Here is a 72,089-nt window from a genome sequence, read left to right on the forward strand (position 1 = left end):
GTTGTCTTGGGCTTAGTTGCCAGCTGGGGTTAAACCACAACAGTCCTTTTTGGCACCAAACATGGGGCTCGAAGGGTTCGAGATAATGACAGGCTCGGCTGGAACATGCTAGGTCAAATTCATAGCTGTTATTGCTCTTTAGCTACTAATCGTCAGGCTCCTGTGCTTGCCGTGGGGCTGTACATGGGAGTCTAGTGCTCGCTACAGGCTGCTTTTTGCTTTCGCTGCTTGCTGTACTGCTGCACTGCTGACCACCTTTCTGTGCCGTGCCTGGGAACATTTCGATAGCAGCCACGGCCACGCACCTGGGCTGGCGGGGCCCGGGCCTCGCTGCTGTTTCTGTGCTGCTGCACTGGGCAGGCTGGAACTGCAGTGCGAACCCCAGTCAAAGGGACAGGAGCAGGACACCCCGAAGCCGCTGCGGCCGTGGATAAGGCCATGCCACAGCAGGTACATCTCAAAGTGTCTGTGGCCGTGGTTACATCTGTGCCACAGCAGGTACGCCTCTGAAGGGACTGTGGAACAAGGGTAAGTCCATGCTGGAGAAGGTACACCTCGAAACATCTGTGGCTGTGGATAAGTCCGTGCTGCAGCTGCTACACCTTGAGGCATCTGTGGCTGCGCATGAGGTCATGCTGGAGCACCTCAGAGCCTGCGGCCATGGATAAGCCCGTGACAGAGCAGGTACGCCCCTGGAGGGACTGCAGCCACGGGCAAGGCCATGTTGGAGCAGATTCACTTCTGAAGGGACTGTGGCTGTGGGTAAGGCCCCGCTGGAGCAGGTCTATCTGTGAAGGCATTGTGGCCCTTGGAGAAGGCCACGCTAGAACAGGCGCACCTCAAAGCGACTGTGGCTGTGCGTAAGTCCATGCCGCAGCGGGTATGCCCCTGGGGATACTATGGCTCCTAGATAAGGCTCCACTTGGAGCAGGTACGACCCTAAGGGGCTGCAGTCTGTGGCTAAGTCCAAGCTGAAGCAGGGGGAAGGGGAGGAGTTCATTGCAATGTTAAACCCGATGGTCTGGTCCAAAGGCACGAGGGGTGGAGACTGTGATGGAAATACCTTTAAATTGTTGTAACCTGCGATTTGTGTTGCATGTTATCGGAATTACTATAGCAGGAAGCCAGGCTACGAGCAAGGGTAGGGGTTCACTACAATGTTAAACCTTATAAGCTGGCCCAAAGGGACCAGGGGTAGAGATTGCAATACTTCTACCTTTAAATTGTTTAACCCAGGATTTAACTGGCACGTTATAGGAATTACTAGAACACTGGGGGGGGGAGTGAGTGAGTGGCTGTGTGGGGCTTGGTTGCTGGCTAGGGTTAAAGCACGACAATGACAGTAACGTACAGTGCAGTAAGGGGCTTCCTTAGGAACTCCTGAGTAATCTCACTTCTGAATTCACATGTAAGGAAACAAAACCAGAACAGATGTACAGAAGGATTCCAACTATGATTAAAAGTCTAGAAAGCACCAACTGAAAAACAAACAGTTCAGCTTGTTCAGCCTTACAGAACAAAGGCTGAGAAGAAATCTACAATTTTGGTCTATGGATACTGCAGGGGGCAAAAGGGGAAAAAAAAAAACCCAAACAAACTAAACAACCAAAAAGGGAAAGATTTAACTTATCCTACAACTGCATATGAATCAGTGCATAAACGTTACTGTTAGTAATATACAGGTACATATCATCAGTATGTTAGCAAGGTATCTATTAGTACGGCAGCAGTTAAGGTAGAAATCAAAAGGCGTTAATTTTCAGAGCAAAGAGGTTTTCTTTTTTTAGACTCAAGTTTGCTTAGGAAAAAAGTAACATGTGCACCTGCTTTTATAGTGTGCCAAGCCAGGTAAATGGTTAGGTCCTTTGCCAGCTGTTTATATACCTAAAATATAAGCACCCGTGAACATTTAAAGACCGTAATCAGGTAAAGCTTAGAGATATGGCTCCAAACAAATGCATTTGTAAAAACAAGTTCTATAGCAATACAATAAAAGAATAATAAAATATGGCAACTCAGGTTTTTGGCAAACATTTTATAATTTTTATATAAAAATCTCAGTAAGAAACCAAGCAGAGTATCTGACGGAAACATCTGCCTTACAACAAGTTCAAAAAAACCTCACAAAAGAAAGAGAAAGTAAGAAAAAAAAAAAAGTAAAATTCCACCCCCCCAAATCCTCTTTAATTATAAACCAGAATATCAACAAAACACTTAGAATAATCTCAGATTATTTGGCAACTCATCACATCATAACAAGAGACACATTTGATCATAAGAAAAGTTTAACTTTATATACAACTTCACTTGAACATTTGCTCTTACCAGAGTTAATATACATTAAAAAAAGATTCTGGCAATAATACCAGGCTCTATTTTTAATACCTGTGTATAAAATGTAACATAAAACGCTGAAGCTCTATAATTAGGAGACGTAACATTTGATTTCAATGGGTCCCTCTTTGTTGAAAAAGACAAATACTGAAAGAACAGGCGTTTAGCTGCAAAATAAAACTGTTTCATTTCAGGGTAGTGTTGGCAGACTATGAATAAATCTAACCTAATACTATTTATTTCTTGAGGTTGGTAGTAAATTCACAAGTGAAAATATAATCTAGTAAGATTACATTTTACATTTTATACTTTGTCACAAATGGGAACAGAAAGGAGCCAAGTCCCTTTGACTATGCTAAACTACTTTAACGCATGCGAGAAAAATACTTTACCAACTGTCTTGCGCATATTTTAGAGAACTTCAGGTTTTAGACAGCCCTGGGGCAGCAGAGGGGAAGTTTCCTACTGACATCTGCATAGAATGTAAAATATATAATTAAAAAACCTAAGGTATATACTAAAGTTTACAGACCAATGCTTTCCATATAATAAATAAAATGTCCATCATTGATTAGATTCATACACAGAGTAAAATACAACCTATTTTTACAAGTTTATATACAAAGTGTATTAGTAGGCCCAGGGGTGCCTCATGGGTTGGAAGCATCTGCATTAGCGTGTCACATTGGGAAACCCCAACTTTCCAAGTCAGTGATAAAATATATAACTACTTTGTTTTTCATTCAAATACAAAGTAAACTTATTTTTCCTCTGAAAGAAATGTACATAATATTCTGTATAAACAATAGTTTATAAAGCTGTTTAAAATGTAACTTAAAAGTACTGCATTGATTAACTTAGAGCTCTGAAACAAGCACGTGCAAATCCCTTTGCTTTAAAAAAAAAAAATAGAAGCACAGATTTTTTTTTTTTTTTTTTTTTTTACTTTTGACTCTTCCCCGAACAGTACTAGCTGGTAAAGATTATCGTTTTGCTTTCTTTACTGGTGTCTCCTCTGTTTTCTGCTGGCCTTTCCTCCGTACCACTGTTGGGCTGTCTTCCCTTTTACGTTTGGCAGACTGCACCTTTAACCTGAAAAGCATTAATAATTATTTTAACAATGGTAGGACCTGTAAAACAAAAAGGGTGGTCAGGCACAATCCTATTTAGAGGATGGGACTTAATTGCCTATCTCGGGTGAATTACCAGGATATATTATTTAAAACCTTACTACTAAAACATTATATACCAGCACAGACCACAGTGAGACCTCGCACACTCCCATCACATCTTAGTGGAATACTGCATTCTAATTCCATATGTTGTAGCGTGCTCCAGATGTAGGATTTGGGGCTAGAGCTCTCCTCCTCCCTTCTCATTCTTCTGGAAAGACTTGTGGATTATAATAAAATATGATGAACTGCATTGTCTTGTACCCTGTCTCACAAAGATGGAAGAATAGCAACAGTGGCTTAAGTCTTGTATACACAAGAGGGAGAAAAGTGCAGTCATCACGTATGCTTATCTCTAAGCATCTATATGTAACCCACCACATTTTAGCTGCAACCAGTTGTAAGTGTGGCTTAAACTCTTGGCCATCCATAACCATGTGAAGTAATGAACATGAGGTGAACTGTGACAGACACTGCCACACTGCCACATTTCAGAGTGGACGACAAATAAACGTGTTTGGCATATAATCCATTTTACAGGTAAACTACACAATGAATAGCAACTGTGCATCACATTTATCACTCCCTTGGGATTTTACACTGTGATCTCAACTTCAAAAATTAAAGTGTACCAGGGAAGGAGGAAAAGGGAAATATTTTCAAAACTTGTTATAAAGACTCTCAGAGTTTCTCCTCTTTTATCAGCTGATCTTAGAAAGATATTTGAAGCATTAGAATCGTGTCATCATATGTTGCTTTAACCTGAACTACAGCTGCTCCTCCCCCTATTCAGGAAGGAATCACAGCTCAAATTAAAATACTGTATAACAGCGTTTTCAGATTCTCCCAAGAGTTTTCTTAGGACAGAAAGAAAAAAAATCTAGTCTTCAAATGTTAAAGAAAGTAGGAAAAAGAGAAAACGTAAACAGAAGAAAATCCTTTAAAAGCTTTTATATATCACAAGAGAACAGAACAGAGCAAAGCTAGGCTGCTGCTCAGGTTTTGAAGCAGTATATTATATATAAAGGAAAGGATCAACGTAGTGTCTTCCAAAACAAATAATAGAAGTGGATTCAACTTTAATACTTACTGTGTCAATGGCGGAGATTTATTAATTTTTGTATCACTTGGAGATCTTTTTTTTGCTGCTAGGTTCTGTCGTTTTCTAGGAGAAACTGAACTTGGACTGCTGCCTTTAGAAGTTGCACGTGTGGTTGGCTTGCTGGGCTGCTTTCTGTAATACAAAAGAATGATGAATGTATATATAACAAAATACTTTCACCAAGTCACTTTCTTCTTGCATTCCAAGTGCAAAAAATTAAGACTGCACAGTATTTGCAACAAGTCAGTCAAAGGTGCCAAGAGAAACAGAGAAAAAAAAAACCCCAACATTTGCATGCTTCAAGACACAAACTGCAATGTTGAGCTGTGTATTTTCATATCAAATACAGAATCAAAAGCCTAGTTTACTGATAATTTAGTATTTAACTAAATAAAAATCCTAGTTCCAAGTCTGCAATAATTCTGCTACATAAAACGTCCACATTTAAAAAAATAGCTTATAGTACCCACAGAAAAAACAAAAGCAGCAAAGGTGAACAGGCTGCAGAAGAAAAGAGAATTTGCTTATCCAGGGTAAAGAAAGAACTCATATTGGCTTCAGTATCCACCAGTTCAGAACCATGAGAAACTCGTTACTGGTGATCAACTTCAGAGTTTGGAAAACAGGTTACTTAAGTCAGAAAAAGTGATAATCCTGCAATGCTGAAGATGACAAAGCTGCCCCTTCCACAGAATTATTCCAAATGCTACTTATAAAAAGCAGACTGTTTGCAGCACCTTGAGATAGAGATGCTCTATTACAGTCAGAGCTAGAAAGATAGCATTGGAAATCTGACACACAAAACAATCTAATCTGTAAGTAAAAAAGTAGATGTTTCCGCAAGCAATCAGATCGAAAGCACTAATCTTATTACAATTTTAGAGTTAACAATTATGTGAGACTAAAGGAAGTCCATTTGCCTTTACCAAAACAAACCTGTTGTTTACTAAGTGATACTAGTAAACCTTCACAGGTTTTATTTAAATGAAGACTACATAAGTGCTTTCTGATTTGAGCTCTGAAATTATGAATTCAAGAGCATGCTGTGAACAGTGCTTCAAATAAGCCCCAAGGGCTAACATAAAATACAATATCCTTAGGAATGAAGTAAATCCGGTGAATTTACAGAAACCTCACCATGAACAGAAAAACTAATCCTGGACTCCGTTCTGTTCTGGAAAGCAGCAACGTGAATGAAAACTTCCCAAAGCTGATAACTGTCTTTGCTTCCACAATGAAGTTGAGAGGATGAGCTCTGCTATAATTCAGTTTGCATACAAAAAGGCAGACCTATGCTAAGGGAGATGAAGAATGGCTTCCTGAAAATAGAGCCCCTGCTTCCACAACTAGCTGACTGCTTTCTGAGCTTGCAGATCACCATACTAGAAATTAAATCCTCCAGTACTGCAGATTTATGTATTTAACTTGGACAATATTTGGAAAAAAGAAACAGACACGGATAATTATATCTGCACCTTGTTCCAACTCCAAATATCAAATGGTGAATTGCACAGTTAAGTCAGAGGTCCCTTTTTACCCATCAGAACTAAGTGCCCTTTGACTCAACTTCTGAGACATCATTAGGATGAAGACTGCCAACAGTATCAAGTCTTACCTTCTGACATATTCAAGAATGTCTTTTGAGACCCTAACAGTTTCCCCACCTCCCCTTTTGTCTCATCATCCCTAGAAGAGCAGTACTAGAATTAGAACCAAAATTATTCGGGGAGCTCTCATCAATTAAAAAAAAAATGCAAAAAATTAAAAGCACAGTTACCTTTGAGCCTCTAATCTTGTGGCTGATCTAGTTGTGGCCCCGGAATGTGCTTCATCGTCTTCCTCACAGTCTTCTTCCTCACCTTCCTCCTGCTCTTTTAGTTCATCTTCAGATGATGTTAATTTCCGACGTTTTCTTTCTGGCTCCAGTGTTTCTGTCCATGTAAAATTTTTACACATGTGCTATAATTTTCCAAAAGCCCTCCAAAAGGATACGGACACTTAGTTTAGAAAAGGTATTCTATTCACAGATCCCATTTTAAGTAAGTAATTTTCCATTTCCTTTATGCTTCAACATTTTAAATTCACACTTGTTTGACTTGATCTTGCTAACACATTCACCATAGTTTACTTACGCAGCTCATAGCCAGAATTCATAGAAAATTCATGAGGTTTTGTAGAAGCATCTGGGATGTAGCAATTTTGACATGGGATTACAGCAATTTACACATATTTACATAATATTTACACTAGCTGTAACTCAATGATTTTTTCCTCAAGAAAGGAAACTTGAATAAAGCTTATCTTGTTGCTATTAGTAAACAGAAAGGCTCACTAATATCTCCTTATTGTGTTAGGAGCAGTACAGTTTCATGTTTTTACCAGTTTCCTCTGACTGAACCAGAGAACGCCTGGGCTTTCTTCCCCTTTTACGCACAATCATGTCTGCTTTCTCAGCTTCATCTTCCTGAAAAAATAAAATGGAAGCAAGTAAGGCAAGAACAATTTAATTTAAATAGAAGACAGACATTTTGCATTACATACTGCTTATAAACTTACGAATGAAAATGGTTGCACTTACATTTGTTGTTTCGTTCTTATTAGATATGTCTGTACCTAAAAAGAAAGAACAAAACTTAATGCTGAAGTTCAACTCTTTCACCAATCAGTTTAAAAAGGAGTTCTTTCAAACTCCATCAACTTTTCATAAACATCACAGAAGCTCAGAAAACATCTGAAGTCTGATTTAGAATATGGTTTTGCTGTGTTTTGTTATATACAGAGACTGGACAATGATTTTTTTTTTTTTTTAAAGTAGAATCACAGAATCATAGAATTAAGGTTGGAAAAAACCTCTAGGATCATCAAGTCCAACCCTTAAGTAGTAAGCCTATATATGACTGACGTTATTTCTTGCTTTGTTGCATATGCTGCTTTGTTTTAATAGAAAAGCAAACATTTCTTGCCCCTTTCAACATTACAGAATCACAGAAAAATGTAGCTTTTCCAAGCTCTGGGGCCTCTGGAGATCATCTAGTCCAACCTCCTCTTCCAAGTATGGCTAAATTAATTGATCTGATCATACTGCTCAAGATCTTGTTCAATCCCAATTTTGAAAGTCTCCGAGAGCATGGTCCCTCCAGGCAATCTCTTCTAGTGCTTAACCATACCCGTGGTGAAGCACCAAGATAGCTGTAGCTCAAACACAATATTTTAAACCTAACACCTGGTGTGCAAACTACGTGACTTTCTCCACTGAAGTACTTCTTACATCCAATTCAGTACTTCTTACAGACTGGCCCATGCATGTTAAAATACATTTATAACCCTACAACTCATGTCTCAACCTGGCCTCTCTCCATGGTAGATGCTTACCACTTCTACCTTGACTAACTCTGAGATAAGGAAGAGATTATTTTACAAAGCATTGTCAAATGGAATTATCTGCAACACTGCAAGGATAAAAATCCTTAGCAATAGAAGGAGAGAAGCTGTCATGGCTTTAGCTGGGATAGAGTTAATTTTCTTGCTTTTGTTTTTCTGATTCTCTCCCCCACCCCACAGGGGTGGGGGGAGTAAGCGAGTGGCTGTGTGGTGTTTAGCTGCCAACTGGGGATGAACCAACAGAAGAAACCTAAACAAATGCAAGCTTTTATACGTTCTTCTCCTGACATAAAACTGCTGCCTGTTTTTGTTTTGTTTTCTGAAAGCTACACAAAAGACGACACACACTCTAAACCCATCACCAATTAGCCTGACAGAACAAACAGAAGAATGCCAATGCAACAGATCAAAAGTAGATCTCAAAGAGCAGAAACATATTCTAAAATTCACACACACAATGCAGTTCCTTTGTTAAGGTTACGGGAGAAAACTTTTACTCAAAAGTAAATGAAAAAGTGCAAGGATGTGTAACTATTCAATAAAGAGATGCAATACATTTTGCAAATGTACATACGCCAATCAGGGCTGTCCACTGTATTAAGTATTTTACACAAAGTAAGTCTAACGTATAACCAATATTTCCTAGTTCTGTTGTGTGCAAAAGAGATACATCAAAATTCTGGTACATTTTGGTAAATTTGTAGCAAAATGGTTTTTGATTGAAGAATACTCCATGTAAGTAGAAGACATGCCTTTCTTAACAGACACAACCCTCTCTTTAGTATGTGAAAATGTAGTACTTTTGCCTCAAGATAAGTACAAAAATAGTAAGCTATAGTATTTAAAAAAAATATCTTAGTAACTTCACAGCAGCAACCACTGATTAGTGCAAAGTAATTTTATTTTCAGGTTCAGTGTCAGTGTTACGGCAGGATGCTGCCTTTAGAAACCAGATGTCTCTGAACTGCATGAGTTGTACTGGCTGCAAATAAACTCTCTGCTTCCCACTCCATATGCGAGTCTGTCCCTATCACAAACCCTTGTGCAGAACACCCAGAAAACACCAGAACAAGTAAGCTGCACAGAGGGATTCCACCTTAATTTCTTTTCACTGCCAGGGGTTTTCAACCCCTTTTCTCACAAGAATGCTAACATATGATGAAAAGTTTAACAGGATATTTCATCCACTTCATACACTCTTAGTATTGCTTTGACATCAACAGCCTTTTACCTGGAAAACAAATGTTACTTAACACACTAAATTAAGCTTTAAGTACACAGTCAGGTGTCCATCCTTTTGAATAAAAAGCAAACCAGAATGCACTTTTACACTTTTCTCGCATTCTTGTCTGTTCTATTTGCAGTTGATAGAAACCAAGTACCACACAACCAGCAAACCCTCCAGAAACAGTTCTGAAGCATATGGATTAAAGCTGACATTTTAACAAATGCAGAGATAATAGGAAATAGTCCATATGTGCACTGCAGCCAGATTAATATCTCTGTAGAAACCTAAACTTCTGGAAACTCCAAAAGATTTTAAGACTTGTTCTCTCAGATTTGTTGCATGAATGTTTGTAATTGTTTACAAACCATTTTTTCACCTGCCTTTCCGGTTCGTCTGCTCCCTGAATGGATTTTAAAGTCTCTTTTATGAATGGCCATAATTAGAAACACACATTTGAACAATCAGTGGGGTTCCGACTCCACACACATGAAAAAATAACTACGCCATCTAAAATTCCAAGTTTGACCTCTTACAAATCACAGATGTTTGAATACAGGAGAGAAATAGAAAAGTATCTCACTTTAGTTTGTAGCACTCAAAGTACATTTCTGAGTAAAGTTAAGCGATCATCTTCTAAAGATCTTACAGCAGCTGTGAAAGGGAAAAGAAATATCCCCTCAAGCTACCACTAAGCTCTTTAGACACATATCCACAGAATCCAATTAACTGAACAAAATTTGAAATTTTAAAACAGTTAATGTAACAAGGTTGATTGATAGTTGCTCTATCAAAGAATATAAGCAGAAATGGAAAACAGTTCTAAGCGCCAGTTTGATGGGACACCTACCTGCCTCTAAAGCTCTGCCGTGTGCCTACCCACACAAACAAATTATTTGGTATACTCCGCAATGCATTATGCAGCACTTAATATCAACATGTTGAAAATTGCTGTCAGTCAGTATTATTTTTAGGAAGGACCCACATGATTTTCTTGAAAACCCTCTTCTATTTCTTCCTCCTTTTGTATTACTTGTTAAAGCAGATACCATTTGCCTACCTGCTTGAGGTGTTTTTCCTCCACTCGCAAAGATAGGAAACTGCAGCTGAAATTAAAAAAAGTGGAATTTAAAGAAAATCAGAAAAATCCAGGATTGTATTACATAAACACAGAAACTTGTTCCCATTCATAGTAGAATATCTCTAGAAATCATGAACATTCCAAGAGCATAGAGAAAGTTTGTACTGGGTTTCTTAGTAGTAGCATGCATTTTTTCCATTTATGATAAAAATTTGAAACGAGTCGTATCAGCCCATAAACAAAAATTATCGTAACAGTTTCAGTAACCTAAATGACACTGTAAAGTCATTGCAATAAAAGACAAAGTTAAAATCAGCTTCAGTCAAATACATTTCTGAAAACTTAATTATCAGCAATACAAAAAAAAGTTTAGTGCAGTCACTTTATGTAATCACACATACAGATTTGCAGAATTATAGATCACCAGAAATTTGTATTTACTCAGAATGCAGAAAGAGCTATGTATAATTACATCATCTCCTATGATGACTGTCCAAAAAAATCAGTTGCTTTCATCACTGAAGGACTTCACTAGGATGTGTACACTTCCTGTGAAGTAGCAACAGGTTCTCAAAGCAGCCACGGGGAACTGCCAGGCAAAGGTACTATCTCACCTTACAGAACCACTATCTCAGATGGAGGGCAGATATCCCTCCTCCTGGAGCCAGCCTGTAACGGACTGACACACCAATCAGTCATCACTAAGAGGCACAAGATCTTTTAAATAGTCGAACTAGAACAAGACAATTCTGCTCCAGTACTGAGGGTGCCAGGGTAAATAAAATAGGATTTTAAAGTGAGCTTTAATTCTTATATGGAAAAAAAAAGCAGAAACCAATCAAACAAAAAACCCCAACCCAACTAACCAACCTAAAAAACCACAACCCCAAAACCCCCATAAAAACCCAAACACCAAAACCCACACCAGTTCAAATTACATTTCATTAAATTAATCTTGGGGGGGTGGGGGTGGGGGGTGGGGAAAAAGTCTCTTAGGAAAGATTAGGAATTCTGAAACAGAACTCCACCAGACTGGTAGAAGGGACAGGACTCAAAGGGCTACCTGGAATGTTGTGGGGCCAGAACAAGCAGGAATGAGAACTCCTGCTATCTATAGCCTAGGTAAATTCCCAAGAATTCTGACACCCACACCAGCTGGCGCCTCACCAGGCACACAGGAAGAAAATATGAGTTTCAATACAATTTCTGTTTTTAAAATCACCTCTTTTCTGTGCAATAATGTTGATTCTGACATTCAGGAATTCCCAAGAGAGAAGCTTTCTACTTGAATAAATCCAACTAGTCTTACTCCACAAATACTCCTGATCCATTACTACCCTGTGCTGTAATTCAGCTGGATTGGGGAAACACTCCCAACAGAATACTTTCTTAGCAGCGACTGTACTGCATGGGGGTTAAGAAATTAAGATATTTATCAGCTTTAAAAGATGGAGGTATGTCTCATGAGCTCTTAAGTTACTAACCAGCATGCCTCTATCTTTTGGATGAACTGAACACATTATAATATAGATAATACAACTGCATTACACAATACTTTATTTTACAGATATTAAGAGTTACTATGAGCTATTATTATAACAGGTTCAGTAGAGAAAAAAAAAGTCAAGCGTTTGAAACAAAGCCAACTCTTATCTTCAGGTCAAAATTACTTTCAGCACAAATTAAAAGGCACGTGTGCACACAATCAGAATTCCACCCTGCATACAAGTATATTGCTAGCCAGTGTAACACTAAATTTATATTAAGTATGTTGTACTAAGTTTCATCCTGTTAGGTTATTTTCTGTGTTCCAACTCAATAGTATGTTTTGCTTACAAAGTTCAGTTATATTAGGAGATACTATTAATAGTTTTTGCTTGCTTAGACTGAACTCAATTACTGAGTTTTCCATAAGATGTTTCTGAAATACCGTTAACTGTTAAACAGATAAATGGCTCTTGAATTACTGTGTTTAAATGCACCCAAACAAAATAAAGGCACTTACATTCCCAGTGCTCATATCAGCTTTTGACTCCCCACCTGAGGGAAGAAATATGAATTCAGAACTTGAATATCACTATTTTCCTTGTTTTCCCACACAGGTATTATGAACTACTTACCACCAGGCTGTACAGCTTCAAGAGGGTATTTACGAGGCCTTCCCCTTTTCCGTTTCACTATCACAGGCTGATTTCCCTATTAATAGTAAAGGACCAAAGTATTTTAGTTACTGTAATTGACATTTAGTATTTGAGCAATAAAATACGAAGATTGCTGCTACTTCATAATGCGACAGTGGCAGATGTAGTGCTCGTCAGTTTAAAAACATACATGAGGCAGGTTCCATAGGAAGAGATGCTGCCCGTTAAAAAATCCATTGATATAGCTCAAAAGAAACAAGGCAACTCCCATTATACAAGATTCTCTGTGGCTGGCCTTGGGCACAAAGCGTACCTGAGAACACAGTGCCTTCTGGCCCTCCTCTTCAACAACTCTATCACAAATACTGCTGCCTTACCCTATATATCCCACCACATCTTTTCAGTCTTAAGAGAACTCCAAACTTCGTATCTTGTGAGCCCCTTCTCCAAGTGCCATATAGCACAGGCTACACCTTGTAACAGTTGAGCAAGTGCTATTAAGTAGCCAATACCCTAGTTAGCCCAATATACAGATTGGTGATGTTCTCTACTAAACTGGGCTTTTAGTAAAAAAGGCTCCTTACTCTGAAGTTTAAGCTTTGAAAGACAACTAAGTATTCATTAAGTAATGAATATGGTCAGATGTTCAGATCACAAAGACCTCCAATCTCAGATCACAAAATCCCCAATAATACACTTTCTCCTATCTACCAGGAAAGGTTAAGTGCCTCATTCAGTGTATCCTAAAGTCCAGCAATGTCTCTGCCCACAGTGGATCTTAGTGACTCAAGCCTTAGGTGAACAAAATTAAGTTCTTTATGTTTTCTTCCACTTCCAAATTAGAGGCAAAAAAGCAAATGACAAAACCCAATGTCTTTATGAGGAATGTGTCTATTTCTGGGGGCCAGCAACAATTTTAATCTCTATGGTTCAGACATTTGTTTACAACAGCCACTGTAGAATATTACAAGAATATGCCTAAGAGATAACATAATGAGTTTTAAAATTGTTGAATGATAATATTTTTGTAAAGCCAAGTCATATTTGCTAGTGACTAAACTGTCCACATCTCAATTACAAGGTATTCAGAAAATGAGTTCTATACAGTACAACTCTACAGAATTGCTTTCTATACAATTGTACGATTTGTAAGTACTATTAAATGTAGGAATGAAGTGACTTCTACTTCAATAATCAGCCATAACACCATAATATGTTATGGTCTGTCAGTTTATACTTTGTGACACAGAACTACATAAGTCTTTGGTACTTTATGGTACCAAACATAAATTTTCATAGCTATTTTAGTGTTGGTAAAGTCAAAGTTTTAATTGCTTTGTACTTTGTTGACAGTACTTATTTGCAGTGTGAACCTCCATTACCTCAGTTAGTTAACATGAATAAAGCCACTCACCTCTGGAGAATTTTCATTTGATTCTAGACCGTGCTTCTCCTTTTCAGACATTTCCTGTTCAATGGTAAATTCATCTTCACACATATAAACAAAAAAAAAAAAAAAAGAAGAGAGAAACTGTACACCTTTGTTTTAATAGACAAAGAAAGAGGTACCAGCCACAACCTCTGCACTAAATGCATTTTTTCATTCTGTAGCCCAAAATTCCCTAAAAACACTCATCAGAAATTAACACAATTTGCCTTGTAGCAACAATGTATTGGTCTGCCAGAATGCTTCCATAACACTAGATGAGTTAGACAGGTCTTCTAATTTAAGATAAAAACAAAAGCTCAAGAGTGTGTCTCACTGTAAAGTGGTAAGATAAATAAAAGCCACTACTCAATTTCCTCATTTTCTCCCACATTCCATGAAACAGGAAGCTGAGGATACAAGCTCATTGCAGAACAGTTTCAGACTTGTCAACATGCTCACTGTGGAGGCAAAACTAGTAATAGATAACATTAGGGAAGATACACTATTCACACAAAGACAGACTGAAGTTACATCAAAGCCACAGTGGACACACCATCTTTTATTATTTAGTTTAGTGCAATTAAGTCAATTACAACAGCACAACTTGCACACTATTTCCTGATTGGTTTCTCTACAGAAACAAACAGGACTAATTTTGATCGTGAATACGTGATGGGTTTTTTTCATGGAAGGAGACCTCTTACTTGTGGTCAGCTAGGAGAAGTTCTTCTTGCCACATACCCTGATTGTGCTATTTCCCTATCTACCTGTTTATTTGCAATTAGCTTTCCTACTGAAGGTACATACTGAAGCAAAGTGGATGGGTGATATCACAGCAGAAACACAAAATCTGCTCTCACTGTGAAAGGAACTAGGATTAATGCATTATTTGATAGCAGTAATAGAACAGACAGCAACTAGAGAATACATGCAAGTAATTGCTGGGATTGAGTTCCTACTTTCTCTCAGAATCATTCAAATGAAAAGACATTTGCATACAGTATGGGTTCAGAAAATTGCCCATGATGGGCAGTTTAATTACCTTTTTCTTCCATAGTACTTTTAGGAGGTGTACGCTTTACATCGATTTCTTTGGACTCTTCTGCTGTGTCACCTGAAATAACTTCCTGCATTATTTTGAAACAACAAAGAAAAGAGCATTTTACTACAAATTAAAAATCACTGTCAGTTTCTTACACTAAAACCCCAACCAAATCAAACACCCACATCCTAATACATGAGTAGTTATTTTATTCATCAAGATTTTGTAATGTCTCTTAAAAACTTTGATGCTGAGAAGCTTTGCCAAAATCAATGGGTGAGAGAGTCCCAAATATTCTGCACGTACTCCTAAGAGACATCTATTTTGTCCTGAATTCCTGTTCTGACTTAGAAGGGATCAGTGCAAACCCAGAACTTGAGTAAAGTCCGATACTGTCTTGCAGATCTCAGCAGTATGACCATGAAGATGCTGAACTGACTGGACAGCTGAGATCCAGCAATGCTCCATGTGATCCCAAGCTCCTAACCTAAGTATTGTGCAAACTGGTCCACCACACCACACAGGGCTTCAGGTGCTGTGCACATCGACACAGACCCCTGCCTTTCCTTTTTTTTTTTTTTCCTCCTTTTCTTTCCGTTTGAATTGTCTCCCCTTGAAAAGTGAGTATCTTTCTATAGTCGGTTATTTTGTATTCAAGACAATGCAAAAGTAGTTTACAGTTAATAATGGAAATACCCCCCAAAATAAACTGCTACAGAAATAAAAACTTAGGACTTCCATCTGATTTACATTACAACCGCAGAACATTAAAAAAACCCAAATGTTCTTGAAAATACCTTGATGTTATCAGGTTTTGTTCTGGAACACTGACTTTGTTCATCATCTTTTCTCACATCCTGAGCAATCAGCTGGTTGCCTGCCACAACAAACAACAGTTGAAGTGTTAAAAAACTTATGCGTTTGTCAGATTTTGATACCACTTTTCTATAAGCTCATCATTACTGTGATTCAGAAGATTCTGCAAAGCAGCATCTTATTCACAAAAACATGAACCGAAAGTTACACTATCTCCTCTTCAAAAAGGGAAGACAAAACAATTACAAAAAATAATTCCATGTTTCTTGTATGTTATGGGTGGGTTTTGGTTTGTTTGTTTGCTTTTAAAGATAAGGTCAGAATTGAAATTTGACAGTTACCACATCAAGAAATAAAACATCAACCTCACCCAGCGACAGAGAAAACAGCTCATGTTATGTGAGACACTAAAAGGAATATAGCATGTCTTCTAATTACTCACTTCAAATCAGAATTCTTAGATGCAGAATAAAAACTGTTATAAAAATGACATTACTAATTACCCTAATTTTAAAAAATTGTTCTGATACTGAAATGACAGAAGCAGTTGAGGGAAGAGCCTGCTATATTCCTTATAGTGTCTCACATAACATCAGCTGTTTTTGAAGACACAGTGACAAGACTGACTACTGTCTAACTTATTTCTAAGTTAATTTTATCTAACTTTAACTTAGAAATGTTTATGCCATTCAATGGACTGACTTCCTTCTCACTGTTTGCTTTTAGACAGAGAAAAGGTTACACTAAAACCCAGTTCTTTCCAATCTAACAGAAGGAAGCACCCAGCCTCATAAAGTCTACTGAAGGGATAGATTTTCCTCTGATGATCAGATTTCCTCAGCTTTAGATTCCTTCCCTGTGTTTTATGTAGGAAGAATAAAATTAGTAATTACTTTAAAGACTAAATAAAAAACTTTGTTCACTTATGATCAAAAAAGGTACTATAATACTCTTCCATGCAGATTATATTTGTTACCATATTTTTATCAAATACATTAAAAGTTGTTTTGGGAAGAACAATTTCTTTGGAGTTTAAAATTCCCCATACTCCAGTCTTTCCTCCAAAATACCATTTTATGGCCTAATCGCAGTTTGTTTTGCAGCAGAAAAGCTTTACACAAATATCATGCAGTTCTTACACTTGCATTTTGTATCACTTACATTTTTCTTTATCCATTGTTCCTGAAGATTTACACTGTATTCCCCTAGATCTATGTTCTTCAGTTTTCTGGGTATCCAAGTTTTCCACCTACACATAAAAAAAGAAAGGCAGGCAACTCCTTACCTTTTTTCCATAAGGTTTATAAACACAGAGAAAAGTTTTCCTACTTGCTACTTTCAAGTACAACATGCAGTAAAATGGAAAGTAGCAGTATTACAAAAGCAATTTATTCCTAGCACTGAAGTAATGTTACTATAGGAGAGCACCTCAAAAGAACTTCTGACTCATAGTGTTTCCAGAATTTCTAATTAATATTTTAAATGAAAAAGGTCTCAGTTTCAATTGAGCACCCTAGTATGTGCTTTATCATGGCAATTCACACAAAGTATTTTTGTATTTAGAAGGACACTCTCCTACATGCGGAAACAGAAGTACTATCTCGCTAGCACCAGAAATGAAGCCAACCAGCATTACAATATGGTAAAAAATAAATCTACTACCCAAGTTCAAGAAACCATAAACTCATTTTTTAGCTTGTCATCTGTGCTAAATGTCTTGTTTCTGCTCTGTAGGAAACACTTTACGTTTACAACTTTCCCAGGCATCCTTTTTATACTTATAAGCTCCAAGTTTTTGTGAAATCACAGTGGACTGCATCAAAATAACAGGTTTCTAGTCCTGATCAAAAGCCCCAAGAATAATCCATACTTTTGCCCTCTAGGCTCAAGGACGACAACCAAGCTTCTCTTTTCTGCCAGTTACCAACAGTCTTGAAATAGTAATAAACTTTAGAACAACAATACAGGAAAATTTATTTACTGGCAAATTTGAAAGAATAATTAGGCATCAATCTACACAACTGCAGTCTCAATACACATAGGCTCCTATACATATAAACATATACATAGGTTTATTTAATGTAAACAGAAGTAAATGCAAGTAAGAAAAAAAAAGGCAGCACAGACTTTCAGAGTAAATTTTAAAACAAAGAACTTACCTGAAAAGTTGCTCTTTCTAAAGCAATATTCCTCTGCAGCAGATCTATTAAAAAATAATTACAAAAATAATCAGAAAAGCTAAGCAAGAGTGAAGTATCATAGTATCCTCTACTTCACCTCTCTGAAAGGAGTCTGGAGTACCTGAAACTACATAAAACTTACTTTCAATGTTGGAAATAAGAGGCATCCAATCTTCTCTAACAATATTCAAACAAAAAATTAAAATAAAAGAATATGGATTTCTAAAGCACAGGATAACTGAGAATCATTTTACGGCTAAAATACAGGCAATCACGGCGCTGTCATCTTTGAAATATACAGTAACTTTGACATTTCAAATATAGTTCTAGCATTTAAATTAATCGGAATTTTACCCATCACAACTCTAGATATGGGATCATGGGACGAAGTAAAACATGATGAAAACTACACAGTAACATTATGCTTCCAGAGAACTAAAGTCTGCATACTTGTACTAGTGAGACCTGTAGCTGATACAGTGCACATAAGGAAGTTGTCCAATTGCTAAACTCTACTGTACTGAAAAAACAGAACCTTAGCCTTCCCTATCACAAAAGTGTGGAAAATAATTATGAATTACGGGAGCTGATGAGTGCTCTGCACTTTTGAAAAAAAATCCATAACTCTCAAAGCCATTTCATATAGATACATAGAGAGAATCATAAAGAACCTGCTCCACTGAGCGTTCTACTAAACCCTTAAAGTCTGATTCATAAACGCACTGAATTAATATTTTAATTAAAAAAAAGCTGCTAAAAATATTCCAAGCAGTCTTCCTTTCAGCTACAGTTAGAACATAAACCCATGACCCAATAAAACTACTCTGTTCTACATACAATTTTATGTAATTTGTAGCTCATTTATGAAACCTACGTTTTAGCAACAACTCTTCCACTGCTATACTATTTAGTTGTACAACATCTTTCAATTTTTAAAGCAGTGTCAAATGAAGAGCTAGATCCTACCCATTCGAACAGCAACGATTTGTTTACATTCCAAGGAATCTTGGACTATTGAACTACTGTGTCTGCTGTTCATACTCATGACAGAACACACATTTGTCTTTTAAACAACTTCCTTTTACGTATGTTGAGCTATATGTATATATGCATGTATATATAGAGAGAGATTATTGTGTGGTGGGGAAAAAAAAGAAAAAACCCTCTCTACCAAGAGGTACAAAGCATTATTCTTCAGTGCGTGCCATATCCAACATGATTTACACAACGAATGGATTTTTGTTAAACATTTTACATGGAACAAAATTATCACAGCTAGTTCAATCTCCACATTTTAAATTAAGTACTGTCTGTCTGGGTGTCTGAGTGATGCGAGGTGGCACAGTTTTTCAGGCACTTCAAAGAAACCTCACAGTACAGAAAAACTGGTTCAGATTTCAGATCTGCTGTCCTGAAGCCCACATTCTTCTAGTCCATTCTCAGGGTTTATATTTTCTTTCTTGCAAGCAGAGCATGTCTCTTACCACTTAGATGAACACACACTACTGTTAAACCAGGTATGTGAATTTGACCTACCCCAAGAATAAAAAGGAATCCAAGGTTTTATACCAATGCTTTTATCTCACCTTACTCCTATTTTTGTTTCCTGTTTGGTAAATGGTTATTTTGGGATGCATGTCTAAAAGTTTAGAAGTAAGCTTAGGAATCTGTCCTTTCACAGCATTTAGGCTTTCAGCTGCAACTTTCCATAAGAGGAAATACATCTTCAACCTCTTTGGACTCTATATGCAGCAGTATTGCTGGTACCTCATGGAACTCACTTTAGTTTTGCTTGTTACTCCATTAACTGAGGATTAACTCTCATCTGGTAGTGTTGTAAACATCTTTGTAATGCATCTGGAGCACGAAATCCATCAAGATGGGAACAAAGTAGGGGATTGTTTCTGCTTTAATAGGAAAGCCAAACAATTGCAACACATTTTAAAATACAGTGGTTTTGGGAAACAGGGATTTTTTTTTTTGTCCTGTTGAAGATTAATTTAAATACATGGAAAAAGAATTACTGAGCACAGATCCCAGATGAGTAACTGAGATTTCTAGCTAGGTGATTACCTAATTATAAGTGCTCTTCATATTTCAGCGGATGGCCAGAAATATTTTAATCTTCTGGATAGCAAGAAAGAAAAAATAAAACTAATAAATCTTTCTGTAAAGTCTGTGACTTAAGTCATATAGTACTTACTCTTGTCATATCCTCACCGGGCCTGTCACAACACCCAGAACAAGGATGTTCTAAGTTTATAAGGAAGAAGGCCATTCTTTGGGGAGGTTTCTCTCTCTCCTGGGCAGATGTTTTTCTGTTTTTATTGATTTTAAATAGAATGTTAGCAGCCTACTTTTTTAAAATCTTAAATGCGTTCCACCTTTCTTTTAGCATATCACATTGGAAGAAAAGGCTGACAATCCTCTCTCCCACAAACCAAATGCAAAGCCACATGAGCTCCCAGAAACATTTCAAGATTTCTACAGCTTTGCTTCAATCCCTCTTCATATAGTACATAACAAATCTACAACTCTCCCATCATAAGCAGTAGTCAAATCAGTAAGGTGCTATTAGTAGAAAAATCACCTTTTTGAAACTCTTTAGTGTGAAGTTCCATATATTCCTCTTCACTTCTTGGACTTTCAGGCTGTTGTGGCTAAACACAAAATCAAAAGAAACAAAAATATTGCAGACATCCAGAACAAGTATGTCTCGCTCCCCTCCCTCATGTCATGATGAACATTGTCTTATCATGATCTACAAAAGTATTCAAAAGCTTTCTTATTAAGACAGCAGTGCAAATATTAATAAGGAACACCAATAGAGCTAAGTCACATTACTGTTGAAGAGTACAGTGCCTAATTTTGACCTCAGAGTCAACACTGGTACCAGAGATTAGTTTAAGAAAGGAGATCTCAAGAGAAATCCCAGGAAGTCAAGGTGCAATACCTACTCTAAGATGAGTTTCAAATATGAACAATATTCTAGAAACGTTCGCATATACAGAAAAATACATTTCTGCAATTTATAACAAGGTACAGTGAACTCTTTTCAACGTGTGGGTTTTTTTTGTTTTTTAAATTCAATTTGCAGATGAGCTATATGTTACTGATGCATAAATAATGCTGTATGTAGCTAAATGTACTTAAATCAGATCTGGACATTGTAACCTCAGATACACTGTCCAGTGACCATGGCTATACTGACTGTAGGACCTTCTTATGCTGGCAAACAGTACAGCTATGTGCAGGCGGAACTCAAATCGATAAATCCCCCCAGACTGAAGTTGGATTTTCCTGAAGTGCATCCCAGACATCAAAACCATGGTTCAGAAATACTGAACTGGTCTGCCCTGAAGCTGCAGCCAGTAGCCCTGTGCAGGTCCACCCTTTCATAGCTGCTTGAGAGTCTCTGACCCATGTTCTCCCTCAAAGAGCTTATTATCAGAGTTTGGCAAGATATGAATACATGGATCCAGTACTGCATCTGAATGAAGAATTAACCCACCTGGAATCCTGGCTAGTATGGATCACAGCACAGCCAGACAGGCTCAACTTTGGGTACACAAGCTATATGTGACCATGAGCCCCAACACCCTGAATTACCCAGGATGTCCTACACTTCTGTTACAACAGATAATGGGCTGTAGTTATCACAGTACAGAATGGCAGCAAATGTTCCTCAAACACATAAAGAACAGATGAGTCTCAATTCTGGCAAGGAAGTGATAAAACAAAATGAACAGCAGTGTACGTTTACTATTTCAAAGCCCTAAACTAACAATTGCCAATCCTGAGAGCTAAGGCATGTATGACTATTTTACAAGTATTACCACAATCAACATGCATACAGTATGACAGAGCATGGCTGAGGGAGGGAATTGGTTCTACCACAGAATAACATGGCCAACCCACAATTTAAATGCCAGCTGCTGATAAAAGTACAGCTGAATTATCTGAAAAATGACCCTTCAGAGTTCTGAAGTTCAAATATCACTTTCACTGCACAATAAAAAATAGTAAGAAACCCTAGCAAGATGTATAGTTACACAAGAAACAGTATAGTCAAAGTTTTCAAAATAACATAAGTACCTTGTCAGTTTTCAAGTCACTTTCAAATTCTAGTTCTTCTGCCAACTTTGGTAAAGCTGCGTTATTGCCTAATGAAATACAAATATGTTAATTATTAATAACATTATGCTGTATTTATCTTATGCTACAGTAGCATGCTATTTCTCAGTACCATCTTACGAGCACAGTACATTAATTCAATCTCTTCCTGCAGGCAATGGAAACAATAGCAAGCCTGTCTGCAGCAAACCAGCTCAAAAACACACCCAACCTGGCATCTGCAAGAACACAAGTACTTCTACATTTTTGTTAAATACAAAAGGATTGGAAAATAGGGGCTATCAGGATTTACCACAGCTTTTATGAATTCTAACTTTGGCTTTTTTTTCTTGCTTTTATTTAAAAAAACCCCCAACCAAACAAAACAAAAAAAACCCAACCACCACCACCACCACAAAAAAGCCAACAGATTTTCAGACCAAATTCCAAACAGCAAATTACCTCTGTATTAATGAATGCAGAGCTAAGAGTTAATACTAAGGATAATATTTTTCTTTAAGTGACAATTAGATCTAAATCCACAAGCTCTAGAATCACAGCCACTGAAATTAACCAATTTGCATAGAGCCTGAAAACTCAGTAGCTCCTGTTAGTGTCAATGTAATTTCAGAAAATCTTAAAGCCCCACCCATTTCATTCTCCATGTGAACAGCTGTATGCTTATAACACCTGAAAAACAGGCCATGCAGACAGCATCTTCATATGACTTCTACAGCTTTTTTGGACACATAACAGAAGCCTGTTTATACAGCTTTTCCTATAGAAATAGTTATGATAATTCATCAATGATGCATGTGAAGTGATTAAACTGTGGTTGCGGTTCACAGAGTAAGACTACCATTACCACTGGTGCTTACAGAGGCTACATCAACGGACAATAAGGATTGAGCAAAGCACCAAGACAGAAATACCTTAGTGTAGCAGTTTACATTTTCACGGCTCTTGTTTGCCTCGTGTATAAATACTGAATAACATTTTTCAAGTTTGCTAGATTTGGGGATCAAGGAAAGATGCCAATCTGCAGTGTGAGCTTTCTGATGCCAATTATCAATAAAGTTAGAGATTAAAGTGAACCTTTGAGAAACTGGACCTAAACTCACATTAGAAAACGTTTTTTGAAATAATAACAAAGACAGACGTGAGAAGGAAAAGTCTTAATAGTACTTGATTGCCATCATTCCACTTCCTTTGGTATAAAAAAAGATAAACAGATTTCTCCACCATTTTTCTGCAGTTTAATTTATCCAAAATTTATAATGAAGTAATAATCTTGACTTCATTATGGCATCTACAGAATTTATTAATTTTCATAAACTTGGTGCTTCAACTAGTCTGGAGGGTCAAGGAGGAGAAAGGCTGAAAATAGCAGGATGTTCATTACATGGTATTTTAGGAACTAGCATCCATGCAAGGTCATTTCAAATGTTACCTTCCAGAAAAATGGATCTGGAAATAAAATATGATATCCTTAATGTCATATACTGTCATAACTTAAGTTGTCTATTTAAAATAGACACCTATTATCATGGCTCACTTAAAATACTCATTTACTTAGGATGACTGTCTGATTCCGTTGTAACACATTTCAAGTGTACTCAACACAAAATTCAGCATAAGAGAGTGAATCTGAGTACGACCATAAAATACCATCCAGAGAAAGTCTGCAGTTATGATTAAGGATGGCCACTCTTAAACTTCAAAATAACAAAGAAGTTACCTTTTTAAAATGTGGAACATATGTCTAAACAAAATGCATCCTCTTTCCTAGAAAAGCATTTTTTAATTTCAAAAGACGTTAATAACAAAACCCACCTGTAGCTCCACAATAATTACCCCTTGCAAACAACTTCATGTATTAGCTCACAATTTTAAGCCAATATATTTTAACATCTTTTTTGCACTTTAATAACATTTAATTCTTTTCCAACATACCTCAGATAGTTGTGTTCAGTCACTCCCATGCTCCCAGAATCACATGCTTACTTAAATATTTGTCACCGATTCTTAAATAGATTATTAATAGTTATTTTGCAACCAACAAAGAAATCAGGTATATTTGAACAGTGTAAGTTAGAACTGCAGTCACGGTAAAATGCATCTATTTATCACAGCTTATAGACTGAAGAATTAAAAAAAAATTCCTCACCTGAATTACAGGTTTCATTACTTTTTTGAAAAGTAACTTCAATTCCAATATCATCTATTTTGACCAAGTTCGTTTTGTCATCACAGCTGTATAGCTCTCCTACATGCAACACAGGGAAGTCACTTTTTTCCCTTAATTCTGCTTCTATTGTCACTTCACCATGGTTGGTATTTACAGTCACTTCACCATGGTTGGTATTTACAGTCACTTCATTTGCAGAAACCAAAGACAGCGCCTGTGCCCTAGGCAGGGAAGTCCTTATTTCAGAAAAGTCACTTTCTAAAAGCAGGTTTGAGCTAGATTTATAGTTTACATTCCTTAGAGCTTCACTCTCTGCCGCTGCTTCTGAAATCATACAAGAGAGTTCTGAGGTAACACCCTCATGCAAAGCATCTTCTGCTTGCTCATCATCCTCACTTGCCTCTGACGAAGGACTTGGACTCACAGCAGTCTCTGTACTAATCTCCACGCAAAGGGCTTCATCTACACTCATGAGGTTCACTGCATTTTCATCTGTTTCTGTGATTTCGCTGTCTGCTGTGGTCTGAGACACTGCTGATTCTCCCCTCACACCACTCTCATGGGTCTCGTTCTCTCTACCAATGACAAGCAAGGTATTACTGCTTTTTTCTGGGCCTGCACTCGATAGGATGCATTCAATCTGGTTAGCAGTATTAAAAATCTCCTCATTTTTGTCTTTTAATTCTGTACTCTCAGCAGCAAGCTGACTTTCTTCTATGACTGTAAAGGTGAAGAGACTATCACATTCTTCCATTGTGCTCAGAGTGATCACTGCCCCTTCTTCCTTGTCTCCTAGACTTGAAGCAGCGTGTTGATCTTCATTGTTGGTGGCAACCCTCAGCACAGGAGCTCCACATTCTCCCACAAAAATCACAGAACCTTTGCTTTTTGCATCTGCATTGAAAGCAGCTAGTCCAAACTGCTCATCTACAGCTGCAGTGGTCTCCACAATTTTACATTCCTCTGATGCATTTGGAGACATAACAGCATCTTCATTTCCTTCTGTGACAATGAGCTGACTTTCAGCTTGTGGTGTTGCACTGATAAGGACTATCTCACATTCTTCTGTCATGCTTGTAGTGATCACAGCAGCTTCATATCTTCCTTCCGTTTCTGAAGAAGCGAGTTTGTCTTCATCTTGCACAGCTACACTAGACATAGGAGCTTCAAAACATTCTGCAGTACTTGTAGAGATCATTACCGCTGCATTCTTTGATTCCGTGTCTGACATACGTTGAATCGCCTCTTCTGTGACTTCACCTGACATTACGATTACTTGTTCTTCCACAACACTTGTGGAAATCATAGCACACTCATCTCTTTCTTCCTTACCACTAGCAGTTGGGTGACTTTCATCATCATCATCATCATCTCCTCCAGCACTGGATTCGCTGGGCATGGGAACCTCATATATTTCCATATCTATAGAAACCATTCCATTCTCATTTATTTCTTCTGTTTTCACAGAGGGGAGCTGACCACCATATTCAATAGCTGCACTTGACATTGGAGCCTCAAATTCTTCCACAATACTGGTGGAAATCATAGTGCACTCATCCTTCTCCCGCTTCCTGCTAAAAGCATGCATGCACTCTTTAAACTCTGTGGCTGTACTGGGCATAGGCACCTCTGTGTCTTCACTGTCTATTAAGATCATAGAGCTTTCCCCACTTTCATTTCCTCTTGCAGCAGCAAGTGGACCCTCCTCAGCATCCATGGCTGAATGTAAGGGAGCATCACTTTGTTCCACTGTACTGGTAGAGATTATATCACCTTTTACTTTTTCTTCTCTGCCAGGAGGAATAAGAGAATTCTCATCTTCTGTTGGAACTGCGCTACTTGTAGAGGCATCAAGTTCTCTGCTGCCAAAGCAAGTCATGGCATTCTCATGTTCGTCTTCAGCGCCAGACTGACTCTTATCTTGCACTGCCATAGCACTAGTCATGGGACCCTCGCATTCCTCAGCATCTAACGGAATCAAGGTACCTTCATGCTTTCCTATATGCACCATCAAGGCACCCTCATCTGCAGCACTTGCACTGGTTACACTGCTTTCAACAATCCCTTTAGCGTTTTTGCAGTTTGTGCCAAAATTAGCTTCTTTCTCTGCACTCGTCATGCTGTCAACAGTGAGCTTATTTATATTTGTGCCAGCGACTCCTGACTCGGCTTCCATTTGTTCAGCAACTATGCAGATAATGGAACTTTCACCTTCTTCTGCACCTATACAAATCAGTGCATTTTCACTCTCCATTCCTGTACAAGTAGGAGCATGCTCATTTTCTTCATTTCCTCTTCCTGTACTGGTCACAATGCCCTCACCTTCTTCATCCTCTTCTTTTGAACCTGTACTAGTCACAAAATCTTCATCATCACATGGACCTATGCTGGCTGTAGTGATACTGGCCTCTTCCTTTGCCCCTGTACTGTCCATTAGATTTCCACATTTTTCAGCTTCTAAACAAACTGCAAAGCCCTCATTGCTGTCTTCTAGCCCTGTGCAAACTACTGAAATTTCAGCATCATCTTCTGGAGTTATGCCTGTGCTGGTCACTGCGCTTTCACCATTTACAGTGTCCTCAGATTTGTTCCCACTAGTTCCAGTTGCGCCACTGTTATTTGTGACCATTGCAATACACGCTCCGGTTACAGTGCTTTCTCCTTGGACATCTGTACCAGTCACTGAGCAGATGATGAAGTTATGACCTCTTTCTTCTGCACCTGTGCAAGTCACAGTACCTTCATGTTCTTTTACTTGGCCAGCTCTCACACTGCCCCTAAATTCACCTAAACTGTCACCACTTGTCGACCCTTCACCCGTTTCTGTCCCTGCACTAGTTACAGCACCATCGCTCTCCACTTCACCTAAGCAGGATACGGAACTTTCAAATTTGCCTGTATCTACACAAGTTGAGGTCTTTCGCTTTTCTTCAGAGCCTGCACTGGTCACAGCATCATCTTTTTCTTCTGCCCCGGCACTATTCACACTGTCTTCAATTTCTACTCCACTTGCATTGACTGTGTCCTTACCACTTTCTTCTGCATCAACCATGGTACAGTCACCATTTTCTTCTCCTTCTGTACTTGTTAGGAAACTTTCACTTTCTGCTAATCCTTCAGTGACAACACTGCCACCACCTTCTTCAGCTGCTGCAACAGTACATTCACCAATATCTGCTCCTGTGATGAAACTGCTGCCCTCACTACTTTTTACCCATATGCCTGTTGTGAAACCTTCATCAGCTTCTATGCTTGTGCAGATTACAGTTACCTCGCTTTCTTCTTCTGAGCAAGTGGTTGTAGCATCACTGTCCTTTTCAGAACGTAATGCACCCTCAGCTCTTTCTTCTCCTGTGCTAGTGGCCATGACAGTGCTCTCAGTGAACTTTTCTGTGCTAGTTCCTATCACAGTGGCCGGAGTTGTTTGTAGGCTGCTGTACAACAAACTAAGTTTACTGCTTCCTGCACTGGTACCTACTGCATTGCTTTCATTTTTATCTTCCATGCCAGTCACACCATTCCCTTCTTGCCCACTGGCTGTAACAGAGCTTTTGACTGTTTCTTCAGGAACTGTTTCAGGCATGAACACAGAGGAAGATTGTATCATATCATCAATATCATGCACTTCATTCTTTTCCACATTATCCATTTCTGTGCTTCTTTCTCCCTTTGCGGAAGGATCTCTATGCAAGCACTCTCTCTTTTCTCTTTTTAGGAGAAGTTCTTTTGTTGTTACATCTCCACAATCTTCAGCTTTGTCAGTCAGCAAGTTTTCCTCTTTTATTTTCAACTCAGTCTCCTGAGGGCTTTCTAACATTGCTGCTTCACCATAATCTTGTTGACTAGGTAATCCAGCCGTACTGCCTTCCATTGCCTGTTCATCAGGCCGGGGCACCTCGTTATCTTTTTCTATATTTTTTGTCATAGTCGTGTTCTCACCATCGTCTTTCATGACAGAACTCAGTACTGGGCTATCTTGTTGCTCCATGCACACAACCTGTTCTGCATCATTCTTCAAAATGCAAGTATCTTCAAATAAAGAAGTCCCACCTGAATTGTGGCATTCTTTAGACATGCTACCCAAGGATTCTGTAAAATCTGAGATATCCATAGACACTGCATCAGCAGCATCTTCTCTGGAAGAATTAGCTGCTAAAGGAACATCGTCTGAATTAGAATTTATCACAGTTTTTAAGTTCTTTGGTCTTCTGCTATCTTCTGAAGCTTGATCCTTACTGGGAACATTCAGTAAGATTCTACTACCTGTTTCATACACAACGCTCATTTTATAAGCCCCTGGTTTATCAGGTCCTTGATCCATGGAAGCTTGTTTGGACAAAGCGTCTAAGGCACCAACTTGTTTATTAGGGATATCTTCTTGTTTTACAGTTTTTTCAGCTGCAGGTAGAAATTGCAATTCACAAACTTCAGGATCTGCCAAGTTGTGCTTTAATTCCTTATCTGAAAGAGAAACAGATATTTTTTCTTTTACTGCATACTCAGCATCTGTGGCTTGGAGCAAGTTTTGAATGCTTTTTCCTTTGATGTTAGATGCTTCCTGATCTTTTGATGGTTTCAAATCAACTTCCATCTGCTCTTCCTCATGACCAGAATGCAAGTCATCATTATTCATACTTGACTTTTGAGGGGCTGCAGTATGGCTGCTTTCAGTTGTGCTAGCTGATTGCTTTTCCTCTCCAGGTAAATCTTGATTTGATGTATTAGATATACTACCTTTTCTGTTTTCACAGGATATCTTCTTACTTTGTTTTTTATCCATTGCCACAGTGATGCTCAATACTTTTTCATGCCCACTATCCATTTCTTTAATATCTTTATCTTCCACTTTGATACTCTCTTCCTTCTTCTTTATTTCCTTGTTGCTGTGCTTTAAGTTTCTGCTTTTGTGACCTTCAGCAGAGAACCTTCTTTCGAGTTTGGAATTGCTTAAATCTTTATCACCTCTATATTTCTCTTTTACAGATCCTCTTTCTCCAGAATGTAACTTAACTCTGTGACCAAAGTCTTTCTGTGATCCCTGAGTTGACTGCGTACCACTTACAAGCTCAGACTCAGCACCACTCTCCTCAAAAACTTTGTCTTCATTCTTGGATTTGTGTTGCTTGTCTGAATCATTCTCTTCAATGCTCTTATCTTTGTCTAGTTTCTGACCAGTCTCTTGTTTTGTTATATTTTCCTGTAATTCTGTTTCAGATGCTTTGAATTGTTTACTATGACTCTTTGACTTAGACTTTAACATAATCTTTTCTTCTACAAGGCTCTTAGATCTTCGTCTATCTTTATGAACACCATCTTCTTGCTTCGAATTACAGTCAGAGTTAGTTGATTCTATTTCATGTTTATCTTCTGAGTAGCTTTCACTCCTTCTGTGTGATGCAGAAGGAAGTTGCTTTGAGGCACTTAGGGAATCCTTTTGCGGCCTAGAGTCACTCAGGGACCTTTTGGACTTGTATTCTGCTCTTGATTTTTCAGTTGAGAGATGTCTGTCTTTTTTATTTTCCTTACGCAGCAATTCTTCAGCTTTTAAGGTTGATTCAGATATATTTTTTCCATCTTTTCCTGTTACTGACATTTTCCGTTCACTTCGGTGTTTACTTTTTCTTTCAGATTTGTCATCTGAGGAAACCTTTACTTGTTGATTATGTTTCTGACCACCATCCTCTCCTTTTGAACTTCTCTCAAGTGAATGGAGTTCAATGTCTTCACTTGATTTGTGAATACTGTCTCCTTTATACTTGTGCTTTAAAGAAAGTTTATCTTCTAAAGTAGTTCTTTCCTTTTCATTTTTATCTCTGTAAGACTTGCCTTCTTTTTTGGCAGCATTTCTCATATGTTGAATTTCTGCATCACTGTCTTTTTTGGGATGTTTTTCATTTTTCAGTATGGATTTCTGCTTCTGTAGTTCTTCAGTACTGACTTCTACTCTATCCAGTTGTCTTTTTGGATCCCTTGTTTCACTGTCCTGCTGGGCTCCTTCAGCCTGAAGAGAGGCAGAGGGTTTTCTTTTATGTTCTTTTTCTGCTTTAGAATCACTTTTGCTTTCCTCAGTTGAATGCACGGATTCTGAAAGTCTTTTAAGCTGTTTAGAGATTTCACTTTTCCCGTGATTATGCTTCAATTCTTTGGAAGAATTTTTTTCACAAGTCTACAAAAGAAAGTTTTTATATATATAAGAAAATATTACCCTGTTCCTTCAACTATGTGACTGAACAGAATTGTTAAGGGCAAACTCTCCACAAAAACAATATGCCAGCGAATACACTTAACATTGTAATAAGAAATCAGCTAAAATACAGTCAGTAAGAAAATGAAACTTGCCATCTTCACTTCAACTATTGGCCACTGTGGGGAAATCCAAAGAAACAGAAATTAATCTTAAGCAGTCTGTTTGAACTTGAGTATCTGTTCTTCATAAAATGATTTCTCTAAAATGATTTAAATGGATTTTTAAATGGACAATCACAATTTCAAGTGCTCTGTAAGTTACTTTAAACAGTCATTATGCTGTTTTAAAAAAACAAACAAAAACAAAAAACCCAACACCCCACCCCAAACAAAAAACTAAAACCGGACAACACCCCAAAACCCACAGAAGATAAATCTAGACTTCCATTTGAACTTCCAACTATCGGTCTCTGTTGTTAATAATGTTGTTGGTAAAAACTTTCACGATAAAAATTCTCTTTCCTTTAGTGTTTGGACTACATTCAGTTTTCCGTTAACTTCCCAGTAAGAAGTTTAAATAGATCAACCTCCTCAAGTCTTTGTATAAGACACACTTTGCTCTTCTTAAAAACCCAACATGCTTCACAAAATAGGGCTTAAACTATATCTCATGTTCCACTACAACACACATCAGCACCAAACACATAAACTGTATAATATAGTGGCTACGGCAATGTCAGATCACTAATGCAACTGAAGGAACTAGCAGGAAAAAACTAATTCATAAGAACAAATGCAATATTATGTGGTTTGGTACAGACGTATGAACAAGTACTATCACAATTAAAAAGGAAGATGATGAGTTTTATGTTTAAGAGACACACACCTCATTTGTCTTTTGCATTTCTTTAGAATCTTCTTCAGATGGCTCATATTTCTTTTTGCAGCCATCTTCAGCATGCCTGAAAACAGGTATTTGGACAATTAAAAAAAGAAAAATCAATAATAGACTAACATTACTTTGAAAACTTTCTGCTTCTAAAGCTGAAGGAGAGAGAAATGCACTCTAAAAATACTGAAATAGAACTTTTGCTAGACAATTTGTCCAAGCTTTTTTCTTTTGGAAAATTACCTGTACCAACTTCAAAGATATCCTCTGGACATCAGTGCTTTAAAGCAGAGAATACTAGTGTGACAATATTAGTAATACAGTTGTCCCTATAAAATGGATAAGAGATATCCATGCCCATATACAGCTGTATGTAGACATATATGACCACGTGTACATATCTATGTAAAACATAAATTTAAAGACCAGGCCAAGTTGACTGACTTATGAGATGCACAAACTTCTAAAAGCTCTCCATTCTCATGTCTTTTATTACCATTCTGTGTGAAAAGCCACATGAAGGCTGCTACTGCAGTCTGAGCTGCAATATACTTAGGCAGCTATAATTTCATTTTCTGCCTGAACTTCATGCTTATTAGTAACAAAGTTATGTGAATATTTTAAGAGGAAGTTGTTAAAATGGGTAAGGCTACCTGCAAAGTTGAAAAGAACCTTTTCAAGTCTGAAAAAATGAATATTCAAAGACTTAATTAGTGAATTTTTGAGTGAATACATGAGTACCTGGAATCTCTTTTTCTTTTTCTGCTCAAGGCTACTTTTTTTTCTAAAAATTTCTGTTCTTTAAGTGCATCCTTAATGCTGGTACCAGCAGCTTTAGACTCAAGACTTCTTGATGAAGGTTCTTCTAAGTTCGAGACACTTTTTCCTAAAATAATACACAAATGATATAATACATAAGCATGTCATTATATTACAGTTTCAGCTATAAACATGACTAAAAGCAGTAGAGAGTACTAATGTGTAGCAAAGAATACTACTGTATATAGGTATTCATTGCGTTTAAGCAATGTAATGATATATGAAAAGATATATGAAAAAGTGAAGATAGGGAATTTTGTATTAATAATTTGCATGATACAATTTTCTGTTACATCAACTATTGAAACGTTGGGTTTTTAAGGGAAATTACTAGAGACCTATTACCAATATTTTAAGCTTAATTATTTCTTTTTCAGAGAGAGGGAGTGAGCGACAGCAGGGCGGCCGGGGCTAATGTTATACTTCTCATACCTTTAGAATTTTGATTTCCAGTTTTTAGGGATTTTGTTTTTTCTGCAGCCTTCTGTTTACGTTTTTCTTCAAGTCTCTCTCTGTTAATTTGTCTTCTTAGCAGTCTCTCTTCTTTTTCTTTGGCCTGGAGATAGAAAAACAAGGAAAACAATTTATCATTATTTATCAAAGAATACTCTTTGACCACAAATATATGTCTAAAACCCACAGAAAACAGAATATTGTAGCTTGAGACAAACTAAAAAATAAGTAGTCCTTTGAAATTATTATATGAAGGTTAACAGAATCCTCTAATACTTCTGTGAAGTGAAACTAGCTGAGTTCCAGAGTTTCACTGCCACTGAACACTGCAGACTAAGGCTATGAGACCTCCTCAAAGAATACATATTATTTTTAACTTTATTTATATAATATGTACATATGATATATACATAGTGTGTATATATTAAATATATATAAAATATGTAGAACTATAAAAAAACATATTTAGCCAAAGGAAAAAGTATCTAAAAGAACTGCTCCTCCCTTTTCTGTGTGCTGGTCCTTCTTCCACAGAAGATAGGGAACATGGTTAAACCTCTCTTTCAATTCTCAGTGACTGCAGACATGCCAAACACTACTGATTTCATGGACAGCAAGAACTACATTTGTAAAGAGATTATGTAATGAAGTAGCCTGCAGTAGTCAACACAAGCCCGAACTACACAAACCTCATTGAGGGCAGGCTGTAGGTAGATATGGACTATTTTTTCCACCCAAATTGTTGTTATATACATGAAACCTAGTGAAGACCAGGTTTCTCATATGTTCAGCAGTTCTTACGCTCCCTATCAAATCACTCAGCTGAGAAAGAATCCACCTATTACTGTGATTCTACAAAGACACTGCATGTAATTAGTAAATCCTCTATCAATATCAAAAGACTGTTGATTTTAAATTGAGGAGATGGGGAAAGATGGAAAAGCGTGTCACTACTTTCACCACCAGAAGCCTTCAAACTATAACCAGCAGAGTGCTTTGCTGGAGAGCAGATCATGCAATATTGGTGGAAGTCTGAAGGAGGGGCAGCCGTAAACACATGGGACGGGGAGAGGGCAGGGCAGAATGAAGCAAGAACAAACAGAAGACACCCACTTAGAAACCACCATCAAATAAGAAGTGAAATTTCTGTGCTGAAAGTTTAAGGAGCCAGAATGTGAGCAGTAACAAAATCCACACTTACAATGGACTGACGGCGTTGCTCTACAGTTCGTTCATCATCAGAATCACTGAAGTATTTGGAGTATAAGAAAGGCTTGCGAACATAAGCATGACGAACAGGCTTCGCTTTCCCATCACTCAGCTCATTAGCATGAGGCTTTGTCTTACTTAGGCTGTTTTTCTCCTCTTCATCTGAAGAAAGGTTAGTGAAGTGTAGAGATATATTGATAAATCAGGGCAGTGCTTTCAATGTAACTTTTGAGGAGGCAAAGCTACTCAAAATGTAGTATCAATTATTTATTCTAAAAACAAAAACAGTTAAAAAATGAAGCCCTTTAACATAAAAATATCACTGAATTACAAAAACCTGAAAGGTATATTCATGTGTTTATGCACACCATTCAGCCAAAAAATTGCAAGATACAAACCCCAGAATAAACTGGGATAAAACAATTGAGCTTACTCTCTTGCCTGTAATAATGTTGCCTTTTTACATATAGTATTTAGTAGTTAACACTGCGTAAGAAGTCAAAACATAATTTCTGCTATGTATTTAATTAAGCTTCTTCCCTACACAAAAAAAATTTTGTACAATATTTGAGTACATAAAAACTAGATAGGCTTAGTGAAATATATACTGTTGTTTATACTCATGTAAGTAATACTCAAGTGAAAATAAATAAATCTATTTCAGTTTTATCGGTATTATTAGAAATAGAGCAAAACCACTTGTGCTCCACACTGTACAAATTTCGTGTATCCCTGAAATATACTTAAGGCTTGCTTTCACTTCACAAATATTCAGTCATAACCGAATGCAAACTGCCATATTAAAAGGTAACACCAAAGCCAAAGAATACGCAAGTAATTCAGTGCTTCTAAATAACATTCTTAGAGCAGAAAAGATAAGCTCACAGCATACTACAGACAACTCATTCAGGTACTGAGGCACTCTGTATGATGAAGTGGAAAGTCTTATTAACTGCAAAAGCCACATATCTGCAAAAATCAGAGCCTGAAGTCTGCTCTAGACACGGAGAACACAAAAAGGTAACCCAGTCAGTGACAAGATTCGGTATTTCCAGACTAGATCCATTCCTGTTCCTTCCACTGCGGCCAGGTAGCATTTGGAAATTCCTGCAATCCTAAAGCTCTAAAGCTCTAAAACCAACCTGATCTTCAAAGTCACCTACAACCATAACCCTGGGGTCATAAACAAAGCATTCCAATGTTATACCAAATTCATGGCAGGAGGGAGGGGGAAAAAACCCAAAAGGAACATGACATACCTGTCACTGCTAAGTGTTTTTGTCACCTATGAAATACTGTAGTACAAAATAAGATTTATAATGTTTAGAATATTTCAAGCTATTAAAAATATTCAAAGTGTGTTCGCTACTCATCTTTCATAATTGCACAAATACTATCCATTCCACATTCAAATTCTTTCTCATAAATAAGTACAATAGAACATACTGCAAAACCTCAAATTTATGATACAATGCACTCAAAAGCATTGCATATTCTTTCTTGCTGTTTAACAATCTAATTATTTTTACCATCTGATGTGATCTCCCCCTCTTCAGTACTGTCAGAAATTACAGTCTCCTCTTCACTCTCCTCTTCAAAGGAAGAAAGGTCACTGGTATGGACGGAGCTGACAGTGATGTCACTGAGTACATCCATATCTGAATCTACTGACATATTTTCTTGCAAAAGGAAAAAATAGAAAGAAAGGGATGTAAAGCAGCACACTGTATTTGAGAACCTTTTCTCATCAAAACAGTGATTTTGCCACAGAAAACAAAATTATCTTAAGAAATAGGGGAAAAAAGAGAATTTTTAACACCTTAATGAAACATTATCAGGCTAACTCTGGTTTACTCAAAACAAAAATCACCCTGAGGTACAACCAGAAACTTTAAATGAAGACTGGAATAATGGAGACAAGATGCCAGAGTAAGGCAGATGACCAGTCACACACTTGAGGAATCAACGCTCATCCAATTCCTAATGTGGGTACCTCAGTTAAGTGAGATGAGGCAAGGCCTAGCTGTGGCTAGGCAGACAAATTTGCCAGAACTAGCAGAGAACCTACAGTCCAAATGTACTTCTGATGCAACTCCTGAATACACTTAAACCCCCATATCCGTATTTTAAGGAAGAGCATTGCCCACGCCATACCTTCTTTAGTGCTTTCAGTTGTTTTATGCTTATTGCTATTTTTTTCCGGAACTAACTGTTTCACTGGTTCTGACTCTCTTGCTTGCTTTTCTTCTTTTGACTTCAGAGTATCATCACTTTTCTTTGAATGGTCAGACTTCTTGTCAGGTTTTTCCTTCTTTTCTTTTCTTCTTTCACCTTTTTCACTGCTGTCTGGTTTCTTGTCACATTTATCTAATAATTTACTCTTTTGATCTTCACTTTCCTGTTGAATTTCTTTACTTGTATCTTTACTTGTAGAAGTCAAGTTATTAGTATCCTTTGCTGAATTTTTTATTTCTTCACTTTGGCAGGGAAGCTCATTTAAATCTTCACACTTTGCAAATGTTTCAGCCCCTTCTCCAGAAAGATCACAAATTGCTTTCTCTCTGTCTGGCAAGTCCTCCGCATTTTTCTCTCTATCACTGCTACCATCCACACTCTGCTGAGATGAGAGTCTCTTTGCAATTTTGTCATTGTTCTTGGGATTTGAGTTCTCTGTTGAAGCCCTGGCAGCACTTGCCTCTTGGTTAAGAGAAGTTATCGTTTCCAAAATGGACATTGCATCACTAGCTACGTTGCCACTAGGAGCTGTAGCAGAGACACCTTGAATAGTAAGAAAGAAAATAGTTTCAGTTCACCTTTGTTTCCATAATTCTGTTCAGATATGTTAAGCAAGTGAAAGGAAAAAGAATAATTACTCCATTTAAAATAATTAAATTAACTAAAAAGGTTTCACTAATTTTGCATTTAGAGATTTTGGTTTAAAAAAAGAACAAGAAGTTGAATTCCTGCAGCAATTATGATCTGATTACTGGAGATTCATTTTGCTCTGTGACATACTGCTGTTCTGATATTAGCTAAAGAAAGCAGGGATTGTCTATGGGTAATATGTTCTGAACACAACCCTTGTTCAACTTACTGTCTTCCCAAGTGGGATGATGACTCTGGAGAAGCACAGCATAGAACACTGCAGCAGGAAGTCTGTATTTTGTACCTCTGACATCTCCATAAACGATATGGAAAATGGACTCATCGTATTGATTATATAACAATAGTACTATCAGAAATGCCTTAATCGCTTTGCCACCCTCTTAGAAGCAACTCTGAAGATGGATGAGAAAGGGTTAACGGGACTAGCACTAAGAGCTGCAGCTGGCTTGTTAACCCACTTTAAAGGAAGTGGGCCTCACAGGAAAAGGGCTAGGATTTAAATAAAGGGTCTGGTTACAAATAGATGGACTGCTGTGGAGTCTCTTAGGAAGGGAAAGAATGGACAATTACCTGCAGGAGTGTTTAGAAGCTGATACTAGGCAACAGAAATGAAAACCGTAAAGAAAAAGTGCTGTGTTTATAAACAAACTAAAGATTGGCTGATTTAGAGCAGACCTTAAGCTCCTGAGAGGACCATCACCACTCAAATTTTACGACACACAGCAACTGCATTAAGACAGGTAACTGTCTCATAGGTAATTTTTCTCCCAATCTACCAATGCATAAAAAAATTGAATCATTCTTCTGCTACAGCTATGTCTGTATCCTGTAATAAAATCCTGTAAGCGATATCTGATCCTGTAATACTTAGGGGGCTAAACCCTGAAACTGACGTTTTTCTCTACAGTAAAAGGATCTCTTGTAATCTCAAGTAGATGCGACATGGTGGTACACGGTGACATCTCTCTTGCCTTCTATCTTTCTACATACAGTAAGAGGCAAGTATTATGGTACACTGCCTCAAGCTCACCTTTTTAATACTGATGCTAGCAATTCTGGCTAGCAGCAAAACTAATCAATGTTTCTGCTTCTTCAAAAAATGAATTTTTATTAAAAGACGGCTCAGGGAAATGGTAGAATACCTTGTACTGCAATAGAAGCATCTGTTTTCTCCTCATTTGGAGCTGTACTGGGGCCTGCCTCTTCTTTGTGATTCAATGTGGCTAAAAATTCATGGACAGCTTTTTCCACCTGAGGTCTGAATGTGTGGTTGATCTTTGGGTCCACAACCTGAGAAATAATTCTGTCAATTCCAGATTCCAACATTCCAGACCTGGAATAAAGTTACATGAATACTTAATTTAAAAAACCTGACTTCAAGAACATTTTAACAAAATACGCTCATTTAGATGTGATGCAAGCACTCTTAAGTACCTTCAATGAAGCATTAACATTTTCTGAGCATCACTGCATCTATGTATTTAGCCAGCTGCCTGTATTTCAACAGCTCTCTCTATGCCTTATGAGTTAAGAAGAAAAATGCTAGAGAAACAAAGAAATCTAACTGCATAGAATTAACACAACAAACAGCCTGTTATGTCATTACTGGTTATGCCTAAAAATGTTATCCAACTGTAAAAGCGACATTTGTGGAAAAAAATTATGAAGAAACCTCATGATATAAATTTCCATGGCATAAAACAGATGAATTATAGAAGGCATGCAGGACAAATGACTACCAGACCAGTCATCACCACCCTACATTACTTTCTGCCTAATACAGTGTGACACCTCAGAGTTCTGCAGCTTTACAGAACACCCTTAACCTTCACTAAAAATCAAATAAATGGCAACACAGCTTCCTAGCTATGGGTTCTCCCTAGACTCCTGTAATCTTTTGTGGAACATATATTCCCACTTGTCCTCATTACTTCTTTAAAAAAAATTAAAAAAACCAAACCCCAAACAACCACCACTCCTCTCCTCCCAAATAAATTAGCTTCTCAGTACCAGTTATCAATGGCACCACTACAGCATAACTGAATAAGTTTGTTCCCTAATCCCTTGTTTGACTTAATTTAGCGGCCAAACTCATGGTACTTTGCAGAAATTTCCTAATGGTTCTTATGAAGCCAAGTTTTGAGAAGAAAAATTAGAGGAACCCTCGTGAAATAATATAACATCAGATAAGTGTTTGACATAATTTTGATGTAACAGCAGTTTTGAAAAACCTCTTCTCTGTCCAGCTAGATTCGCACCCAGTTTTTTGTTTGGTGAATTTAGCTTTACTCTCTGCAGAGCTTAGTTTGTCAAATCCTTTTAATTCTCCTTAGTTCAAAACTTGCCGGGAGAGCAATTTTATTAATACCTCCTTTAAAAGAACCAGTAAAGACAGACCTTAGCTAAGGCATTACATCTGAAGTCAGAAAAAGCCTTCTACCCCTGCATCAACTCGGATCAGACAAATAATATTTGCTGTCTAATTCTGATGGCAAGCTGCTATCTGAAATAATACCACTTTTAAGCACTAAAAAAAAAAAAGCTTCTTCAGAAGTTTCTCTGGAGAAAGCAGACACTTTACAATTGACCTAGAGACTCTGTCACCTATGGCGGTACACAAGCATGTTCAGAGAAACCACAGAGCTGTCACTCACTTGAGAACTTGCTGCCTGATGTTATTTCTCAGCTGGTTTTTGTTGAGATGAGGACTCCAGGTATGAGTTGCCAAATGATTGGAAACAAAGTTGTCAACACGCTGTCTCAAATTCTGGTAGGCAGGCTAGAAAGTAACAACAGAGAGGTTGGACAGGAGGGTTTCAGTAGGCAGCCGCCCCGCGGGGGCCGGGCTGGGACAGCCGAGAGCCCCGCGGACCCCCCCAGCCCACGGAAGGCGCAGCCGCCTCCGCTCCCTCGTGGGGCGTTAAACCCGCCTGTACGGCCAGACCCGCTCCGCAGAACCGGGCGCGTTGGCACGGCCGGCCGGCCCGCGCTCCCCTCCGGGAACATGGGCTCCGGCTTCGTCCCCGGCCCGGCCGAGAGGAGCCCGGGGCCGAGGGCCAGGCCGGAGCCCCGCGCGGCGGCTCGCCCGCAGCCGGCCGCCACCGCGGGCCGGGCCCCGCCGCCTGGGACGGGCCCGGCCCGCCCCGACGTGCCGGAGCGCCGCGGGGAGCCCCCGGACCCGCCCGCCCCCACCTTGGTGTCCACGTCGGCCAGGCAGTCGCGGCGGAACTGGTCGAAGAGCCCCTGGCTCTTGAGGTGGTTGACGATCATGGAGACCAGCTCGGGCTCGGCCGCGCCGCCCCCCACGGCGGTCCCCGCACCCGGCAGCGGCGGCGGCTGCTGAGGGGGCGGCGGCGGGGGCGGCGGCGGCGGGGGCTGCGGCTGGGGGTTGCTGGCCATGGGGGCGGCGGGGCGGCGCGGCCTGCGCGGGGCGCGGCTGCCGGCTCTCCCGGCCGGGCCCCGCGACGGGGCTCGTTACCGAGCGGCGGCGCTGACCCCGGAAGCGAAAGGGAACGGAGGGAGGAAGCGGCGGGCGACGCGCAGGGAAGCAGGGACGCCGCCGCCGAGAGCGGCGCCATCGGCGCGAGGCGACGACTGGCGAAACCGCGCGCAGCGGCCGCGGGCCCTTTAAGGGGACGGAGTGGGGCGGAGCCGCGCTCGGCCCGCTCCAGTGGGACCCCGAGCCGCCAGCGGCGGGGTGGGGTGGGGGGGGGCCGGGGGGCGGCCGCGGCGGTACTCGGCCCCCCCCGCCCTCCTTCGCCGGCAGCCCCCCGCGCCTCGCGGCGGCGGCTGAGCCCTGCGGGCAGCGCAGGGGGAGGGGTCCCGGCGCCCCGGCCGCCCGGCGCCCGCCGCCACCGCGCTCCCCGGCAGTGCCCCAGCGTCCCCACCCCTCGCCCCTCCACGCCCCGCCCCTTCCTGCGCTGGCCGCCATCATGGTGGGGGCAGCGTCTCGCGCTTCCTCCCCGAGGCGCGGGGCGGGGTTTCCAGGGGGCGGGGTCCCTAAGGGGCCGGGCTGGGTGAGGCTGCGGCCCGTCAGCGGGGAGGGGCTGGCCGGGTCACGTGGCCGCCGGCGGCGGGGTGCGTCCCGTGAGGGTGGGGGGGAGCTGCTGGTGGCGGCAAACGGAGCCTTCCCCTGGGCTCCCTCCTCCGAAGGCAGGGCCTGGACTGAAGGCTTAGGTCTCTACATGGGTCCCTGTATCTTACGTGTCCCCAGGCTCCCTGGAGCTGAGAGGAGCCTGGGTGAGGCAACTGAGAGATGGCATTTAATATGCTGGAGTTTAAGCTTGTTTACTTTAGATTTCAGTGCATTGCCACATGCTTTTCTCATACAGGTGTTTTCAGGTCATCTCTTGTTACAACTTACTTTGCTGTGCCTCTCTTCATTTCTGTCTCTGGTATGGTCACAACTTTAACATGCTGTCCTGAAGCCTCATCAGTGGCTCTAATTGCTCTTGCCTCTCTTCTGAGTATATCCTGTTTCCACAGTCTTTGAAGTTGAAGTCAGTGCAGACTGCTGGCTGGTAATGCCCAGGCTGACCTGTTACAGCTGAAACAGGACCCCAGAGGCAGTAAACAAAAAAATACAGTGATAGAGATGTGAATTTCATTACACTTGGGACAATAACTGAGGGCCAGTGCTGTGTCACTGGGTATGGTTTGGCTCTCCAGTCTATGCCTGAGCTCCCGTCCTAACCAGGATGAGTAAAGATGAAAAGAAATATAAAAATGTAGTTAAAAATACAAAGAGTGAGTGGCTTACAGCAAAAGGGACTTGGCAGCAATAGTGTTTTGGCTGCACAAATTTTGTGGCCTAATGAGTGGAGATCTTTTTCTGCTATAAGTGTTTGAAATCGCATTCTGCAGTAATCATTAAAGATCAGTTTGATCATAAAGGCAAGAGTGTTGGGATTGCTATTACACACTTAAAAGCAGGTTAGAAGGGTAAAGCTTGCCCCTAGTTTTCCTACTGTAAACTAAGTACTCCTAGACTAGAACACCACAGAAAGAAATGAATCTGACAACTCTTTATTGTGAGATCTTTATCTCTGGATGCCAGAGTAATTTTAAAAATCTGGCTTCTATTTGTGTAGTTTCGTATATTCTGCACGGGCATCTAAAAGGATTAAAGCACCAAAGATTAAGAGGAGTGGGGAGTCTGCAGCTCAGAGCCTGGTACAGCCCCTACTGGTGTACCCAGATGTGTGATCTAGTGACTGTTACATCTCTTTTCAATAAAGAAGTTTCTTCACTGCTGACTAAAGATCATGTAGCAGTAAGCAAGAAAGGGCAGAATTAAAGAGTGTCATTTTAGTATATGCATCTACTAATTTTAGAAATAGCGTGTGATGTACTGTGATAGTGAACGAAAATTTCAGATTTTACTGGGAGGTTAACATTTTCAGATTTTTGTGTTAGGAAAAGGCACTGCAACTTCCTAGTTTTGTTTTTTTTCTCAGTGTTTGTTGTTTGTTTGTTTTGGTTGCACCCCCCCCTACCCCAATCAAGGGTGGTGCAGAAAATGAGAAAGAAAATTATTCTTTATTTTAACAGCATGAGCAAGATATCTGCCTCAGCAGAACAGTATACTACTGTTATGGTTTAGCCCCAGCTGGCAACCAAGCCCCACACAGCCACTTGCTTACTTGCCCCAGGTGGGATCCAAAGAGTAAAAGTGAGAAACCTTATGGGTTGAGATAAAGACAGTTTAATAAGTAAAGCAGAAGCTGCACGCACAAGCAAAGCAAAACAAGGAATTCATTCACTGCTCCCCATGGGCAGGCAGGTGCTCAGCCATCCCCAGGAAAGCAGGGCTCCATCACGCGTAAAGGTTACTTGGGAAGACAAACACCATCACTCCAAATGTCCCCCCCTTCCTTCTTCTTCCCCCAGCTCTATGTGCTGAGCATGATGCCATATGGTATGGGATATCCCATTGGTCAGTTGGGGTCAGCTGTCCCAGCTGTGCCCCCTCCCAGCTCCTTGTGCACCCCAGCCCACTTGCTGGTGGGGTGGGGTGAGGAGCAGAAAAGGCCTTGGCTCTGTGTAAGCCCTGCTCAGCAGTAACTAGAACACACCTGAATTATCAACACTGTTTTTCAGCACAAATCCATAACATAGCCCAATACTAGCTACTATGGAAAAAATTAACTCTACCCCTGTCAAAAACAGCACATTTTCCTCCCCTTATTCCACACCATTTATGTCATGCTCAGGTCCCACACTATCCAATACACCCTTATTAACCACCACTACCCTTCCCATCCTTTGCTAGAATACAGAGATACCATTGCCTTAGTGGATGGACCACCCCTGTGAAATGTCCGTGAAATGTCCATAAAATGGCCATAAATGTCTACAAAATGTCTACCGAGTTAATTCAGTCCATGACTTTGGGCTTCACCTGCTGTGGTGGTCACCCAGGACAGGAGAGGTGGTGTGCTGTGTGGAGTTCCTGGGCACCAAAGTCAGCTCAGGTAGGGTTACTGCTGCTCTCACACTGCTTCTTGTAAGGCTGTCTTCCAGTGGTTCATGGGGTTCCGATAACATGCAACACAAATCGCAGGTTACAACAATTTAAAGGTATTTCCATCACAGTCTCCACCCCTCGTGCCTTTGGACCAGACCATCGGGTTTAACATTGCAATGAACTCCTCCCCTTCCCCCTGCTTCAGCTTGGACTTAGCCACAGACTGCAGCCCCTTAGGGTCGTACCTGCTCCAAGTGGAGCCTTATCTAGGAGCCATAGTATCCCCAGGGGCATACCCGCTGCGGCATGGACTTACGCACAGCCACAGTCGCTTTGAGGTGCGCCTGTTCTAGCGTGGCCTTCTCCAAGGGCCACAATGCCTTCACAGATAGACCTGCTCCAGCGGGGCCTTACCCACAGCCACAGTCCCTTCAGAAGTGAATCTGCTCCAACATGGCCTTGCCCGTGGCTGCAGTCCCTCCAGGGGCGTACCTGCTCTGTCACGGGCTTATCCATGGCCGCAGGCTCTGAGGTGCTCCAGCATGACCTCATGCGCAGCCACAGATGCCTCAAGGTGTAGCAGCTGCAGCACGGACTTATCCACAGCCACAGATGTTTCGAGGTGTACCTTCTCCAGCATGGACTTACCCTTGTTCCACAGTCCCTTCAGAGGCGTACCTGCTGTGGCACAGATGTAACCACGGCCACAGACACTTTGAGATGTACCTGCTGTGGCATGGCCTTATCCACGGCCGCAGCGGCTTCGGGGTGTCCTGCTCCTGTCCCTTTGACTGGGGTTCGCACTGCAGTTCCAGCCTGCCCAGTGCAGCAGCACAGAAACAGCAGCGAGGCCCGGGCCCCGCCAGCCCAGGTGCGTGGCCGTGGCTGCTATCGAAATGTTCCCAGGCACGGCACAGAAAGGTGGTCAGCAGTGCAGCAGTACAGCAAGCAGCGAAAGCAAAAAGCAGCCTGTAGCGAGCACTAGACTCCCATGTACAGCCCCACGGCAAGCACAGGAGCCTGACGATTAGTAGCTAAATGGCAATAACAGCTATGAATTTGACCTAGCATGTTCCAGCCGAGCCTGTCGTTATCTCGAACCCTTTGAGCCCCATGTTTGGTGCCAAAAAGGACTGTTGTGGTTTAACCCCAGCTGGCAACTAAGCCCAAGACAACCATTTGCTCACTCTCCCCCCAGGTGGGATGGGGGAGAGAATGAAATATATATATAAATATAACATAATGTAATATATAAATAAATATAAATAAATTATCCTATATGCTGTCTGAAGATGGCTTTTGTGTTGTCTGGGTCTGACAGTACATTGTCCTATGGGAAGATGCTGTAAAGGAAACTGGAAGCCTCCTGAAAAGAAACATATCCTGATTTTGAAATAAACCAAAATCAGCCCTTTGTTGTCCATTTTAAGGATGCTTTACAGTTTTATATTAGCTCAGATATGGTCACATGAAGTCCTGTATGCTAATAAAAAGATACGTTATTTGGTGGTTGCACTATAGGATCTCTATCCAAAGAATTATGAATGTATGACTGGATGTTAAGCCATCTTGATGTTTTCAGTGAGCTCACAAGTGAACTTACGTATTTAAATGTAATTGTTTCAGTTTTTCCAGAACTATTCCATACTTTTAGTGTTTTATTTGTACTCTGTACTTATCCTTGTAGTTTACTGTAGTTATTACTGTCATTTGATGTAGTCACTTTGTGATGCCTGATATCCAGGGCTAGTAAAATGTTTTTATTTGTCAGCTAACAGATTGAAAAAGACTTGTCAGATAATAAACAGAAACAGTTTGGAGTTAATACAAAGGATTTTGGTTTTTTTTCAGTATTTTGTTGTTCTGAGTTGAGTAATCTCCTTCTTTACTTTTGTAGTCCCTGTTAATTTTCCTAACCTATATTTCTGTTATCACTTGAATGTGTACATGTTTCATATCTTCCCTTATCCTTGGAACAATTCTTTTTCCAGACAGTCCTAAGAGTACTTTGTCCATATTCACCTCATTCACGTTTTCACTTGTGTAAACAGTTGAATTACATATTGTGTCTGTTTGGTTTATGTCTTGCACTGCAAATATTCTGTATGTTGAATTATACTTTTTCTAAAGTAATTTGGAATATTTCTGGTGTTAGCCTCTATGATCCCTAATGACAGTATGAGAATCTTCATTTTATACTCCGGGGTGGGATTGTAGTGCATTTTGCTTGATCTCGAACTTTTAGTGGAATGTTTTTGTTTTAAAAAAGATCACATTACTGTTATTTTTCCAGTTTTTCATATCCTGGAACCTGCATCCCCTGCTATGGGTATTTACAAACTGCTAATGACTGCAGTTGCTGTTGCATTATTTTTCAGGGAAACAGTCTCATGTTAAAATATTTTGGACATATATTTGATATGAAAAGTCCCAGCAAGTTTCTTAGTATCTTCTTACTTAAAATCTTAGTATCTATCTTAGTATCTTCTTACTTGCTCTTCCTAGAAAGGTTGGACTGGATGATCCCTGAGGTCCCTTCCAACTGTGATTCTGTGATTAATAAAGTAGATAACAGATATTTCTTAGTTCCGGCCACAGTTCTTAAAGCTCAGGCAACATTTAAATTGCTGAAGAAGTACTAAGATATGAGACAAACAAAAAGGAGGTGCGTATGTGGGAGTGAAAAGTTTATGTGGCTGCAAGAGGAGACCGGTCAAGTACAGGAAAGTACGACAATTCACAAAATTCAGGGAAAGTGCTTCTGGCCCAGGATGTACCTGCACTGCGTGCTGCTGGGGGCTGGGAGAGTATCTCATTCCATTTCTAGTTCTTGACTTGCTTGTGGTCTCCCAGAATCAGACCCAGGACTGTAAGGCTGGACAGACCCACTTCAGCCATTGCTGTTATGGCATCAAGCCACGCAGCTTCTGATTTCAGATTAACATCTTTTTGTCTCAGGTTATGGTTGAGTAACTAGGGACATAAGTGGAGTAATTATGCCACCTCCAAAGCAGAAAATCGTCTCCTAAATAGTGATAAAATGGTATGTTTAATTTGGAAATACTGTTACTGGTAGTAGTGCAAGTAAAAATAAAGCACCTGTAATAGCTCTTTTGTTTTTAGACAGTGTTGCAGAAATCTTATTCTGTGAATGCTTACTATAAGCATCAAATTCATAGTGGCCAATATCCCAAACTGATTTCATGGGTGTTAATAAAATTAAACTCTCTTAAAGTCAGTTCATACCATAGCTGATAAAAGTGGTAACAGAACTTGGCATGTTAACTGATGTTTTCTGTTTTTTTTTCCCAGTAAACCACTTTTTTTGGTGCATTTTTTTCCTCTGTCTAAAAAACTTTGTTTATGCATTGTATGCTGATCACGAATCTAAATTTATGAAGTATCTGAAATCCAGGTGACTGCTGGATTAAGGAGGTAAAAGGAAGGTGAGAAGTTAAAAATCCTTCACTTTGCATAGGAGTGAAGTACTAATTTGAACAAGTTTGGTTTTGAAAAGAGATGCCCTTCCTCCGTGCTGAACTCTGTCTTGCAGAGTTCTGCGCTCTCTGTAGATGAAGTGTTGCTGGCAGTGTTGAGCTTACAAGGGTAGTCTTTTACAAACAAAGGCACACAGAAAGGGCACCTGTTTAGAAGCAATTTGAGTTTTCTAGGAAAAAAATGAAGAGTTTTCACCAGGAATTACTGAAATACTTGAGCAGATTCTTGGATAGTCAGAAGTCTAAAGCTGCCCAACACCAGCTAGACATTTCCCTGGGATGAATTGCTGTCATGGTTTTAGCTGGGATAGAGTTAATTTTCTTCACTCTAGCTGGTATAGTGCTGTGCTTTGAAATTAGCATGGAAAAAAACTGTTGAGATAACACACAGATGTTTTGGTTGTTGCTGGGTAGCGCTTGTACTAGTCAAGGACATTTCCAGCCTCCCGTGCTCTGCCGGGTGCACAAGAAGCCAGGAGGGGAGGGGGCACAGCTGAGAGAGCGGGTTCAAACTGGCCAAAGGGATATTCCATATCATGTAACGTCATGCCCAGTATGTTACCTGGGGGGAGCTGGCCGGGGGAGGCAGGCAGCAATCGCGGCTCGGGGACGGGGCAGCGTCGGTCAGCAGGAGGTGAGCGGTTGTATCGTTTGTGTTTCCGTGGTTTTTTTTTTTCCTTTTTTTTTTTTCCCTTTCCCTTCCTTTTCCATTTTATTATATTAATATTATTGTCATTATTATCATAATCATTATTACTATTATTATAATTTTATTGTAATCATTAAACTGTTCTTATCTCAACCCACAAGTTTTTTTGCTCGTCCGATTCTCTTCCCCATCCCACAGCGGTGGGGGGGGAGTGAGCGAGCGGCTGCCTGGTGTTCAGTTGCCAGCTGAGGCTGAACCACGACAGTCTGTTTTTGGCGCTCAACGTGGGGCACGAAGGGTTTGAGATAATAACAGTTGCTGGTCACAGCATTGATTCATCTGCTCTCAGTATTAGTTTGTCCAGTCTTTACCATGCTGATTGTAAAGTACATGTTAAAACTTGCTGTTGGTTTTGTCAGTTTGCTGTGCTCTGCAGTGATTAGAGATGTTTTGCCTAGGAGACTTGTTATTAAAACACTGGCCTTGACTGTTATCGGTTATTTAGGTCTCGCGTGGAAGCTGTTACTGTACGTCGGGTACCACTCATGGAGACAATTAGCAATTATACCTCCTCCTCTGAGAAGTTTTTATGGAGGAAATACAGAATGGCCCTGTAGCTGCCATCTTATATAATGTCTCCTCCTTCATTACAACAACTTTTCAGTATCTTGAACATCCTTGGGTAGTCAAGATACATCTGTTGATATTGCTTTGGCAGACGATGTCAGATCTGTCTAAGGTTAATAAGCAAGTTAAGAATATAATCCAGAGATCTGCCCCAAGGCTCAATAGCTATGCGTGGCAGGGTATGTGGGATAGTATGGGCAAATGCCTAAGACAGTGGGCACCCCCCCATGGTGTGGGACTTCACCCCTGAACAAGTGCAGAATCCTGAAAAATGAGTAGAATATTTGGAGGAAGTATGTAGTCTGCCTGGCAATTCCAGAGAGATACAGATTACTGCAATGTGCTGGGGCCTGGCTTATGCCTATCGAGCCCTATTTAGCACTATTCAGTACCCCCAAGGGAAAGAGAAGGGGGCTACTCCAACCCCAGTGACGAGCACTGCGGCCACCCGACCCCCCACGGCAGACACTGCAACTACTCCAACCCCAGTGCCAAGCGTTGCAGCTAAACCAGAAGACCAACCTGTGCCAGTATCAGTCGCCCCTATACGCAAGAAGAAATCATGGAAGAGAAGGTCAACTCGTTTAGAAAGAGATTACGAGGAACCAGGGCCATCACGAGAAGAGGAGGAGGAAGAGGAAGAATGTGTACAAGATACAGAAACTACCCAATCCCTATCCTTGAGTGAGTTGCGGGATATATGGAAAGATTTCAGGTGTCATTCAGGTGAGCACGTTATCACCTGGCTGCTCCGATGCTGGGATAATGGGGCCAGTAGCCTGGAATTAGAGGGGAAGGAAGCCAAACAACTGGGATCCCTCTCTAGGGAAGGGGGCATTGATAAATCAATTGGAAAAGGAACACAAGCCCTCAGCCTCTGGAGGCGGCTCCTGTCTGCGGTGAGAGAGAGGTATCCCTTCAAAGAAGATATTGTATTTCGCCTAGGAAAATGGATGACCATGGAGAAAGGCATTCAGCATCTAAGGGAATTAGCCATGATTGAGGTGATTTATGGTGACCTGGATGATCAACGGTCCTCCAAAGATCCAGATGAAGCCGAGTGCACACGACCCATGTGGAGGAAGATTGTACGGAGCGCACAATCCTCGTATGCAAACTCATTGGCAGTGATGTCCTGGAAAGATGACGAGACACCAACGGTGGCGGAGTTGATTGATAAACTCCGGGAATATGAAGCGAATATCTCTTCCTTGCTCGTCTCTGCTGTTGAGAAACTGTCCTGAGAGTTCCAGCAACTCGAAGATATGTCCTACTCCCCACCAGTACAGACCAGTATCTCAGCCATTAGGAGTAAGCATCCCTTGGCTCAAGAGAAGGGATACACACGACGGGGCACCCTGTGGTTTTACCTGCGTGATCACGGAGAGGACATGAAGAAGTGGGATGGAAAACCTACCTCAGCCCTAGAGGCACGGGTATGTGAGCTGCAAGGGAGAACAATTACTTAGGGGAGTTTCTCCAGGAGAGCTGCTGCTCCAGTTTCCAGTAAGCAGTTCTCCAGACAGAGGAGCAGAAGTGCTGATGTCCTGTCTGATCTTAACAGAGACACTCGTGATGGGCTCGTGATCGAGGGGTGGACTTGACCATGGATGCTATTGCGCAGGCTATCCATGAATGTGAAACGTGCGCTGCAATCAAGCAAGCGAAGCGAGTAAAGCCTCTGTGGTATGGGGGACGATGGCTGAAGTATAAATATGGGGAGGCCTGGAAAATTGACTATATCACACTCCCACAGACCCGCCAAGGCAAGCGCCATGTTCTCACCATGGTAGAAGCAACCACCGGCTGGCTGGAAACATACCCCACGCTCCACGCCACTGCCTGGAACACTATCCTGGGTCTCGAAAAACAAGTCCTGTGGCAACATGGCACCCCAGAGAGAATTGAGTCAGACAACGGGACTCATTTCTGAAACAACCTCATAGACACCTGGGCCAAAGGGCACAGCATTGAGTAGGTGTATCACATCCCCTGTCATGCACCAGCCTCTAGGAAAATTGAAAGATACAATGGACTATTAAAGATGACACTGAGAGCAATGGGGGGGTGGAACATTTAAAAACTGGGATACACATTTAGCAAAAGCCACCTGGTTAGTCAACACGAGGGGATCTGCCAGGCGAGCTGGCCCTGCCCAGTCAGAATCCTTACGTACTGTGGAAGGGGACAGAGTCCCTGTAGTGCACAAAAAATATGTTGGGCAAGACAGTCTGGGTTATTAGTGCTTTAGGCAGAGGCAAACCCACTCGTGGGATTGCATTTGCTCGAGGACCTGGGTGCACTTGGTGGGTGATGCGGGAGGATGGAGGAGTCCGGTGTGTACCTCAGGGGGATTTAATTTTGGGTGAAAACAGCCAATGAACTGAATAATATGCTGTTAATTGCTATATAATGTTGTATGTCATCACTACTATGGTTGCTATATGCCATATCAATGGAATGTTATCATGGTGGGAATCTCCCAGTTAATAATAATAGCAAATGAACTTTCAATTGAACCGAGCAAAATGCAGCAATGAGAGAACAAGAACTACCAGTGCAGCGGTGATGGAACAAGGACTGACATGCAACAATCTGACCCCACACACAGCACCTGTCTGAAAGACTCTTACAATAGATGAAACCCAAAGTCATGGACTAAACGAACTCAATGGACATTTCACAGGCATTTTACAGGGGTGGTCCATAGGCTAGGGGAATGATAAATGAAAATCTGTATATCCTGTTAAAGCATGAGAAGGTGGGGAGGGATTATTGAAATTGTGCTGAATAGTATGGGACCTGAGCATGATGTAAATGATATGGAGTAAGGGGTGGATACTGTCATGGTTTTAGCTGGGATAGAGTTAATTTTCTTCACTCTAGCTGGTACAGTGCTGTGCTTTGAAATTAGCATGGAAAAAAACCTGTTGAGATAACACACACATGTTTTGGCTGTTGCTGGGTAGCGCTTGTACTAGTCAAGGACATTTCCAGCCTCCCGTGGTCTGCCGGGTGCACAAGAAGCCAGGAGGGGAGGGGGCACAGCCAAGGGAGCGGATTCAAACTGGCCAAAGGGGTATTCCATATCATGTAACGTCATGCCCAGTATGTTACCTGGGGGGAGCTGGCTGGGGGAGGCAGGCAGCAATCGCGGCTCGGGGACGGGGCAGCGTCGGTCAGCAGGAGGTGAGCGGTTGTATCGTTTGTGTTTCCGTGGTTTTTTTTTTCCTTTTTTTTCCCCTTTCCCTTCCTTTTCCATTTTATTATATTAATATTATTGTCATTATTATCATAATCATTATTACTATTATTATAATTTTATTGTAATCATTAAACTGTTCTTATCTCAACCTACAAGTTCTTTTGCTCGTCCGATTCTCTTCCCCATCCCACAGCGGTGGGGGGGGAGTGAGCGAGCGGCTGCCTGGTGTTCAGTTGCCAGCTGAGGCTGAACCACAACAATTGCTCACTTCTTCCTGTATATATGGGGTAACAAGTCTGTGCCTTGCACCATCTGTGTTACCACTGTTGCTCCATTCCCGAGGCTTATTTTCTTTTGGTGTGTAGCTTATGTATTGTTTATTGTGGTACAATAAAACCCAGAACCGTCAGTGATGAGTTGATTTGTTGTATAGTCATGCATCTCCGGATGCATATTTCACATTTGCTTCTCCCTGTGCATGAACAACATATTTTATGATCGTCTCTAGAAAATCTCAGATTTTCTGATGCTTGCTGATAGGGGATTTTTTCCAAAAAAAGCAAAATTATTATTCCTGGGAGCAGCAGCAGAAATCACAGTCTAGTCCATCCCCTTTGAAACAGCAGAGAAAAGGTGCCAGCACTGCTGAGGTTTTATGTTTTGTCAATAATGGCAAATGTGGCTTCAGCTGGGCTGCGGCATGAAATGCTCTAGTTGCAAGACTAAAATGTAGCCAAGACACGGACTGTACCTTTAGCTGTGATGTGATCAGAGTGATGTCCATATCCTTACATGGCAGTAGTCGCAGTAGGTGAAATGCTTTTGGACCTCCAAGGCTGGCAGATATGATTTTATAATCTTTTTTGCGTAAACTATTTTTTAATAAAGCATGCTTGAGTGCTCTTTCTGGCTTTACAGCCATGTTTCTTCCAGGTGTAACTAGTGTTATATGTTCAAGCATGTTTGTACATCCATATATTCTTTTTTCATTTGGCACTGGCAAGCATCACCGAGGTGCAAGGTGATGCTTGATGTCTTAAGTGTATTATCCAGCGGAATGGCAAATGTATTTTGATTCAGCAGGAGGCTGCCTGTCCTAAGTGTTTTCCACAGGCAAGTTTTTGGCAAGTGAAAGGCTTGGCAGAAATGAAAACAGTGACGGGACAACATGTTTTAAAGTGATGAAAGCTTTTATTTAAACTAGCCTGTCATGACTTTGTGCTGAGACCTCTAATACTTTTTGGTTACTTCTACAGAGATTCCTTGAGCAAAACTAGAACCACTGGGAGATCCTGGCTCTCCCACCGGAGCTGAGCAGGGTGACTGTTGTCAGTGACACTTTAGTTCAATGGAGACAGCACATGGTGGCTCCTCAAAGTGGCTACTCAAACAGATAGACTGAAGGGTTCTTCAAAAATACTAAGGTTTTCAAGTTCAGTAGCTAATACTTTTTGTTGTATTTGCTGGGAAGGTTGGCTGCTTAAAGTTTGAAAAAAACCCCTTGTAAAGTCTTCTAAGTTACATTTCAGCAAATTGTTCTCTAATACTGTTTCACTGATGTGCAGAGAAATGAACTCACCTTTATTTATCTAGCTTTAACATGTAAAAGTGATTTAAAGTTACTCGTCTGCGTGTAACTTTATCTGAAAAATTAGGATTATTTTTTCCAGTTTCAGAACCTCAGTGTGACACCTGGTTTGCAGATGATGTTTTTAAAGTACATTATTTTGAAGGTACAGCTACGTCTCTTTTCCTTTGTTCTCATGTTTTGTCTATGTCAAGGCCAAAGAATGAGTTACTGGATCCTCCAAGTTTTGTAAGAAGATGAGTAGAGCCTGCTTAGTCGATGGCATTTGAAAGCAAAAAAAGATTACCGTTGCAGGTAGGTTCAATCCACAGACTTATTTATTGTTTTTGGTTTTTTTTTTCTGTAACCAGAAAGAAATCTTCAACAGCAGATGGAGTCTTGACCTGCTATGAGAGGAAAGCCAACCCGTGTGGCCATGGCTGCGACGTGGTACGGCTCTTTGTGCTGCACTCTTCCCTGGTAATGCAGGAAGGGAGAGAGGCACTGAAGCTTTCTTACCTCTTCACAAGCAATCAATGACTAATTGATGCAATATGGTTGGGATTGTTATTGGCATCTAAGGGACTGGACATGTAATTCCCGCTAAAGTGACTGATGATCTCAGCATATCTTTTTTTCTTTCTTTTTTTGAAACGTAGATTCCTGCCTGCTGGAGAAATACCACTTTATTTCTCCATTCAGATGAAAAATGTTAGAATGAGTGAGTGTGCTCCCTTTAATAGACTTTTTACTTTGCTGTTTGTTTTTGTCTGGAAAATACGTGTTTTTGATATTTGTGTACAGGGAGATGCAGAAAACCTTAATGGAAGCTTGTTCTCCAGAGAGAGCACAAGAGATTATACACTCTCTCACTTTTGCCTAAATGTAATTTTAATGGTAAGGTAAAATGGTACACCTTAAACATGAAAGCAGAGCGAGTGGATACACGAAAGCACGACACCTTTTATATCAGCATTCTTCACTGACTGTAGCAAGGTGAAATCAAGGTGGAGGCATTTTTTAAATGGGATGCATGAAGCCTAAAGTAGAGCTGATGGACTGAATTTTGCTTTAATTTATACCTAGTGTAGTTCCATTGAAGTCTGCAGGGAGATGGATCAAAGCAGGACTTTGCTGCTAAATAATAGGGTGCTCAAAAATGCTCATGCCATCATTTTTGCAACCTTGGTTGTAAACCTCAAGTGAAAATCAGAGTTATTGTGTCTACTACAAAAATTGTATTTTCCATGGAACATTTTGAAAATGTTTAGGAAAATAAAATTTTAAAAAGGAAAAAAAATGATTTGGGCTTTTGACTTATTCTTTTGTGTTGGGGGTGCCACACGTTCAGAGGAAAAGTGACGGTGAGTCACCTTCCAACAACGTACTTTTAGGAGAGGTGGGGTGGAGGGAGGGAGCAAGATGGGTCATTTTGTTGCTATTGACCTACTTTCTGTGCTTGGTTCCCCATACTGCTGGGCAATTAAGAGAGCTCTACCCAAAGTCATTGGTAAGGTGGGAGTGTGCAGAGAAGGGGCTGGTGTGAGGGAGGCGTAGGTGGAACACACCGCCCTGCCAGCTCCAGCTGTGAATCGAGGCCGTGGGTGGGGTGCAGTCAAGGGTGTTCCCCCATTTCCAGTCCACTGCAGATCCCACTGGATACCCCAGCAGCATGCCTGATATCTTGCCTGGCTGTCCATTGAGCAGGGAGACAGGAGAGTGTTGCCCACCTGTAGGCTGCTCCCACCATAAATCCAGGTGGCATGCCTAAATGGGAGCCTGGAGATTTCCCACCTACCCAGAGGAGTACCCAAACTATTGTGTTTCAAGGCAAAGTGCAGCCCTCAGGACTTGTTCAGAAGAAGGTGGGACATAGGGGGAAAAAAATCTTCAGTGAAAACAGCAGAAATAATAATGCTTGTTCAAAATCTTTCCTCCTCACCTATTGGTTTGCACAAAGATGAAAGGTATTTAATGTTTTTAAGATTTGTATTTTTCTGCCAGATTTCATTAAAATTGGCCAACTGTTTCAAAAGTTATGGGCAGAGGTTGGAGAAAGACTGACAAATAGTGAAATAATTGTTTCCTGGGAAAAAAAAAAAAGAATAGAAGCCTGGATCCACTAGGATATATTGTATATGGAGATAACCAGCACTGAATATATTCAGAGACCAGCTGCTTTCTGAATGGGAACTGATGTAGGAGTCAGACAAGGGGGAACAATCCCAGACTAGTGCACCCACTCACTCGCGCCAGGGAGTGTGAGAAATGCAAGATTTTCTATTTAATTTTTTAACTGGAGAAAAACGGAAAGTCGGGGAAAAATACTAACAGTAGTACCAATGCCAATCTCAAACATTCAAGCATTCTGAGTTTGATCCTACAGTAGGAAGAAAGTGTTTTTAAATGTATATGGGAGTAATAAATCTGAATGTATTGGTATTTTTAGCCTTTATTTGCTCCTCGCAAGGTTTGAAACCTTCCTGAAATGGAGAAGTGTGATGTTTGCTCCAGCAATGGGATTTGTAAAAACAACATTGAACATTTTTTGTGCTCCGTAAAAAGGAGCTATTGAGGCTGTAAAGGAGGAAAACAACTTTGCAAGAGCTTTTTTCTCCTGTTTTAAGAGTGTGCTGGCTGGAAGGAGGATGGGTGGCTGAAGCACAGCACTACTGTCACACAGCTGCTGGATCCAGCCAGCTTGTCTGTCCAAGCACAGAGGAGGGCAAGACTGCTTTGTCTGCAGCCTCTTCTGCAGACGTTGCCTCAGGTATCACGAGCCTGTCCTTTTTTTTATTTTACCCCGTGGTCTTTGTTGCCGTGTGCTAATGATCATCACCTGACTGGCTTTGTTAATGTCACACAGCTTGTTTTGTAGAGTAATTCGTATACATTGGACTTCAGTGGATTTATTTTGTAGTTAGAAATATCTTAAAGCTATCTCCATTTGCCACAGGGTCTTTTACCCAGCTGTATGGTATGTTTTACATAAATCCAGTTTTAATTTATTTCTCATTATACACAGACTTAAAAGGCATATTCTTCACTTTATCAGTAAGGTGCTGGGAAAATTTAGGGCAATGTCTCTCTCTCCCTTATGTTGTTATGTGACAGTGGACCAACGAAAGGAAGCCTGATCATCTGAAGTACCTGCTTGCTCAGGGTTCTCTGAAATGTCTTAGCAGTTCAAAACTTCAGGAAAGGCAGGTTTAGAAAAACAACAAAAGGTTTACAAAATTAAAATACAAACTGTATGCCAGTAACCCTCTGCGCTCCTCTGCAGCCTAAGCCCTACTTGCTCCTCTCTTCTAAGGACTCTTGAGCAAGAACCCACTCTCCATCTCTCTGTCCTTCACCATTGCAGTAACACCAGGGTCTCCAGCTAGTACCAGCAGATGTTTCTGTAGAGATAAGGAAGTGCTTCTGCATGCTGCAGGGGGTCAAGGTGTTTTTTTGCCTGCTGAAAACATGCGTGTCAGGTTCAGAGGCTGGTAGCTGGGACACCTAGCCTGAGAAATGAGGACAACTCTCCTTGGACCTCAGACTGCTCTCCTGCCCTCAAGTGATACATGCAGTGGGATGTTTTGCAGTGTTTATCACTGATAACAAAATATTCTGGTCCTGCCAAAGCTGCTGGCATCAAAGGAAATAAACGACCTAAAGTGGTTATAGTTTTCTCAGTCTGAACATCGAGTATGGATAGAAATTTATTTCTTTGACTCCCCATAAGTCTGAAGTCCTTTCCCAGGACTGTGATTTCTCTTGTGAGAAAACACAGTCTGAAGTTTTCCAGAGTTTTGATTATATCTACTTCTATCCATTAATGAAAAAAGCACCAGCTTCCAACTCTTCCTCCACTGAGACAGAATGAGTAATTGCCCACATTGGACAAGGATATTTTTTCTTGCTTTCTAAAATAAAAAGGGAGATCATGAGGCTGTGTAGCCTTGAGAGTGCTAAAGGAGAAAGGAGCTTCTCAGGACTGGTGCTACAAAGTCCTGACTCCCAAGTCTATCTCTTAGACTGTCCCATTTTCTGTCTACTCTGTATCCTGGTTTGTGTGTTTCTCCTGGCATAAGCTTGGCAGGGTTTTTTCCCCAGCTGTGATTACTGAATGATTGTTAAGATCAGCTTCATTTAAAAACTAGTACAAAGATCTCCCTGGCAAGGTCTGGAATTTTTTTTTTTAATTTGAAATATCCTTCTATACTCTCTTGTTTCAGCCAAATTTGTGATTTACTGCTTGTTGAAAAGAGTCTGAAGAGACACGATTATCACAAATATGAGGTACACACTCCCCATAAACTAAAATCCTATACAGCATAACAGAACTTTCTTTACAATCCTGCAATAAAATATCTCAAGAGAGGAAGGGAGTCAGGAGAAAGATACATGAACTTTCAGAACTCAATAAAGGCTGGTAATAGTGAAAGTTTGTACAGTCTACCATTCCTGAAAAACATCTATAGCATTAGATTATGCCTCGACTTTTCCTGTCACGGTTCCATTAATTGTGGTGGTAGAAGACTGCCTGTAAATTGAAGTGGGATTTTACCTTATATAGAGGAGGGAAGGACGGGGTTGCCATATGCCAAATTTCTCACTTCGCCTGAGGGATGGATTAAAATAACTTATTAGACAAGTAATCCAAACCTCTGGGGCAGGTGAAAGTATTTCTAGAGTCTCCTGGGATGTATATTATAGATTACTCCTCTGATATTAAAACACTTAGAGAAAATTGAGGGAGTGGGCTCCCACATCTGTTTTCTCTTTAGATCTATTCTCAAATTCTCTTCCTGTCACAAAATAGCAAAGAGTCTTCTAAGGATTTCAAATACATTTCCTCCCTCCCTCCCTTCCTTCCTTCCTTCCTCCCTTCCTTCCTTCCTCCCTCCCTCCCTCCCTTCCTTCCTTCCTTCCTTCCTTCCTTCCTTCCTTCCTTCCTTCCTTCCTTCCTTCCTTCCTTCCTTCCTTCCTTCCTTCCTTCCTTCCTTCCTTCCTTCCTTCCTTCCTTCCTTCCTTCCTTCCTTCCTTCCTTCCTTCCTTCCTTCCTTCCTTCCTTCCTTCCTTCCTTCCTTCCTTCCTTCCTTCCTTCCTTCCTTCCTTCCTTCCTTCCTTCCTTCCTTCCTTCCTTCCTTCCTTCCTTCCTTCCTCCCTCCCTCCCTCCCTCCCTCCCTCCCTCCCTCCCTCCCTCCCTCTCTCCCTCTCTCCCTCCCTCCCTCTTTCTCTTCCCCCTCTATCTTCTGTAACTCCAGTTTAACTGCAGCTAGAACTTGCTTCTCACAATTACATTTTATTGAAATACTGCACTGTGTAATTGCGGCGCTATTTGAGATGGCTGTTTGCACTAGCATATGAGCAAGTTAGGAAAATGTCAATAGTGCATTAAATGAACAGGGATTGTGGATAATTTTAAAATATTAATTTTATGCTTTTTTGGATCCTTTTGCTCGTGGGTAGACAAAGGAAACTTAAATTATGGATACTAAAATTATTCCGTATACTCATCCAGGCTTATTCTTCCATTCTTCAAACCAGCTCCCCACAGACACATTTGTATAAACAGAAGCATGCTAATTAAAATTGCCAGGGAGACATGATCTATTTAAAGTCTCAAAGCACAATTTTACTTTTAGGCTTCATATTGTGATAGTGTAAAAGAGCAAAGTTTCTCTTCAAGGTTTAAATATAATGAAGTGAAAATTTTCATTAAGTATGTGCTATTTGGCTGCATGCTGCTCTTATCTCCGCTAACATGCACCTGATTTCCTTTTCTATCTTGCCTTTGTTCGTTGTTAAATCTCCAGCAGTCTTTCATGTTTTTTAAAGGACTGCAAAACTCATTAAAACTTTGCAATTGTTTATTTCTTTGTACTTTCTTGTTTAACCCTCCTTTCACAGCTCCCTCAGTTTGACATAAAGTGACAGACTTTAAACAGTTCAGATATGCTACTGTCTATACTGATAGTATTTACATGTCTATTTATTATAAGCCATCTAAGCTTACATAAGCTTAGACTTGATGTATTTTTTTCCCCAATCTAATATCTTGATTTTCCAAACAAGGACCATATAATTCCGTTTCTTCTGGTGTATAACAATGGTCATAACTTTTTTTCCCAGGATGACAGTTCTCTTATGGTTCTTCTTACGTCTTCCCCAAGATGCTGTGTCAAAGTCTTCCCTTGGAGACACGGTGTAGCTCAATAGCTAAGTATATTTGAACCTAATTTCTTACGTCTTCAGAAGAAGAAGCTCTCCAGTGTTTATATAAAGGGGCACATTCCCTCCTGTGGCCAGAAAACTTAAATTTGTTGTTGAGGGAAATGTTCCCACATTCCCTGTAACAAGAGGCAGGCAGTAATCCACAGATCTCATCCAACCTTCCTCGGCCCCAAATTCACCTCCATGACAAAGCGCTCTGTTGGTGCAGTGGTGTGTGACTTGCACGTTTTGGCTAGACTCTCTGAAGCAGGCAGAAGTTTTAGGTCCTCATCAAAACCAGGTTCAGTACATACACTCGCGCCTGCAGCACAGAAAACTTCTTTTCACTTGGAGCATTATTGCAGCAACATTTTTTATACAAGAATAAATTGTTTTCTGAGAATTTGGGAACTCCTGGTTTTGCTTAACATGCATGTGAAGCTCACAGCATTGCACTGCATAGTTCACTTCCCTTTGGATTTGAGATGTGTATTTTAATATCACTGATACAGACTTGACCCAATTTACTTTATATGCAGTCTAAAAGCATTTTGCTGAAAGAATTTGTTAGTAGCCTGTTTCTCTCTGCACTCCTGACCGAAGTATGGGGCAAATCTATTGTTGTAGTTGCTCCAGATTATTGGACACCAGCCACAACTTTTTGATCTTGTAGTTCCATGATATTCTCACTTTGGCACTGAATCTGACTTAAGGAATTTAAGGGGTTCCTGCCAATGCAGGTTTCTCCTTCCTACATCTGCATCACTGTTTTACCTGCAATCACATAAAAAAAGCGCAAATATTTCCTTGATTTTTTATTCTCTCTTTTTGGTATGGAAAGAAATTAGCAGCATAACAAAATGATGCCTGATGTCCGTGGGAAAGTAAGAGGTGGTTTTCATGCACTGCTTTGTTATAGTCTGTTTTCCTATAAACAAGAACAAGTGTAGATGTGACACTCTGGGACATGGTTTAGGAGGCGTGGTGGTGTTGGGTTGATGGCTGGACTTGATGATTCCAACCTTAATGATTCTATGATTCTGTAAGGTCCCCATTCTGTGTGTATCCTGTGGTAGCTCATGAGGAGTGACAACCTGCAGCCCCTCTCAGAGCACGAAGGGGGTCCCACTCTCCCCTCTCTTGTCCTCTGTTCCTTGGGAAATGCAGTGCAGTCCAGGCCTTGCATTTCCTGGTGGCTCTGGCCATGGTGGGTGCGTTTGGAGCCGTCTCTCTGGTGTGCTGAGGAGCCTCCATGCTTGCATGAGATGGAGCAGCAGTGCGCCCCTGGCTGTGGTCCAGCACTGCCTCCTGTCTCCACCAGCGACCTTGTACGGGGCCCTCACACTGCTGGGGGTCCCCTTTGATCAGATGGTCCTCCTCACTTGATCAGCTGGTGGCTGAAAAATTGGACATGAGCTGACAACGTGCTCTTGCAGCCTGGAATGCCATGTACCCTGGGCTGCATAAAAAGAAGTGTGGCCATCAGGTTGAGGAATAAGGTTCTTCCCCTTTACCTCATCCTCATGAGACCCTACCTGGAGTACTGCATCCAGCTCTGCGGTCTGCAGCACAAGAAGGACACGGACCTGTTGGAGAAGTCCACAGAAGGGCTACAAAAATGGTCAGAGAGCTGGAGCATCTCTCATATGAAGAAAGGCTGAGAGTGTTGGAGTTGTTCAGCCTGAAGGAGAGAAGGCTGTGGGGAGACCTTATTGTGGCCTTTCAGTATATAAAGGGGGACTATAAGAAAGTTGGAGACAGACTTTTTACTGAGGCTTGTAGTGATGGGACAAGAGGCAATGATTTTAAACTGAAAGAGGGTAGGTTTAAATTGGACATAAGGTAGAAATTCTTCACCATGAGGGCGGTGAGGCACTGGAACAGGCTGCCCAGAGAAGTTGTGGCTGCCTCATCCCTGGAAGTGTTCAAGGCCAGGCTGGATGGGGCTTTGAGCAACCTGGTCTAGTGGAAGGTGTCCCTGCCCACGTCAGGGGGGTTGGACTAGATGATCTTTAAGGTCCCTTCCAACCCAAACCATTCTATGTTTCTATGACTCCATGATAATATGACCTCATCAGCTGAAGCTGACAGAACCGGAGACCTGATGGCTGAACATGTTTCTTCTTCTGTCAGCTGTTTTCTTCCACAGATGAAGTAGACAGCTTTGTGGTTTTTATGAGAACACGTCCTGGTTTGGCTGGCAAGGCAAGTAAAGAGCAAGGGAGGGATCTGGACTCTGCAGAAGACAGCGGCAAAATCCCCGTTGATTTCGGCAAAGCCCGGGTTTCGCTGCAAGTGCGTCTTTTTCTTATCTCCGTTGCTACCCTCCGTTTGGTCAGCAGGTGGCAATCTCTACTTTTTGTCTGAACTTCAGAAAAGTTCTGTGTGCACAACACAAACTCTTCTTTTTATTCAAATAGATGTTTCTGCTTCGCGTCGGGTATTCTGACTGGAAGCTGGGCGAGATCTCATTCCAAATCTCTCTTAACATTTAAACGCTTACTTAGTCATCAAAGTATTTTTAAAAGCAGAACTTAGAAAGCCTATTGCTTTACAAATCATAGTTATTCCTTTCCCATCCCCAGCTCTCAGTTACAGACAGAAACACCCACAACTCAAAACCGAGCTGTATAAATTGAATTGTGTGTATGGTATCTTTTACTGTGAACCACAGACAATAGTTAATAAACCAGTACTCAGACCTCATAAACTTGCATGTTCTAGCGTCCGGATTTAATGCCACTTATTAGTGTTTCAAATTAATCTTGTAAACAAATGATGGAATGAGAAAAAAATACAGGTATTTCCATGCCTGTTGTTAAGTGTTTGCCTCGCTTATTAGGTCCAAGCAATCTAACCTCCTTTCCTTGTGGAACAATTGGCCAATAACATACCCAAGGTCAGCAAGTCCTTGAGCTCTCTGCTGTGTAAGTGCCAGTCTTGCAAAGCAGCTCTATCTAAGGCTATTTCAGTACTGACATCCTGCCCCATTCTGGACCTCTTTTGCAAACCAAAATGTACAGCAGTGCATGGTTTCATAGAAAAATGAATGAACACTGATTTGTTTGCCTAAGCTTTGTGGCAAATCTGAATTTCTCTTTGCAACTGAGACACATGTAAGTCTTTTCATAAGTATTTTGATTTTAGCCTTGCTGTCTGAGAGAAATAAGCTAGCTAAAATACCTTGTTGGTTGCTTGTCTATTGGCAGTGGCAAGAAAAAAGTAGATTTTTCCACTGTCTAACTGCCATTTGCTCTGGACTATTAATACCTAGAATCTGCTATTTAAATATGGTCTGTATTCTGACCGCTTGAGGAAATTTGATGAGGATTATTAGGAAATTAAGTTAAGTTACAGCTAAGTTAAACAATTACACTAAGGGCATGCAGTCCACCAGACCAAATGAACCTGCACAGATTCATTCATTATGTCAAAAACAGAGTATGAAACATTATTTTTGTTCAGTTTAAGAAGTACGGTGATGGTTTTGTGGAGTGTGTGTAGTTACAGTAACAGATAAAGCAAAAAGTGCAGGTCATTACATTTCCAAGTGTAACCTCTCAAAGATAGTTGCTATTTTTAAGAACCTCATCTACTTTGTTTATGACCTGCCTTGTTGCTCACCCTATGCCTGGGTGTATTTCTTATCCTGCTCGTGATGATAACTGAGCATCCACTGACAGCTTGGGAAGTGCTGTCTGCTTTCTTTGCAGGCAGGCAGCTGGATATTTCATGCCACAGCAGAGACACCCAGGTTTAGGGTGAAATAAGAGCGTGCTCTTACCCCTGGCAGCCTGCAGATGCACTGGGCATTGCGTTGCCCTTGAGTCGTCTTAGCTGTGCTGGGAGGTGCCTTGCAATTTCCATATTGTCCCTTAGGTAATTGTTCCAGGTGCTTGGATGCCATGGTGACAACTTCTGTCAAGACAGATAAGTAGGAATGGTTGCTGACTTAAAACCAGTGGGATATTCAGGCCTGGAAAAACTGCTGTTCTGGGACAGCACTTGAACAACAGGTGTTTTAAAAGACACATTTTGGCTGGAGAGGTTCTGCAGTCTCTGTCCTCAGAGTTTTTCAAGACCCAACTAGACAAATCCCTGAGCAACCTGGTCTGACCCAGCTTTGATAAGGAGGCTGGACTGGAGCTCTCTGGAGCTCCCTTCCAGCCTGAGCGGCTGTGACCATGCACATGGACTGAAGCAATGCGTGGAGGCTTGAACCTGGTCAAGCCCTGTTGTGCTTCTACAAGTCCTGGCCCTAAGAGTTGCACCTCTGCAAGTACTATTCATTTCCAAGGTACGCTTCAAACAACAGTTAGCCTTCAGTAGTTCTGTGAGCTCTTATCTCACATTACTGTTGGGGAAACCATGGAAAAGGTGACCCTGGCTGAAGCGATGGGAAGGCCTCTGCAGGGGCTGAGATCAAGATTTGGTAATGCAGCTGGAGAAGGAACTGTTTTGCCACCCCAAATTCCTTTCCTGTTTTCTACTAGGGAGAAACCAGGACATTTCAAAGGAAAGATAACGACTTTTTTTTTTCAGAGCCAAGAATAACTGAAAACTAACTGGGAAGGGCACTTACGGGACATATAAGAGACAAGGTTAACATCTCTGGGCCAATGAGGCACACCACAGATCTTTTGCCCTTTAGGTATTCTGGGATTGCCATTTTCTAGTGCTTACCAGAAGGTTTTACAGCTTCTACAAACATCTGTGGGTTTCTCCCCCCAAAACAATGTAGTCCTATTAAAATTTTCCTTTGTTGTTAATCTGGTTTTTATCTGAACGTGCCTTTTGTTAAATTCCATAACTTCATCTAGTTGGGAAACACCAGCTCCTAATCATGAGCTGAAAGTATTAGACAACATAGTCTCTTTCTTTTGGGAATGGCTTGTTTGAACTGAGTGGCTGATGTAGGTGGAAATCAGAGTTCACTTGAGCTAGCAACTCTGGTTATCAGTGAATGAAATCCAGACAGCACAGAGTCTAGCAGAGTTTGCATTCAGTTGAATTAGCATCCCTTGAACTCAAATCTTGCTCTGTTTCTAGTTCGCCTACAGACATTTAGTGCTGTAATCATTTCCTCTCAGAGTAAAAAGACAAAACATCCCTTTTCTTGTTAGAGCGATTTGCCTGTAATGCAAAACAGAACAACCCCAAAACAATTGCCCTTGTCTTTTACAGTTTTTTTTTTAAATAGTTTCCTTTTGAATGTACTCCTTGGTGCAAGAACATTCCCTCCAAAAATTAAATAACAATAATTATCCAGTCATCTTTTCCCAGCAATTTGTTCATGCAGTTATTCTGTCTAAATAGTAGATCAGATTCAAAAATCTAACTAACTGCACTGTTTCACTTTGGAGACAGTGTCAGGTTCCACCAAGTTGTTTCAGGATGTTGCGAGCTCCAACTAAATGTGCAATAAATGGCCACAGATTTTTCTGTGATATTTGGACCTAAGAAAGGCAAAGTGGGATATAATGAAGCAGGCTCACAAAGAATAGATCCTGCTGGACTTCTCTGATGTCACTCCTTGATAAGTGTAAACATTTGGTATGGTCCCAAAGTGGAAGCTGCTGGAATAAAGGCTACCTGAGGGAACTAGAAGGCAGAGAACATGGCAACAGTTGTCAGTGCTGGGAAAGGAAGCATCAAAGAGAGAATCAAATATTGTTCGTGGGGCTTTTCTTATTTCATACATTCATTAATACTTCCTTTGAAACACAGGGGAGCATGCTGGCTGGCTGGAGTTGGGAGGCACTATTCATACAGAAAAAAGCTGGCATATCAAATGGAAATGAGAAGCAGAGTAAGAGGAGTGTGAAGAAATTCAGTAGTTCAAAATACAATATTATATAATTCTTCTGTACTCAGGGTGGTTATCATGAGGAAATGCCTGAGGAAGGGAAAGATCTAGGCATACTACCTGAATGGATCATGAATCCAGTCTTCTAATATGATGAATCTGTGAAGAATAAAAAAAAAGGTGTGTGGTGCATCTAAAGAGGTGCTTCCAGTGGAGATAGGGAATCGTCTAGGAGGATTAAAGCCTGGAAGGGAATATAATTGTTCTGTATAGCTATGTGGTCATAATACTTCTGTGACTGGTCCAAAACACTGCTATAATTTTCTTTTAGAAATTATGCCATTGAGAACTCAAGCCCCATGTTTTTGCAGAAAGCTTAATAGAGCCAGTTGCCTGTGAAAAGGGAACAGATTTGCTCCATGACTTACTAACTATTCTTTTTTTGGAGCATGTTCAGGAAACTTTGCAAGATGAGCCTTGCAGAGCTTCATGAAAATTTCTGTCCCGCAGGAGAAGAGCAGTTTGGCTAAGCATGAGGTTCATTAACTTTTGGGCGACCTTTTCACAGTAGATACACGGCTGTTGCAGAAGCAGGTAATGAAATGCTGATAATTTTGCAAAACCCAGAAAACATTCCACAAATGTGGCTAGAGGCAACAATGCAAAATCTGAAGAAATAGGTTTCCTGCTTCTAACTTATAGTTAAATAAAGCTGAATTCAAAGACAAATCAAATTGTGCAAGATTATGAATATGATTTAAAGGGAAGCAGTGTTGTTGGAGGTTTTGTTTTGTTCTTAGCATGAAGACACAGTATTTTCATTAAATGGATGAATAATAAACGGATTAACCCGTCAGGGAGGAAAATGGCATACTATGCTCAAATTCTGCAGCTATTTTGGGGAAGGTGACAAATGTGTGAATGGAGATTAGGCTGTTTTTCTTTTAACCCTTTCTTCCCCCTCCAGCAAATGCCCTGTAACTGCAAGAAGAAGAGGCAAGGCAGGTGCCTGCAGAAGGGTGAGGGTAACTGTGGATGTATATATTTTCTTTTACTGGGAGCACTTGGTTGTAAATAGGGGGTGACATATCAAGTAACCTGGGATTCCAGGAGCGCAGGTACATTGGGTTTGCATGGCAAGGTTTTGGCAGCAGTGGGGCAACAGGGGTGGCTTTTGTGAGAAGCTGCTAAAAGCTTCCCCCATGTCTGATAAAGCCAATGCCAGCCGACTCCAAGACAGACCCACCGCTGGCCAAGGCTGAGCCCATCATCAATGGTGGTAGCACCTCTGGGATAACATATTTAAGAAGCAGGGGTAAAAAAGCGGCACAAGAGCAATGGCAACTGGAGAGAGGAGTGGGAATATGTGAGAGGAACAACTCTGCAGACACCAAGGTCAGTGAAGAAGGAGGGGGAGGAGGTGCTCCAGGTGCCAGAGCAGAGATTCCCCTGCAGCCCATGGTGAAGACCATGGTGAGGCAGGCTGTCCCCCTGCAGCCCAGGGAGGTTAATGGTGGAGCAGATATCCACCTGCAGCCTGTTGAGGATGCCATGCTGGAGTAGGTGGATGCCCAAGAAGGCTGTGACCCCAAGGGAAGCCCACCTTGGAGCAGATTTGTGGTAGGACTTGTGACCCCATGGGGGACCCATGCTGGAACAGTCTGTGAAGAACTGCAGCCCCTGGGAAGGACCCACATTGGAGAATTTCATGGAGGACGGTCTCCCATGGGGGGACCTCATGCTGGAGCAGGGGAGGAGTGTGAGGAGCCCTTCCCTTGAGGAGGAAGGAGCGGCAGAGACAAAGTGTGATGAACTGACCACAACCCCCATTCCCCGCTGCACTGCTCAGGGGGAGGAGGCAGAGAATTCAGGAGTGAGGTTGAGCCTGGGAAGAAGGGAGGGATGGGGGGAACGTGCTTTAGAATTTGGTTTTCTTTTTCTCATTACGCTACTCTGATTTGATTGGTAATAAATTAAATTAATTTCCCCAAGTTGAGTCTGTTTTCCTGTGACAGGAATTGCTGAGTGATCGCTCCCTGTCCTTATCTCAACCCACGAGCCTTTCATTACATTTTCTCCCCCCTGTCCAGCTGAATAGGGGAGTGATAGAGCGGCTTTGGTGGGCACCTGGCATCCAGCCAGGGCTAACCCACCACAACAGGAACAGAGCAGTGCTGTGGCACAGCTGATTATGTGCTCCTTGGGAAGAGCCTCACAGATCTCATCTTTTGGTAGGAGTTGCCAATGATATGTGTCTAGTAATGTGCCCCAGTGGTTAGTTTTGTCCAAAACCTAACAACCTGAAGGAATGTCTGCTGGTTTGTGTGAAGAGCTGTATGCAACAGTACCATCAGCAAAACTGTATTTTCCATCTGATGAACCAGAAATCATTAAAATATATCAAATCTGATACAAAGTGCTTTTTTTTTTAGTGCCACTGTTTTTAAGTAGAATGGTTATTACAAGTTGAAGAAGTGAGACCTCCAGCCTATTTTTTGTTTGCGATGGGATTGGGAAAGGGCTGAGAAATTCCAGCCTGACTCAGGAACATTTTTGTACACAGCTTTTGGGAATTAAAGAAATATTATTTGTCATCCTCTAGTCCTATAACAAGAAGTTTTGAAAAGCTGTCTTCGACCAGTCAAATTCCATTAAAGGCATTGTAAGTAAGTGTGAAGGCGCTGTGGTTTTTGGGTTGTCCTGTAGAGTTCAGAGGTCTGCTCTGACGTTCAGTCGAGAGATACACAGGCCCTTGGGGCATAAATCTTTCTCTGCAAATTCCACAGAATTATCATAACAGAAGGTTAGTGTTTCCACTACTGTAAAATGAAACTCTGACATCCTGATTATAATCAAATTACTGTCATCAAAATACTGATATTTCTGCTTTTAAAAGTTAGACTAAAATGTATTGCAAATATCTAAATTCTAAAATATATAGCCAGTCATCAGTGGTGGGGCTGATTGTCCCTGACTTCTGGAGAGAATTGGGCTGAAGATCTGTGGATCAGCCTCCTCGACAGATGTTTTCAAACATGAAAACAATGCATTTAAGATGGGGGACAGAGGAAAAGGCATTGTGAAAATCCCAATGAGCCAACCTAGCTTTCACGTGAGTTTATTTGGTTTACTTTTCCTGAGTGTTTCTGTGGGTAAAATGGCTACGAAGCATTTCAGGTGTCATCTTTGGCAATCAGAGCATTTCTGGGTTTTATCTGTAACTTGAATTAATTTTAGAATGGGTTACATAGCAATAATTGGCCTCTTATAACATTTTCCCTGCCCGCTACTCTCCTAGAACATTTTGGATTGAATTGGTTACAAAGTATTAGCAGCCTTACAGAGGGGACCTTGCAGATTCCACTATATCCTTCACAAGTGTTGTTCGTGTTGTATTGAAGACTTGTAAATTTTATAACCTCCTAATTCAGTGTTCTAAATTGCCATCTCAGCATACTGAAAATAAACAACCACATCCAGTCCCTGTGTAAATGCCCTCAGCCACAATTTAAGTGATTTGAATTCTTTTCGCGAAGTCCAGCAAAGGCAAGTCTATGTAGAAAAATTCAATAACTCTGAGCCTCTCTGCCCTCACGGGTGGGCTGTATGGCAATGTTAGTAGCCTGGACATTGTTTGCAGTGCTGTAAGCGTTGTCAAGATGCTCTGTAGACCAGAGCTAGTTCATGTTCACACAATTCAAAGCTTTGCCAGTGAATTTAAGGGACTGTAAGGTAAACATGGGCCAAGCGTTCACTTCAGGCTATGTTTGTGCCATGTGTTAAGCCTCAGTTTGGGCTCTGGACTTTGTTCCAGCAACAGTACTGAAGCGCTGTTATTACATTCTCAGATACAGGTCTCAGCTGGGAGGGAATAGGTACCTAATGTATATGATGCAGATGTAGCTTTTAGTATGCTAGAAAACTAGCTCTATACTGATTGCTGATGCACATTTATAGATCTGAAATTTGTTGTTTGCTTTTGTTTCTTTTTTCTTCTTTACACCAAAAAATAATTCTGCATTGCCTCCAAGGACGTTATTTAATGAAACTAAACTGAATTCTGACTGTATTAAGTCACCAGATTAGAACCCAGAGCAAGGACATTGTCTCTAGTACAATGATATGTAGGTTTTCAACATTTTTTTAGCACTTTGGTTGTTTTATAAAAAAACCCACCCACTCATTACCAGAACTAGATCCTTTAGGAATACACATTGTTAAACATCTTCCTTAAAAATTAAGAAAATTATATACAGGAGATGTTAATATGATGAGTGTTATGAGTATATTTTATAAACACTTTGTGATGACATATCAAATGTTGTTTGTGCATGGTGGCAGATACTTCTTCATTTTTAGGATACACCTAAAAATGGTGTATTGTGATTTTTAGGACCACAATCCCCTCAGTGTGCCAGAGCAGGGAAGTGGAATTGAACTGAAAGTAGATAAGGGAATGGTGAATAGAAACTCATCAAATGCTGTGATGTCCTATTGGACAGGAATTGGGGAAGACAGAAGAAAGCAGTGGGTGACTAAAAAAATAAATCGTAGTTGGAACTATGGACTGTGGAGCTTTGCCATGTGGGAAGGGTGGGGGGAGGCTTTTACAGGTTTTGATTTATAGCAAAGAATGAGAGGAATTCTTTTTACTATCCCATTACTCATGTTAGGAATGGAGAAAGTAAAGTTCATTTTCCGTTTGGAAGTTGTCTCTTCACAGCTGAGAATCCACCCTAAGGTTCCCTGCTTTGTTTCCATGCCCTCTGATTCTCATGCTCCAGATTGCAGCCTAGTTGCCTGGCTGAAACTGGAATTAGTCCTCTAACCACAAATAATGTCAGAGAGAATGAGGTTTTGCAGTGTAGTAAACTTACACAGGCAGCGCCAGATGGCTTTTACAGTCCAGTTTGGCCCATGAGCGTTTGCTCGTGTGAGTACATGTGTGTATTTAAAAAAAAACAAAACCAAAATCTAGTAGCTGCTGGTAACTGGACCATCTGGTAGCTGTTCCATCCAGTATAATGTCATTTACTTTTTTGCTTTTCAAGCAGGTCTGTTTTTAAATGGCTTATTTTAATCACCAGAAACCACATATGTGCCAGTCAGTCGTCTAGTAGTTCCCAGCACTCTTCCCTCTATGCAGCCTCCTTCTGTCAGCTGGGGTTTTCCCCAAGATGCCACTCACACTGATATCAACTTTGTCTTTTCCCCTAGGCATCTTCTAGTTTTGCATATGTGGTGCATTTTTTTTCCAGCAGAAAGCAGTTTCTGACACTATCATTTCCTATTTTAAGGAAGAAGTCTATTCTTCCTAAATACTCATATTGTTTAGCAACCATTGTTTGGTCTCGTTCTCTCTTAGGATGAGATCTGATCTCACCTACCCCAACGAATGCTTTAAAAATTTAAACAGCGAAACCTAAGTTTCTTATAGCCTTCCCCCCGTGCAGCTGAACTGGTTACAGAGCTGTGCAAGTCCCCAAAGCAGGTGCATGGAAAATCATGCCTAACTGCCTTTCAGTGGGGAAAAACATTTCAGTAAGTAGATCAGGAGGAAGGCATAAATGGCTGTTGGCTAGATAGTTTCTCATGTATCACCCCTGAGCAAGCTGAGCACCTGAGGCTTCAGTAATGTTATTGCTTAACTATTTATGCTCTTACCTAATGGATTGAACAGGATTCAGGGTCATGCAGGGAATGGCTAAACTCAGTATGCTTTTCTATCTAATTGAACTCTTTTCTCTAGCTTCTTCACATCTCATATGTGCGTTTAGTATCTAGGAGATAGTGTTGTGACATACTTCCTTCTGGTGGAAAAAGCTTCCAGAATGGGGCTTCTACTGTGAACACTTATGTTTGTCTTTCCCAGATCCCGGTAGGGAAAAGGACTCCCAAATTAGCTACCTGCAGTCCATGTGCAGATGCCTTAGCTCTTTCTCCTTGTCTTTAGAAAGCACAGCAGATTTTGGATTCTGCTTATCCTTAAAAAACCACACTGCTGTAGGAAATTTTGTTATTATGGCACAGGGTAGTCTATATTTTCTTTTTCCTTTCCATCTAACCATAATTTTTATTAACAAAGTGCTGTGAAGGGCTTGTAAACAGGGCTGTACCTTTGGTATGCTCTCACCCTGCAGTACCCCTGCAGTCACGGCACTGGGCTGTGTGATGCAGAGGTTGTAATGCGCAGTGTTGCTCCTAAGATCTGCTCTCCTGATTTAACAACTCTGCGTTACTAGCTTACCCGTAGGCATGTGTGGGCTATGTCCACCACCCCAGTGTAGCTTTCTCAAACTATATGATTTCTAAAAGTGAGCAGGATGGATGGTGGGTTGAAGTAGAAAAGCAAGAAAATGGAAGCCTTCATTTTTAGTCAGTCTCTGTAGGATAGCAGGTAATAATCTGAATTTGATACTCTGCTAAGATTTTTCCTATTGTACGCTATATAGTTTCATTTTAATATATTAAATGAGTTCTTTAGCTTAGTCAAGGGATAAAACTGTGCCATTTTGACATTTATTCACATGGAATGCATTTCATAACATGCATTTTTAATTTGTGCTTCCTCTCAAAAGCTAGCATGACTGTGTACTCTAGCACTGCAAGCAAAACTAAAATACATGGTTTGCACGCAAAACTAAAATACATGGTTGCATTTCCACTTCTTATTTTAAACCATATTATATTATCTCTCTCCATATGAAGACAAAGTTAATGTTGAATAAATGCATGATTAGATAATGATAAATTGAAAAATGTATCCTAGGATGGAACTGTATGAAGTCAGTTTCATAAGAAGGATTATCAGCAACAATATTCACTGTCATTGAAGTACCATGGCATTACTATGAAATAGAAATGCTTTGTTTTCTTACTACTCACAGCATTGTCCAAGACAGTCAACTGTGATCAAGAAACTGGATCGGTGACATATTGTATCTATCACACCGTAACACTCTTGAGGCTGGAAATTATAGCTGATTGATTTACGGACAGGATTCATAGGTATTTTCATTTATGAAAAATACTATAGCAGTAACTCTAAGAACACACATAGACTGGTGCAATTCCTGGCAACTGGAAGAAATCTATGGGCACAGGTCCATTGCTTTGTACACATGTGAGCTCTTGTCTAGCAATTGCATACGTACATCCCTTTCATTAGAATTTAGTCCCAGTTTTAGAAGAGAAAACCAGTGGTATGAGAAGCCACCAGTTTAAAAATGTGCTTCTCCTGTTTTTGTGGTATTCGCTAGCAGACTACTGGTGGTGTGTGTCCTTGATGTATTGCCAATAACAGTTTAAACAGATGAAACCAAACCTTCAAATCCACTTTAACAGAGAGAACTTAAAGGGAAAAGATGAGGTTTTTGTCATCTCTTTTTGCAAAACATGGTTGCATGAAGAAAAAAGAGTCAA

General features: G+C 40.7%; 1 protein-coding gene across 4 annotated transcripts; it reads right to left on the reverse strand.

Moving 5' to 3' along the window:
• Nucleotides 1-2,020: 2,020 nt before the first annotated feature.
• Nucleotides 2,021-40,527, reverse strand: BOD1L1 (biorientation of chromosomes in cell division 1 like 1). Of its 4 annotated transcripts, XM_064449149.1 has the most exons (26): nt 39,839-40,526; nt 39,301-39,425; nt 37,789-37,979; nt 36,855-36,938; nt 35,915-36,538; nt 35,290-35,439; nt 33,753-33,922; nt 32,531-32,654; nt 32,021-32,165; nt 31,277-31,352; nt 24,184-30,370; nt 21,999-22,066; nt 20,494-20,563; nt 17,883-17,926; nt 16,885-16,972; nt 15,705-15,784; nt 14,908-14,992; nt 13,851-13,924; nt 12,416-12,491; nt 12,301-12,335; nt 10,275-10,320; nt 7,187-7,221; nt 6,988-7,072; nt 6,386-6,539; nt 4,597-4,740; nt 2,021-3,426 (listed from the first exon to the last, which is right to left on the reverse strand). In XM_064449149.1, exons 1-26 carry the CDS (start codon nt 40,043-40,045, stop codon nt 3,318-3,320), a joined length of 9,276 nt encoding a protein of 3,091 aa, XP_064305219.1. In that variant the 5' UTR covers nt 40,046-40,526; the 3' UTR covers nt 2,021-3,317. The 4 variants fall into 4 exon arrangements, 3 of the variants coding, with proteins under 3 accessions (XP_064305219.1, XP_064305220.1, XP_064305221.1); XM_064449150.1 differs by lacking the exon at nt 36,855-36,938; XR_010372594.1 differs by lacking the exon at nt 2,021-3,426 and having other exon boundaries at nt 4,602-4,740; nt 6,386-6,586; nt 39,839-40,527.
• Between the last annotated feature and the right edge of the window lie 31,562 nt (nt 40,528-72,089).

This window comes from Phalacrocorax carbo, chromosome 4 (assembly GCF_963921805.1).
Source record: "Phalacrocorax carbo chromosome 4, bPhaCar2.1, whole genome shotgun sequence".
Classification (NCBI taxonomy): Eukaryota; Metazoa; Chordata; class Aves; order Suliformes; family Phalacrocoracidae; genus Phalacrocorax; species Phalacrocorax carbo.

What these genes read in the sequence shown, in the direction of transcription:
- BOD1L1 (XM_064449149.1), bottom strand. Translation starts at nt 40,045, where the DNA reads ATGGCCAGCAACCCCCAGCCGCAGCCCCCGCCGCCGCCGCCCCCGCCG. An exon ending in ATCAGGCAGCAAGTTCTCAA is followed by an intron (nt 37,980 to 39,300) that starts GTGAGTGACAGC and finishes ACTTTATTCCAG; the next exon opens with GTCTGGAATGTTGGAATCTG. An exon ending in CAAAACCTGATAACATCAAG is followed by an intron (nt 14,993 to 15,704) that starts GTATTTTCAAGA and finishes AAAATAATGCAG; the next exon opens with GAAGTTATTTCAGGTGACAC.